Source organism: Dermacentor variabilis, chromosome 6, assembly GCF_050947875.1.
Source record: "Dermacentor variabilis isolate Ectoservices chromosome 6, ASM5094787v1, whole genome shotgun sequence".
Taxonomy (NCBI): domain Eukaryota; kingdom Metazoa; phylum Arthropoda; class Arachnida; order Ixodida; family Ixodidae; genus Dermacentor; species Dermacentor variabilis.
Genome location: NC_134573.1, coordinates 76,923,669 through 76,995,757, shown reverse-complemented (window position 1 = coordinate 76,995,757; position 72,089 = coordinate 76,923,669). Strand labels below are relative to the sequence as shown.

At 43.8% G+C, this 72,089-nt stretch overlaps 2 long non-coding RNA genes across 2 annotated transcripts; one reads left to right on the top strand and one right to left on the bottom strand.

Moving 5' to 3' along the window:
- Positions 1–14,543: 14,543 nt before the first annotated feature.
- On the top strand, positions 14,544–64,326 carry LOC142584232 (uncharacterized). Its single transcript, XR_012828734.1, has 3 exons — positions 14,544–14,591; positions 61,435–61,502; positions 64,108–64,326. It is a non-coding gene; the product is annotated as an uncharacterized LOC142584232 (long non-coding RNA).
- LOC142584231 (uncharacterized) lies at positions 38,435–52,808 on the bottom strand. Its single transcript, XR_012828733.1, has 3 exons — positions 52,742–52,808; positions 44,037–44,104; positions 38,435–38,505 (listed from the first exon to the last, which is right to left on the bottom strand). It is a non-coding gene; the product is annotated as an uncharacterized LOC142584231 (long non-coding RNA).
- Positions 64,327–72,089: the final 7,763 nt, after the last annotated feature.

Genomic DNA, 72,089 nt, shown 5'->3' with positions numbered 1-72,089 from the left:
AAACCCGAGTGGGCTAAATCCGAAGCGTATGCGGTTGCAAAAATCTAGAATAGGCGTGGCGCAAGTCGGAAAATAAGTTATTCAAAGAAATTCAGACGCAGCAAATTCAGCCTGTTCTCAGCGGTGTCAAGGCATTGTAATGCGCCAGACACACGGGCAAAAGTGAAGTCCATTGCAGCAAAACCCCTTTTGTTACTCTGAAGGATACTTTGCAGAAAGGATTTGAGCCGATGATACACGGCACCGCATTAACTTCCTTAGGTGGTTCCTCAGATGAACGCCGCAAGAAAAAAGCGCTGCTTGGTAAAGCAGCAAGAAAGAAAATATTTTTAAAAACCTGCGTATTTGGATTACAATCAGCTACTGTAGGACCCCCGTACCCAGTTTTTAAATTTTTGATGTCTTATGATGCACATATTAGTTTAATTTTAGCTTTTTCGCGCTCAGCAGCAATTTGAATTGGTCTAGAAACAATGTACAGTCGTGTTTTGCTATGCTATAGCGGCTAGATTTAGTTAGCTTTGATACAGTGCACTACAATAGCTGTGCATGCTGTATTTATTCTGGTGCTGGCGACATTTCTGCCTTTCTTTTTCACGTCTTCTTGCCCCTTCATTCATGCATGCAGGCGTAACGCACTTTATCGAATGTGCTGTTCACCCAATTTTGATACCGTGACAGAAGTACGCAGGTGAATCATGGTTCAGCGAAACGCTAGCGATGAAGCAGGAGGTGAGGTCGCTCTCACACTTGTCGCCCTCGGATCTCTTGAAGATGAGAGAAACGCAGCCAAGGCGAATGTAGATAACATCAAGGTCCACTCATCATCAGCATGATGAAGCATGCTCATTAATGTTGACTGCTTCGGCATTGTCCCCTCGAGCAGCCTACGGTGGAAGGTGGCCCTACGTGCCCAACGAACGACGGTTTCAGACCCGAACACACCAAAATAAAGAAGAGGCAGGAAATGACACTGCCGGAATCCAACATGGCGGCACCAGCGACGTGATGCGAGCGTTTGAGAGTATAGCTAGTGTAAATCTTTACTGTTGGACAATTCGCGTTACTGCTAAAGATGTAAACATTTTCGGAAGGTAAAAAAATACTTATGGGGCACCATAGTTGTGTGGCAGGTTTCCTTCTATTAACCTGTTGTGCACGCTATACGCTAGTGTGATTCCTTTTCCGCTTGAAAAGTATATATGTGCGATCTCCTTTCCCGCAAAGCAACTTTGCCTTAAGGGAGATGCGCCTTCATCCTGCGTTACTAAGCTTGAACGCCTTTACGGTAGATGTCCCTTTACCTAAATGACATTAGAGTGCCCATGTGTTATAAGCACACGAATGTAGCGAAGATTCCGGCTTGTTCGAAAGTCTGTTTGAGTGGCATCTCCGTTCCTGGGTGAAAGAAAGGCCGCTGCCTAGCGTACGAAGGGACAGCGCTCACGCGGGACGGCGAATGCGCCACCCTCCCACAATTCGGAGGCCGCGTGTCGAATGTCGCACGCGCTTCGGGTAACTCGGGGATGGTCGACCGACTCGAGCCCATCTTTAATGAATGATTTGTGAAGAAGAACGCATTGTTTTATGTTATCGTATGGTACAACTTTAATGAAGTTCTCCAGATTGTGAGTCTTCATGAAGCGGGCCGCTCCCACGTGGGAACCGGAAGGCCGAGCCTCTCGGCCTTCCGGTTATAACTCCTCCGCTACATTATTGGGGTGATCTCCGAGTTCCTGCAAGATGGATCTCCCTGCCTTCGTTGTAGTGAGGCGAGTTTGCTGTGTGCGCTGCTGGGCCTCTATAATCTCTTCCCGAGTATTGCGAATGACAAGCTTCATTGGGCGCTCTGTATTAGTGTAGGGAGGTAACCCGAGAATCCGCTTAGTAATCTTCCTAATCTACGTATTCAATTTATCCCCGTCTGCCCGTTCCCATCGATGCACGGCTGCCATGTATGTAAAGTGGCACAGAACCAAGGCATGTATTAGTCGAATGAGGTTATCCTCCTTGAGTACATGATGCCGAATTGATACCCTCCGAACTAAAGGAACAGCGCTTTCAGTTTTAGCAATTAGCTTGCCTATAGTATTGACATTTATCACCCCTGACTCAACGATCATGCCCAAGACCTTGATTGAATCGACTATGGGTATACGGCAACCATTTCTTGTATATAGGTTAATGTCTCTGTCTTCTAACGATGTCCGCCCCTTCGGCCTTAAACCGCGTTCCTTGGGACTATACAGTAAGAGCTCCGACTTCAAGGGGGGGGCATCTGAGACCGATGGGTTCGAGATAGGTTTCGATAGTGTCTTTGGCCTCCTGTAAGGCTCCCTCCACCTCACCGCCATTGCCTCCTGTGCCCCATATAGTTATATCGTCAGCACACATTTGGTGCCTTCAACCTCCAGAAGGTTTCTGCTAAGGTGTCGACGACCATGGCTATATTCAATAAACAGACGGAAATGACTGAGCACTGTGGGGTGCCCCTCTTCGAGATCGGCACCCCGGAGGGTAGCCTTCTTATCCGAGAGGAACGATCTAACATAGTTGTAAACTCTGTCACCCAGATGGAGCCGAAATATCGAGGCTAGACAATGCATATGTAGAACGTTGTCGAAGGCCTTCTCAAGATCAAGTCCCAAAACAGACCGAGTGTCGCTAGGATCCTTGTCTTTGATTTGATGCTGCACCAGTTTCATGGTATCCTGTGTGGATGGGCTTGTCCTGAATTCTAGTCTACTGTGGGGGTCAATGTCGTTATTTTCCGGGAACCGGGAGAGTCGACTCAGGACCGCATGCTGCGCTGCCTTGCCCACACAGAATGTTCGCAAGATGGGCCTCAAGTTGTCAACGCGAGATGTTTTGCCAGGTTTGGGGATGAATACAACGTAAGGGGACGGTTCCGTTTCTCCGAATTTCAGGCTCTTGGTCTTTTCGGTTCGCGATGAACAGAAATGTTGTTTGTTCGTTGTTCTTTTTCAGTAAAACGTGATTGCTGAACGCTTGGGTAAAGAGAGCGTCAGTGCTTCCGTTTGTTTGTTGCATTTACGCGCATGTAGGCCAAGGACAGCCTAAAGGCCTCATTTTGATTGTGAGTCCATTCGTGGATCGTACGCAGTAGTAGTGCCATTGGAGAATTTTCACTCTCCTTTGTTTGCATGTTGTACGCTTGGGTTGGCGTATTTGTTAGTTAGTTTGTTAGAACCGTTTTTCTGTTTAAAATGTGGTATTCGTTTTGCTGGATGAAGTTAGGCACCACTAAGGGGAGGGCTAATTCAGTTAGAGGTTGCAGTTGTGGCTCGTCATTCCTTAGTTTTGAGAAGCGACACCCTACCGCACAGATTATTAACGCGAAGCATTTGCGCCCAGCCTTTAGGGGACAGAATTTAGTCATCCTTGGGAACCCAGTCTTTGCTAACCTACCCGCATTACAGTCGATTATCGCTAACAAAACTATTCTGATTTTATTGCTAGTTCAATTCCTTGACAATTAAAGAACAGTCCGTATCTCAAGTTTTCCCTCGGATACATGTCAAGTGCGGCTCGTAAACCATTTCAATTATTTTGTTAGCGTAGCTGGATCTCAGAAATTGTTTGTTGGGTGATATTTTCCTGGCGGTTTGAAGAGCATTCCTAGGGTGCTTGCTTTGTTCGGAGTGGTCTGGCGTTGTTGATTCTCAGTCGTTCCAGTGGACCTTCTAAGCGCCAAACACCAGGAAAGACCACTCGCGGAAAGAACGGCAACGCCTGTCACTCCAGTCAATCAACGACGTCGCTCGACTAGCGCATCCAATTGTCTGAATTGCGCCAAACAGCTCTACTTCTGGATGCATATCGGTGGGGGGGGCGGCAGTGCTGTTGTGCCAGACTGCGTGACCATCATCGCATTAACGGGCGCCCCCCCCCCCCCATTCTGCTTAAGTGGTTGGCCTTATGACTGACAACCTACAATGCTCCACGAACTGCCTACACCTTTCTGTGTGTCAAGCTGAGGAATTCGGTGGCGCGCCGTGCCAAGACTGCCGCCGCGACGAAAGCATAATGCGACGCGAGTGACGTCAGCACCCGCGAAGCGTCGTTCCGGCCCACGATGGATGACCAACAGGATTTAAGGCAAAACCTGCCCATTCTAAGAAGACAGTCGCTAGCAGTGGCCCACTTGCCATTTTGTTGTTTCAGGAACCAGCCTTGTCAGTTCCTCTGTTTATCTCGACGTGATAAACCATTCCTGAAGCGACTGGCTGGAGCAACACGACGTTAGCAACACGGACTACTCCAGAAAGTTAGCCACGAATCATCTCTTTTCTCTACAATATTGCTCTGTTCTCATTTTCTTAATACACTGTTTCCCGTCTCATATACCCAGTACAAACTAGCTCTTATGCAGCATAAAAAAAAAAATTCCCATAGCAGATAGCATAGTGCTTGCTGTGGAGCGGGATTATTTCAAAAGGTGGACATTACTCACACGAGAAATTGAAATACATACACAAATACTTAACAAAACTTGCTTAATTAACTTCGTGGTTAAGGAATTTGTGGCAGATATTGCTGCTTTTGAATTGAATTGTAGCTGGTGAGTTGGCAAGACGCATCCACTTGAAATATATTTTCTAGAGTGACACTCGTCTTAAGGTACCATTTCGAAAAGTGTGTGACGAAATAAATGACGGCCCAGCTTGTTTTTCAATTTTTCAATGAATCGAACAACGTTGTGTAAGAATTACAGGGGACGAACAGCGCATTGGTATATATATATATATATATATATATATATATATATATATATATATATATATATATATATATATATATATATATATATATATATGTATATATATATATATATATGTATATATATATATATATATATATATATGTGTATATATATGTATATATATATATATGGCGAGAGGAAGGGTGGTGGCTGAGGAAATCATGCTGGCCCCGGTAGTGCAATGAAGAAAAAGAGGGTACGATGTACGTTGGCGTTGCAGAGTTTATTTTACTGACGTTTCGACTGGTTGACCACCCTTTGTCAAAAATGAAGACATATATTTATGCCTGTGTGGGTGTGTGTGTGTGTGGCCGCAAAAATATGTACACTGGCAAGGTTGCTAAAGAATAAAAGAAGAAATATGACATACGTGCCAACTCGTTCTGTGTTGCTGTCAAAGGTTTAAGGTGGTGGGCCAGCGTTCGTCAGAGTGAAGGTCACTATGACGTACGTTGTGTTGATTCTTTCATGCTACATTATCAGGTTACGGAACTCGCACATGAAGATGTATTTACAATAGTTAGGAGAGAGGGAATGATACAAACACAAGATGGCTGTCGTGACCGATTCCATCGCTACATGTAATATCGCCTTCTTTTGACTGGCGCCACTCTTGCTTGTGCCATAACATAACGCACGCCTGTCAAGCCCACGCTTCAGTGCTAACTATAAGAGACGTGAACTCGCAGCAAAGTAAGGCTTCAGCAGGGATACATGCACGTCAGGGGCGCGCGCGAGTACGGCGGGGCATCTGGTACTTAATATCGCCAAGCTGACTTAATATCGTGTAAGGCCCTCTTTAGCGCGGCAGCTTTTCTGACAAGGCGATGAGGCGATATGGCGTGCATAGGAGACCAACGAATCCTGGAAACAATCGAACGTACCGATGGCGGCTGTCGTGCCTCATTGTGTGCATGGCCTGATACTTAGTGAGCCGGGAGCCGACAATCTGGCGCGCCGTATTAGCTCTGGCGAAGACTTCTTGAACATACTCAGTGGTAGTGCTCGTCGAGAAAGGAGACACTTTATCAAAGGGCAAGATAGCAAGATAGGGTTGCAGCGGAAGAGAAGGTAAAAGGGGGAAAACAAAACGGTCTCATGACGCCACTAACTATAGGTGAAGGTCACGAAGGGTAACATGCTTTCCCGCTCACTGTAGTCGTGAAACGTACATAGAGACTATTTCTGTCTACAAGCGATTTAGCCGCTCCTTGAGTCCATTTGTCTGTGGATGGTAAACAACAGAGAGCTTGTGCTGGGCAAAACAGAAACAAAGCAGGTCTTCGACAAGGCAAGACAAGAAGGTGCGGCCGCGATCAGGGAGGCACTGCCCAGTTGCTCCGGGATCGACAATGACTTCATGAAACAATTAATCCGCAACCTCAGCTACACCTATTGCAGGGAAAGCTCCGGCGATCACGCATGTATTGGGTCGCGTAATCAGTAGCGTCAACCACACACTTATTGGAAAATTTCGTCTTCGGAAAAAGGCCGCGAATATTATCGGCACGAACGCGAAATAATGGCACTGAAGGTACATTGATGGGCGAAGACATCCAGCGGGTAGCAAAGCAGGATTTTCGTTGCGCTTACAGAGCGCACAGGCAGCAACGTAGCGGCGCACAGAGTGACGCCACCCTGGCCAGATGAAGTCGCCCCGTACGAGGTCGTAAGTACGAGATACACTAAGGAAGCCTGCAGTACTTGCTGTTAAGGGGTTGGTGTTTTGTCAACGTTAAGCAACGTCTGCTTGGAGGTCGAAGCGGGTTTACCATCACGGAAAGATCGGCAGTGAAGACGACACAATGTAAAAACAAAACACCGAAGTTTAATACAGCGTTCCTCGTGAACGGTGCGCTCCAGCGAGAAACACAAAAGCGTTCAACGTGCGTGCACCTGCCCGAAAACGCAGAGAATATTTAACACAACATGGCGGCTTGCTGGCTTTTCTATATCCTCAATCCTCCGCGCATCCTCATTCTTTGCTTACCCCTGGTATATGGCCTTGTCAAGGCACGTCGGGGCAACCCACACATAGGCGCACGGGAGGGAATCCATTCCGTGGTCAAAAGTGCTTGAGCGTCGTAAAAAGGGGAGTAGGATTTACACATTCCGCGCATAATCCCGTAACACACAACCGAGAGACAAGTATTTTCATGTCGACGAGTGTGCCGTGTAGGTACGCCTTGTCCCAGGCGCATGGCATTTGTGCCATTCAGTGCCGCACAAAGTTGACCGTAAGAGTGCGTCATGGAACTGCCCAAGAACAGATGCCCAGCGATAGCGCAGTACAACATCTATAATGGTGGTTCTTCATTGCGTAAATATCTATAGTAGAGAAGGCCATAGCACAGTAAAAAAATCCGCAGCGTAGCCTCCGAATATTAAGAACTAAGACGATTGATGAAAAGAGGTAAGCAATCATCACGCTGTTGTTCAGTGCAAATGGCAGGCAGGCCAGAAATGGCCAGGACACAAGCAATGGTTAAACGTGCATCATATTCAGGGCGCTCGACAAGATGACAGGAGAGGCCGTCAGTGTCCTTGTGCAATATGCTTGACTTGTATAAAACACAAATAAATGTTCTTTCAGCAGTAACGCCTATGTGCACCATCTTTCAGTGGGGTCTTTAAGCGAGACGAGCAAGCACAAGGCCTGGTGATCGGTAACCACGGAAAATCTGCAGCCTTACGAGTAGGCACCGGAATATGGCTACTGCTTCAACTAACACCCATCGCTGCCGTTCAGTAATTGAAAATTTATCTTGGCGTTTGACAGGAGGGGGCTGGCATTTGGAATTACGCGCTCTGCTTTACGCTGCCATTGAACAAGTGTAGCCCCAATTCAATGACCACTGGCTTCCATGTGAAGTTCAGTGACGGTAGGTGGATTAGAATGAGTCAGTAATCAGGGAGCCGTTAGCAAGCCTACGAGGACGGACAAGGCTTTGGTTCGTGCAAGACCCCATCAGAAAGCAACGTCTTTCTTGAGTAAGTCGGTGAGTAGGCAAGCGGTATCGGTGAAATTCCTGATGAAACGATGGAAGTAATACCATATTCCGGCAAAGCTCTTAAGCCAGCGGTAGAAGATGGAACAGAAAATTTCAGGACAGCGCGAATCTTGCCACGGTCGGATTGAGCACCAGCGACACTGACGAGATGGCCAAGAACGGTAATTTGGCGATGTCCAAAGTGGCACATGAGCAAGTTCAACTGCATGTCAGCGCTTCGGAAAACAGCAATAATGGCTGACAGACACGTTGACTCACGAAAGTTGGTTAAAGGACTACTCGATCGCCTGGGTAACGCAGGCATGTAGACACTTATAGCCGCGAAGTAAGGAGTACGTCATTCAGTCGAAGATTGCCACAGCATTACAAAGACCAAACGCCATGCGTTCCAATTCGTAGAGGCTGTCGGGTGTTAGGAAGGCATTTTTCTCAAGTTCCATGCCATTTACTGAGATTTTAGTGTGATCGAATGTTTATGATACAAAAGTACTCGGCTCTGTGCAAGCAGTATAAGGCACAATGAATACCCGACAAGGGGTAGAAATTCTTGCACGTTGTTTGCGTGTGCAAAGAAGAACAGGTGATGCCCACGGACTGCGAGATGGCTTGATAATGCCTTTAGTCGACATGTTATCGATTCTCGTTGTATAAAGTGTTCAGCATGTGAAACACTGTACGACCGGCGGCCTATCGGATTGGCATGTCTTGGGTGAATACAATGGGTGATCACCGATGGCTGGGCAAAAGGGCGGCCGTAAAAGTTAATATGGCGTGGTAAGTTGCGAAGGCACAGTGGTTGTCAGCAGCTTGTGCCAGAAGCGGTCAGGGGCAATCATCTTGCTAAATTCGTCTGGGACCACAGACGGTGAATCAGAGCTGCCTGCAGAGGGCGACGGCATTTCTGCGTCAAGAGCCGTTATCAAGCGATCGATGACAGGCAAGATGTTGCCCAAAACCATGCCGCTTTCCGTTTTTCCAATTTCGTTTTCCCATTTTAGCAAAGTCTGTTGTGTAACATTTCGGTCGTGTTGGAGTTATGACTCCCTGCTATATATATATATCTATATATATATCTATATATATCTGGGTCAGTCAGAACACTGGCACGACCGGAATGTTAGACAATTACCTTTTGAACCGTACGACCCGCGCTAAGACCTCATAAAAAGGCGCAGCTAATTTTACACTAAAGTGTGCAAAAACTGTTCTGCAAAAAAAAACCAGAGAAGAAAGTGAGTACAAGTCCATTGATGGCTTGTAATTATTGCTGAATAAAACTTTGACATATAATTACAAGCATATGACCAGCATCTATTAGAGAGCTGTGAAACAACGTGTCGCTCAAAGCAATCAACTTCCAAAAAACAACAATTCAACCGTGCATCACAGCAGAACCAGGCGGTCAACAAATGCAGAGGCAAACAAAAATTAACCGACAACTACAATACTCAATTAGTAATGGCAAAGTGAGACATCCACCGAAACGTAGCTAAGTGCTACAAAAGAAGCCCACATGGGTTCCAGGGCAGAACAGCTTCACAGTTGAGGAAAAATTCGTGCTGGTCCCGAACCCGGGACCACCGCCTTTACGAGGCAGCCTCTCTACCATCTAATCTAACCAGGCGGCTAGCAGATAGCAAGCGAAGTGGAATTTATCAACAACTCAGAAGCAAAGGCAGGAGTTTGGCGTAACGTTTGACGTAAGGAAACCTATACGGGTTCCTCGAAATAAAGGATTCTCAGTTGAGGGAGTATTCGTCCTGGTCCGCGACTCGAACCCGGGACCACCTCCTTTCCGGAGCAGCCGCTATTAGCAGCGAGAATTTGTAGTGGTGCCCTCTCGCGAGTGCTGTCACGGCCAGGACACCACCCGCTCTGCCTCGCTCGGCTGCCGTAGCTCTCGTTTCTTTCGTGCATGCTTGAGGTGTGGGTGGTTCGAACCGTACTTTATGAAGGATATGCCGGTTTCCTTCTGCTGCCAGGCCTGAATCGCAGTTCCTTCTGTAAAAGGGCGTGAATCGAGAATTTGTGTGTCTTGGATATCGCAAGCTTTGCAGCGTTGAAGGGGTGTACTGATTTTGCAAATCATGTATGAGCCCTGTCGGTCCATAAATTTTACTTAAAAATAATCTCGAAGTTGTGTATGATGCTTTGCTAAACATTTAACATTCCCTTAGTCTTAGCACTTAGCTATAAGAGACATTGCATTTTACATGAAAGAAAAACTTTGGTTGGTGTCAACATGTTAACCGTGCTAGCAAAACACTGCCCAGTGAAGCTCTCATTGTGATTCTTCTTTACTCTTATTAGTTCTAGTCAGATAAGGCCAATTATTAATACGTAAAAGAAAGAGTTAGGTGCGCATTTCGTATGAAAAAGTTTACTCCTGCTTTCATCGCTCTCTGAAACAGGCCCCCATAAAACGAATTGCTCAAGGCTGCTAACACGACGGCGCGTCATATGCAGAGTATTTCAATATACAATTAATTCACAAGTACCATTGTTGCAATCACTTGAAAGAAAAATTTCGTGGTTAAGATCGAGAGCCAATCAAATGCAAGCGATGAAATGTTTCGTGGTCGCAGTCAGTAGCTTTTATCGACAAAATGACACACCCCTCAGGCCACGGTAGCCACCGACTGTCGTTATGGCGCGGCAGGCATTGTTTACGAAACCCTTGAGTTCACTACAACTTCGAACTGAAGAAATGAAGCAGTCTTTTACAGCGTCAAATGCAGTGCCTAAAATATACTCGAGGTACTGTAGCGCAGCTTAGGGTGCCTAGAAATGGAAAATTTAAGCACCTTCTGCCTCACCATGTCTCGATCCAGCGTTAGTTAGTATATACAAACGGAGAACTATTCGCTTCATCGGTACATAAACAGAGAACCTCGCAAACCTTAACAACGGATTTAGTACAAGTGTTACATATTTCCTTTGATTTTCGACCCTCCACAGGGGAATAATGATATCTTCAACATGTCCCATACTAATCATGAATGACGCTTCGGCTTCTTTCTGGCTGCATTCAACGGTCCAAAAGGTATATTTCTCTAAAAAATTTGGGCCGAGTAGCCTGTATCAGTTCGCCAAACAGATTTGTCCTGTATATTCCTCAAGCAACAAACACTAGAAAATTGCTCAAGTCAGTTGAACGTGTAGCGCGGAAAAGGAAATATATATTTGTACATTCCTTTTAGTATTCTGCGAACAGATGTAAGCCTCCATTAGCTTTACTTCAAATTACCGCGATTTAAAATAAGCACGCCAATAAACGCCTAATTTTGAGACGCGGTTAGAAAAGCAAGTGGTGCTGGTGGAATATAAATTACAGTGTTAGTTACGTCGTCGTGTTACTGCCGAGCGTTTCTGTGAAGAAGTGCAAAAATTCAAAATATACCAAGAACTACTCGTCGGGAGCAAACCTATTTTAGCGGATTAAAATAAATGAGGAAATAAATTATGGGGTTCTACATGCCATAAAACCTCTTTCTTGTCATGAGGCACGCCGTAGTGACGGACTCCGGAAATTTGGACCACCTGGGATTCTTTAACGTGTACCTACATCTAAGAACGGAGGTGTTCTCGCATTTCGCCTCCATAAAAACACGGCCGCCGTAGCCGGGATTCCATCCCGCATCCTCGAGCTTAGCTGCCCAACACCATTGCCATTAAGCAACTGATTAAATCCGAGGTAAAAATTGTAGAAGTCATATATAGCTAGTATTTATGACATACTTGTTGCACCTCAGCAGTTATGGTATAACTGGATTCTTATGTGCTATTTTTTTGCGGTTGTCGATTCGCGCATGAAAAGCCCGCAATCAGCTGGTCTGCCCTCCTTCAGCTGACATTGTAGCGTGGCAATTGAGAACTGCATTGTCGTCTAAGAAATAAGGTCTTTGAATAAATTTTCGCGAACGAAGACGTCGCAAAAATATATTTGGGACGAATGCCATAAATATGCAAGCAGGGGGAAGGAGAGCGAACAAACAAAAACACCGCAAAAAGGCGCCTGGATTCCAGGGACCATCGGACACCGCCCGAACTGTAGCAGACGACAGGCGCGAGCAGGCGCACTGACGTCACGCGAGCGGCGCTCGCAGCGCACCTGTAGTTCGTTCTCGTGGCTAATACCATCTGAGACGTGTCAAGGGAGCAATAGATACCAATCTCGGCGTATCCGTTGGCGGCATCCTTCGCCGAATGAAGGCCCACTGGTTGTTATTCCACAGAGCCCTGTGTATTCTAAATGTGACATATTATTTATAGAGAGCTCATCGGCAAATGTGCTATGAAAGAAAGTGGTGCGCGAAAACAACTGTTGTTCCTCTGTAGCGAATATCTGCAGTGTCAAAGACGTGTTACATGCGATGTAAAGACTCCCACATATGTCGCACAATTATTTAGTTTGCAAGCACACATGCATTGGTAAGCAAATACTAAAGTACTTTTTTTGACGGTTGTATCATCCGCTGCGAACGAAAACAATCTGGACAGTACAGAAACATAAAAGAGAATAATACTTATAATATTATACTGCCACTTGATCATACTCAAATCGTAAATAATCCAACTTGCATTCAAGGCTATTTTATCTTTGTGCAAGCTATTGTGTTCATTCTTCGCAGTTTTATTGAACATTCGGTTATTGTTTATTCCGTGACATTGATTCCCAACGTTGTGAGTGTTTTCTAATCAATTTTAGCCGACAATGTCCAGATATCAATCATCCCGGGAAACAGTTCAGAAAATATTTCTCATTTTCATGACGCTTTTACTATTATGTACTAGGCTCCCTGTATAAATGATCTTTCTGGCGTTAGAGTATTTTCTGTGTAAAATCACGTTACCAACTTGCACTGTTAGGTTGTCGACAATCTTGCATCTAGCAAGCAAAAGAAACTGCGCACTCATATGTCTTGCTAGAACCCCGATATTGTTCACGTCTAGTGCAAAACTGCGATATTTAAACGAAAATAAAGATAATCTGTACTAATAGTCATTACTCAAAGCCGGCTCGCGCGCGCACTGCATCGGTCAAAGCACATTACTTTAGAGTAACGCTACCCAACTTGGTGAAAACGTTGCCGAATAAGTTCTGAGACTATCTCAGAGAAAAAGGCAAGTAAGTTTGGGCATTTTCGCTGAGTGTACGATAATCACAGCTCCAAGAGATATTGTTGCGGATATATTTTTATTAGTCTATTTTCCGCTGCCAATCCTGCCGGACAGATGCCGTAGAGTGTGGTGCTTCAGATGCGATGCTTATAAGCTTTCACAGTTGTCTATATGATTGATGCACTTAAACAAATTTTAGTTCTCATAAGAGACTGAGTGCCTTTCTGCGGGGATACGCCAAGTATCTTGCACCGTTTGCAGTATTCGTAGTGGGTGCTTCGCTCGTATTTACCACATTCCTCTACAACTCAAAAACCGCACGAGTCAAGGCAGTATTCAAAAAGAACGATGTGATGTCATTAGCAAAAAGAGGCCAAATTATTTCACATTTAAATGCAATAAACAAAGTACATCAATTTCTTAATGCTTACTGAATCCCTTGAGCAGAGCTTGATTTGAACAAGCTCGTGGCATGGCAAAAGAAAGGCATTTTCTAAAACTGTTCAGCTTGTTTCTTAATGCCTGTTTCTTAATGCGTTTGTGTTGGTTGTCTTATTCATTTGCGGCAATAAGGGTTAAACTCATTTTTACGTTTCTAAAACTTGCAAACCATTTCATAAGGTCCCTTAGAAAAAAGTAGTGAAAAAGCTAAGAATGCTTGACCTTTATGTCCTGTCTAAATTTCGGATTGCAACACAGCTGCATAATCGCGAAGAATTTATATCTATGGGGAAGGGAGCAGCACTGGTACGGTCATCTGGTCACTCCCGGATTTCTTGTGGGCCTGTGTTTTTTTATATGTTACTGATAACTTCACTTTGCAAGTCGCAAGTTTAATATTTCTAGTGGAAGCTATTTGAGTTTGTTAAAGTTTATAACTCAGAAGTGATCGTTTACGCTAGGAGTTCAAGGCGTCCCTCAAGTGCCTTCCGCAAAGTGAACTTGTGATAGGCCCCCTATTACAAAGCAATGGTGGTAAATGCCGCCTCATCTAAATATTTTTGTTTGTTAAAAACTATATATATATATATATATATATATATATATATATATATATATATATATATATATATATATATATATATATATATATATATATATATATATATATATATATACAGATATATATATATACACTTTTCCACGCTTATATATATATATATATATATATATATATATATATATATATATATATATATATATATAGATATGCGTGAAAAGCAATTAGATGCCACTAATAAACGGTAAAGCGAAAATACGGAGGCTAAAAAGCGATTCCCGCGCTATTAGGTATGACAGCAGGTGTATCAGCGCTGTCTAGTGCTTGATGTCGAAGTATTCCATCAGCCTATGTATACGAGAGACCAGTATCAAAAAAAGAGTTCTTAATAAATTTTTCTGTCAAGCAGTTCATGAGTGCAATGGACATGTTTCGAGAAATTTTGAAGAGGTCATGGAAATAGCTTAATGGAAACGTCAAGTTTAAAGTGGAATCAAGCAAATTAAACTTTTCTATACTTTTCAAGGAAGAAATGTGAATCGTATTGATTTTTCAGTCCAGTATATTGAGCACGGGTTGTCTGAGAGCGGATATATAAAGCGGTGGTAAGAACGTTTCTCACTCCAGGACTCTCGTGGCCTACGTCGCATCTGCCTTCTTTGCATCCATTCCAGAGGTGAGAGAAGCACAGATATACAGTTTGATATAAGACTAAGCATAGATGTGCTCAGCCTTCAGTATATCGAAAGAATAATGACATATAGCTCAGTATACCGACAAATAATAAATTTTATTCCTTCTAGCATTATTGGGGTACGGGGTAATTAAATTGAGTTCCACCTTAGGAACACGCAACTGTTACGTAGCTAGACATAACCAGTGTAATGTTGTTTTCCGTCGCATCGAGATGAGGAGACGTTTTCGTTTTCTCTAATTAGACAATTAATATGAAATGGAATCAAATTCTCAGTGATTGAAATTATATGAAATGTGTCAAAAGGAAAATGTTCGAGCAACATGAGATGCTCCCGATACAACTTTCTGTTACTAAATGCGTGCTATATAAAAGTGTTTTTCAGAGCTTTTAAGAAGGCCGTGAATACGCCCAAAGTGCCTCGATCGGCCAGTCTCGCGGCAATTTTGCGTATATTTATACGGACCTGCTCGTCCTGGACTTCCTCTCCACGTGTTCTGCTCTCATAGACTGTTTTGCCAATATGGTCCGCCTTGAACTGCCTGTCCTAGATCGCGCAGAACCACTACCGACGCCTCAGTTCTGTATACTTCGTTCTGTTGCCACATTCAGTACTGGCCTACATTCAATTTGTGTCATCCCTACCTGTGCGCGATGGTCACTGCATCGCGGCTCCCATGCAAGACGTACTCTTTACACATGGTATTACAGTACCACAAACATTTTTATTTGTTACGGGCAATAGCGTCTGCCTACCAGTGGCCAATTTCGGCGTCGCCACAGATTTGCTACCAAGCGGGATATCTCAGGCCCAGCTTCGCTCATTTTAGGATCACCCAGTAGCATGTACTGCAGTAGGCGGCAATGTAGCTGACTCTCCTCTACCATCCAAGTCTGTAACTTGTACCAACGCCGACTTACGGAAAATGATTGTGCGCCACATGCATCAAGCACGCACGTGAGCTCTAGCGCGTTTTGCTTTTTTACCACGATATATTTGACTGAAAAATCGTCCTTTGGCCTAAACTACAGCTGTTAATCGTCGCATAAATACCGGCAATGCCCCTCCGGTTCATCGCCGCTCGTATCGAGTGTCGCCGTCGGAGCGTCAAGTTATTCCCGCATAAGTTCGCGCAACGCTTGCGAAGAACGTTACTGAACCGTCGTCCTCTTTCCGTAACCCAAAGGCGTCACAAGTTGTAATGCTCAAAAAGAAATATGGCTCATGGCGGTTTTCTGTGAATTATCGACACCTTCACAGGGCTACAAAAGAGCACGTGTATCCCCTACCTCGCATTTACGACGCCCTTGACTAGATCCCTGTTGCTCACCATTTTTTATCTATTCACCTTCGGATCGGTTGCTGGCTGATTGCCGTGGATGATCTAGACCGCGAGAAAATTACCCTTGTTGCACACGACGTTCTTCTTTAATGCAAAGTAATGCTGTTCGGTTTATGTGACGCTCCGGCCACATTTAAACACATAATGGACTTGCTTCTTCACGATTTCGAGTGGTCTACGTGCATCTGCTACTTTTACATCCTTATAGTAATCTGCCCAACATTCTCTACACCCCTCAGGCGCCTCTCAGCAGCCCTCAACGTTTCTCGTCGAGCCGGTCTAGAACTCAATGCATCAGTGTCAATTTCGACGTCACTAGCTTACTGTCTTTGCACATCTCGTTCATGTTAATTGAGTGCAACAGGATCCAGCCGAAATGCAGGCTGGTACACACGTCTCTGTTGCAGAAATGTATCAAGGACGTGCGCAGCTTCATCGGTCTTTGCTCCTACTTCCGCGGTTCGTGAAAAATTTTGCGGCCATTGACTAACACTAATCAATCTTTTGAATAAAGCAAAGGGATAAAGAGGCCTCTGCGTTATCGCATCTTATCGACGTTCTCGCAATGCCGCACGTTCTCCGCAATTTTGATTCTGAGTGTACCAAGATCCGTGCTGATGCCAGTGGCCACCGAATAGGCGCAGCACTCACAAAACAGCACCGCGGCAACAACCTTGTTATCGCTTGCGGCAGCAGGCTCCTCTCATCCTCTGAGACTCACTATTCTATCAACGAGTGTCAGTGGTGTCTCCTCCTAGTTTGGGCGGTTGCTAAATTCCGTCCATACCTATAGGACCGAATTTTTTCAGCGGTCACGGTCCATGTCACGCTTTTATGATTGTACTCACTGAAAGATCCTACAGGCAGACATGGTCGCTGGCAGGTACGCCTCTAAGAATATTCATAGTTTCTTACCTACAAATCTCGTCTTGCGAAATATCGTGAACACGTTCCATCACTTAAGAGAAAAAGACCATGATATCTCTTTTAAATGGATACCAGATCATTGCGGTATCATAGGAGAGAGAGAGAGAGAGCAAATAATAAATGAAAGGTAGGGAGGTTAACCAGGACTGAGGCCGGTTGGCTACCCTACACGGTAGAAAGCGAAACGGGGACGGAGAGATTAAAGAGAGAAGAGAAAGGCCACCGGGGTTATCGTTCAGTCACTCAGTCTGGATCACAGACGCTGACTCAATCCTATATCTTTCCAATATCGCAGGAGCGCTTTTGTGGCCTTTTGTAGCTGCGATATGCGAGGCCATGGTCCCAAGATCTTGTTCAAGGTGAACGGTTTTCTATCTAACTGGTTGAGAGCTGTGCAGAGATCTTGTCTTTCATTTTTAAATGATGGGCAGTAGCACAGTAGGTGGTCTATAGTTTCTTCGACACCGCAGGCATTGCACTCGGCACTATCAGCCATTCCAATTAAAAACGTATATGCATCCGTGAATGCGACGCCCAAGCGTAAGCGGCACAGCATTGATCCTCATTACGCGGAAGCCCTGGTAACAGCCGCAGTTGCATAGATGAATCGAGTGAATGCAATCAATGTTGAGTGAAATCAGGTGTCTGCTGCTGCGTCTCCATTCTTTCCTCAATTAGTAACGCCACGAGACAAATTCGTATTCTAGCACGCACGATCTCCTTAGAAGAGTAGTATACCGCACACACATGGCGCACAATATCGCACAGACTACACCCGTCACTGAAGCTCAGACCTCCGACCAGTCTGCACCGACGTGAAGCGTCTCTGCTGTGTCGGCTGTGGCTTGGACTTGCCTTCACGGGTGCCTACTCCGCACTAATTGGAATGGCTGACAGTCCTGCTTGTGATGTTTGCCGAGGCGAGGAGAACATTGACAACTTGATGTGCCATTGTACTCAATTTCAAGCGCAAAGAATATCTTTGTTCCATACATTGAGAAAATAAGATAATCGTTTTCTGTGTGAACAGACAGTACTAGGGCACCGTCCCCACCGATCATCGGCTCAGAAAGCAGTATAGGCACTTTTGTGCTTTCACGGAACGTCTAGTTTGCGCAAGTGGTTTCAACTCAAGCACAGTCCTTACACATCTCTACACCTTCTCTCTCCCTTCTCAGTCTTCACCTTCTCCCTTGCCCCAGCGTAGGGTAGCCAACCAGACACTTGACTGGTTAACACCCCTGCCGTTGTATATTTTTCTCTCTCTCTCGCCGTCTCCATAAGGACGCTGATTGCCTGTCTCGCTACCCGGTCGCCGAGCCTAACGACGCCGACAGTAGTACTACCAACGGCATTTTCTAATTGTTGGCCTCCGTTTCTAATCTCGTTCTGGCCTTCCCAAACATCGACGACGCACCGCGCTCTTCTAGCTCCCTGACTGACACAGGGCAGGGAACATTGGGGTAACTCAGACATAGGACAGCGTCCGCCGCCGCTTCTGTTGGCCCGGTCTTGCTCGCGCCGTCCGACACTATGTTGCTGCCTGTGATTCTTGCCAGCGCAGGAATACGCCTCAGGTGCTATTAGTCGGTCATCGTCAGCTCATCACCGCCCTTGTGGAACCCTTCTTTCTTGTTGGGTCAGACCTCCTCATAGCCTTTCTCATTCTAACATCATCTTCTGGTAATGAATGGGTAGTGTTTGCGGCCGATTACGCCACCCGATACGCCATCACGTGAGTTCGCCCGACCAGTTGCATCCCTGACGTCGCAGACTTTCTCTTGAGTCACTTTATATTGCTTCATGGCTTCCCGAAACAGCTGATAAGTGACCATCGCCATAACTTCTTGTCGAAAGTTATCACCGACATTGTTCGCTGCTGTTCCACTTAACAGAAGCTGACATCATACCATCCTTAAACCAATAGACTGACAGAGTGGTTAAACCATAGCCTCATCGATATGATGTCGCTGTACTCTTCCAAGGACTACCGGGACAGGGACATTGGCCTCTTACGTTATATTTGCGTACAATTCTTTACCGGCACGACACCGCCCGATTTTCCCCATTTTACTTATTGTGCGGTCTAGAGTCGGCCTTCCCCTTCTGCAATGCTCTTCCTTCTGCTGAAACCTTGTCTAACGAGAATGCACGCGATTTCATCATCCTCGCTGACCATGCACGTAAACTTTCCCGTACTCGACTGACGGCCTTGCAGACCACTCAGTAGCATCTGTACAACACGCACGTACCTGCGAAAAGTTTTTGTCTGGTGCTCTAGTGCTCCTCTGGTCGCCTTCTCTTCATGCCACAATTTCAGGGAAGCTCGCTTCGCAATACACGGAACCCTACTATTTGCTGCGCAAGGTAACGCTAGTGACTTACGAAACTGCTCCATTTAGTTCGACCTCAGCCTATTTTGTGGCATCCAGTGATGTCGTGCCCATCAGTGATCTCAAGGCGTACTGCACTGCTTCCAATCCCGCCCATTAGCTGCTGTGGACCGGCGTTTTTGCAGCCAGGGGTAGTGCCACAGACCCGTATTTACGGTGATGAAGAGGCCAGTGGTTTGAGGAAGATGACCACGTTTAGAGGCTGGTGTGGTGTGGGTGTGTGGGTTTAGAATGGTGTGGCAATATAACTCACCGGTAGCGCATATCTGAAATCATGGCAAGGCATATAGCCTACAAATTCTCAGATTTATACGCAACCTCAGGCCGGCGACGCCAGCGTACATTCGCTTGAAGTGTGCATATAATTGTTATCGTAATAAAACAGCGAAGTGGACAAAGCCGTCAATACTTCCATCAGTTGTAGCCCACACAGCGCTGTGCTTTTGGGCGCTGGCATGAGATTAGCGAGCACGCAGCCCTATATTGCTTTCTTCCCGATTTCCTTGCCGCCTTGGTGCTGTAGTTGCTTTGGCGGTGCGCTGGAATGAATGACGGGCGGCTATCAAATCCTGGCACTGCGGCCGCATTTCAATGAGGGCTAAATGCGGTTACGCCCTTGTAGCGCAGACTGGGAGCACGTTTATTCGGAGTTCCACACTACGCTGTGCTTCATATATATAAGGTTCGTTGGGCCCATAAAACTGCAGAATTAATTTTTATTTGCTGTGATGCTCCACTGTGGACTGGTCTGAGCGAACGGTGCAGTAAACGTAAATGAAACGTTTTGTAGAATTTCAATGGACGGTGAATGGCGCCGACCGGTTCCCGTCAGTCCCATCTCCTTCACAAATGCGGTGTGAAGACTCGAACATTGCTGGCAGCGCTTGTCATCACGGCAGCGTTCGCAGACGTGGGCAGCCGCTATCATGCTGCTTCCTATATCCATTATGGTTGCACTGGGAACTACTTCGCTCCAACTTACCGCACCCATATATTATGAGAACGCCGTCGGATGAGTTCATGTGGAATGTGAAGCCATGCTAACACCACCAATGTTTCGCCATTAAGGTAAAACCCCAAATTATTTTTCTACAGAAACCATTTCCTGTGTTTCTAGTACAAAATAAGAATCCGTTAAAGCAAGACTTAAACGACAGACACTCGTTTTGCAGCAAGTCAGCTATAATCCGGCAAATATGTATGTCTTAACATACAATTTATTCTTAAGTGAATTTCTAACTCTGTAACTAACGCATATTGTGGGTGTTCCACATTTTTAATGTCAGGCTTCAGGCACTGTTAAAAACAGGCTTGCATGAGCTATAAATGGAATCATTTAAGACATTCAGAGCAACCATTTATTTCTACTGTTCCCAAGTGCAGGCTAACGTTTAGCACAAATTACATATTAGGAGAACTTGCTACATCGGATTGCAGAGAACCACCCCATTGGAGGACATATTTGTGGGACAACTCTCGAGTAGGCTACGAAAATATAGTTCCAGATTCCCAAGCTTGAACAGTCATCGCTGCCGTTAGGATCAAGAAGTGATAACTATGTGCAGGGTATTGCACATTCGTGGGTTAGAAATGTATGCCTTACATGTATACGGCATAATAGTGATGGATATCCAAAGGACAGTGTTGTCGTGGTTTTTATAAGGGTCTCCTTTATAAAGAGAAACTTGTTTCGCGTTGTAAAACATAGAGGACTTAATAAATATTCCTTGGGATATATTTTCACTCAGGAAGCTGCAATTGATACGCTCGCCAGTGTGAGCTGAAGAAAGCATAAGGGATTGGCTTCAATTCCTAGTGGAGTCATTAAAAGCATTTGCGTGCATGAACGCTGAGCAGAAATTGGGCGAGGGAGTGCACAAACAGTGATAAATATTGCATATAAAGGAGGAATGAACTCATGCTTCCTTAAAGGCTCTTGGACTGCTTCTTCACATATATAACCCTAGCTCCTTCAAATTGCTACCTAAAGCTTCGGAATAAAGAAACGTAGATGAAAAAAATTAGCATCCTTGCGGTTCTTTTGTTTCACCATGGGGCCTTTTGCTTACCTTGCTGAAATGTAAGACCGTTTCTTATTCTTGTTCTAAACCTCGACAATGATGTCCAATCTCCCCAGCCGTTTTCTGACATTCGTCTATAGACAGAACTTTTTCCGATCTGGATATAGAATTCAGCCCAAAGTACTTCTGTACCATCCTCAACTCCTGCAGTTTATATTTGGCATGGATAGTAGTTTAGGAAATTCTATTTTTAAATGCTTCGCGTAGCATTGTTTCGTGTTTTCGAGAATATTTTGGCAGTCAACAAGCGCAAACTTTGTTTTCTTAGCTTGCGAGATGGATGGGTGACAATTTTTTTCGGTCAAACAGAAACATGAGCAGCAGGCGTGCCAACGCGAATGAGTGCAAAGACACCTTGGTGAAATAGGACGCGAAAATCTATGCACAATCCGCCTGCGAAAAAAGCGATCGACGCTGTTGTCTGGCGTTAAAAGCACTGACGTTTTCTTTAGGAGGATGTACAGCGTACAAGGCGGCATCAACTGAAACGCCTGGGAGTAAGCTGCCTTGTCGCGGAAGCTGGCACTTCGTTACCCTGCAGCGGCATTTCCAGTACATGGGTGTCCGGCGTCATTTGTTCTTCCTCTAATCAATCTGCTTGATGGCAGACAATATGCGAGCAGGACATAGCAGTGCATTCAGTAGACTTGAATTGTACAGTGCCGTCCGCACCACCTCGATAATGTTAGTGGCGAGCATTCGAAACGCTTAAAATTGAGAAAACACATTATCTACGGGAAAAACATTTATCGAAAACGGGTTCAGACTAGTTTAAATGTCCTTACCGGTATCGCTACTCTAGGTCGAGCAAGAGAGGCGGACCCTCGGAACATACGGCCACGAGACGAAAAGCTTTATAGACTTTCTGTAGATACAGCAAGTAATAGTGTACAGTTAGCGGTGCCGACGGGCACACCGTATTGACGGGGCGGCTGCTACCGACTCTCTCTTTAGAATGGGCCAGTTCTCACTTAAAGCCCTTTGGCGATCCATTGTCGGCAGGAACGAGGCAGGGCATGTGCGGACGTCACCCGCGTCACATTATTTTTTTGTCGCTGCAGCAGGGTTGGTGCGGCGCGTAACCGGATTCCTCAGTTCGACCCATGGGGAGGTGTCGGTGGTTCGTGGGGCTTTGCAGGCTGCGAGTCACAAGGGCAACCGCTTCAGAAGAACGAGGGCGGGGGGGGGGGAGAGAGAGCACCCGTTAACGCCATGATAGGAACACAGTGTGGCACAACCCAGCGTAAGTACGCCCCATACCTTACATAACGGCCCCAATATTTCAGAAGCAAGTGCGCCACTAAGCGCAGTATGGGCGTAAAATGCGGGACAAGCTGCCGCACAAAACCGCACGACGTCACACTTCCCTGGCTTCACCTGCACCCGGCACGGCTGCCAGTGAAGCAGCATCCGTGAAAACACAGCAGAAACTTGTCTCCTCTCTATAAGCTTTATAACTCGGCGAAAGATGTGCTACGAGTAGATGAGTAACTAGCATCATACACCAAGAGCTACCCATAAATGAGTACGATGTTTTCGTTATAGATATATCCGCAATCACTTGTCTTGTACAACAGTATTCGCTTCGCACCTGCAGTATCATTAGATTAGACTATTGAACATTAGATTTGGCAACTGCATCTAAGAAGCTTGGATGAGAGATTTAAAACGTAGTTAAGTTTTGGAATAGGCTAAGGATCACGTGGAGAAGAATCTCGGGAAAAAAAAGGTCATCATGTTTCACTGTTATCATTGGTAAGGCTTCTTGGGGAAACGTTGCTTTTTCTTCTATTGCCATAACGAAATAGGAATGTGTTATACGCACGCGTTCATAGGGTGGTCTTTAGAATACATTGCCATGGGATAATTTGATTTTCTCTTCAATAAACATAGAATGGCGTTAGCCTTGTACAAACGAGATGTTCAACGGCAACAAAGCATTGTTTAGCCTGATTCTAGTTGGAGGGTGCAAACATTTGAAGTCTGGGGCACAAAACGCACGAATAATGCATATTATCTTTTAGGCCTAAATGCCCAACACTCATGTTGTATTTTACAAAATGACTTGAGGTAAGCTCTTGGAATCTATTCATCAGATAACTTACAGTTGTAATTATATCACTTGTGTTATAAACACATGTAAGATACTTCAAATATGCAGTCTAAATTTTGTAACCGCGTCGGCTCATTATAAACATATCATGCTTGTTTTTAATTGTTTTTGGCGAAACATTTAGAACTCCTCGTGAAAAGTTTATATTTTCTGTTGCAAATTCCCAATGCTAGCAAGAATATCCATTCGCAATTTCGAAATAAATAGAGTTTGCCATATATTTTACAACCTAAATTCAAATGCGAAAGCAGAGGAGTAGAGAAAGGCACTTATAAGACATGAGTCTGTTATTTGCGTAAGAACAATATTTAAGAAGATATCAATACTTCTTTTTCTCTCCAGCTCTCTAGTCGATAACATGGATGGCTTCTTTGGGAAATGCCTCTTCGTGGTCGTTGCTGCCACACTCGGTAAGATTATCTCAATTTGACGGAGGTGGATGCCCACCCCTAAGGGAAATGGTGACAGGGTTTGCGAAATTTGTTGTACAAAAGCTTCATTTTGTATGAGTTCGTGGTGATATTTAATTTTATGTATATTATTTATTTATTTCAAGATACTGGCAACCCCTTGACAGGGTTATTCCATCAGTGAGGTACATGAAGAAGGAGTAATAATAGTAATTGTTAGGGGAAGGAATGCTAAACAAGTAGAAATAAGAAGAAAAAGTATACGTAACACAGTAAGAATGAATACGAGTATTGACAAGCATGCAATAGAAAAACAGATAATCACATGGAGAATAAAAATAAATGACATCATGCGGAAAAGTACGTATTGAGTCATGTAACATCTCAAGGAAATCATCAATTCTTTGCTGTTCGAATACAAGACGGTCAAGAATATTCCATTACCGAGTGGATCTCGGGAGAAAAGAATAATAGAATGTATTGTTATTGCAAAAACCTTCCTTGGAACGTGAGATCATGTGTATGACGCAGGTGTCTTGTTTGTTTGGTTTCGACATATCTTGCGTGGTCTATCTTAAAATAGTTGTGGAGTAGGATCTATAAAACTTCAGGCGGTGAATTTTAGCTCCACTTTGGAGTGAGGCCAATACCTACACGGCGTAGCAATTCTGTCAAGGATTGAAGGCGTCGATAGCGGTTAAAAACAACTATATTCGCTTTACGCTGCACGCTTTTAAGCATGCTGATACCGCTACTTGTGGAGAGGAACCAGATTATATTGGCGCATTCGAGCATCGGTCGGACAGATGTGGTGTACCCTAAAAGGTTAGTGTCAAGGTCAGCGTGCTGCAGCATCCGCTTAAGGAAAAACAATTTTTTCATTGCTTTCGAGGTTTTAGCTTCCGTATTAACTGCTCAACGGCAGTGTTATTATTTCACCAAGATATTTGTACCGGCTTACATTTCGGAGCGTGACGTTATTAAATCCATAGGGAAAGCCTAAGCTTCTTTTCTTTTTCTAATTGACATCGCAGCTGTTTTGTCTGAATTGATCACCATTTGCCAGTTAGAGCACCAACTTACTGCTTCATTCAGGGTATTCGTCACTGTAGCTTTTAACCTCTTTATACAGTATGCAGTCGTCTGCAAATAGCCTAATATTTGCGTTAATGTTCACTGCCAGATCATTTATAAACAATAGAAATAATATCGGTACCAAGACGGATCCTTGGGGCACAACGGATGTGGCATTTATCGTGTCAGAAACGTGCTCATTGCATTGCACAAATTGTTGGCGGCCGGATTAATGTCTTGATATCCATCCAGTCATTGGCCCATTCCCAAGTTTGCGGACCAGCTGGAAAACTAGCCTTTCATGGGAAACCTGATCAAACGCCTTTGAGAAATCCATAAAAATTATGTGAATTTGAGAGTATTCGTTAATGCATTGGGCCAAGTCGTGCACAATCTCGACGACTTGCGTTACGGTCGATAGGCATCTCCGAAATCCGTGCTGCTTGGGGTGTAGCAGATCCTTGTATTCGGAAACTTTGTGATGAATTTGTGGACAATAGGCTCGCGTATTTTACACCTGGTACACGTCAAGGAAATTGGCGTGTAGTTTGATGGGATCGTCTTGTCACCCGATTTATACACTGTGATTACTTTCGCGACTTTCCATTCAGAAGGAACCTGGGAATCCTGGATAGAGTTTCTGAATATTAAGCGTTTAAACTTACTAACTGGCTCGGCATACCATTTGAGAAAAGCGTCCGGTTTTCCGTCTAGGTCACAGCTCTTGTTTCATCAAGGTTTAATATAAGACACAGTATAGCACTGTCCTTTATTTCTGTGATTTCTAGTAATTAATTTTGGTAGATGGTATAATCGGAGTATGTTTCACTAGTCCATTATCTGTTGAAAAATCCTACTGGAAGTAGCGATTGAATTGATCCGCCTTATCTTTTGTTTCTATTGAAGGAGAAGCCTTTCTGTCGCTATGTTTACCATTTACGTAATGCCAAAATTTTGCTCGGGATGTTTCCATGAACTAGGATAGAGTGTTACTATAATAGTGCACTATGGAAACGCCTATTTTCTTTTTCAATGTTTTAGATAACACGGAAATCTGTGCGCTGTAATTACCGGCTAGACCAGACCTCCTAGCTTTCCTCTGCCAACTAATTTTACGTTTAACGTGAATCCATGGGTTATAATTTCTTTTAAGTTTGCGCTCTAGTGGGAAAACATTTTCAGTACAATGCATGACCTGTGCTTTGAATTGCAACCATATATGATCTATTGATGAGTTTTTATCCAAGCAAAGACCTGAAAATTCGATAAACTTGTGAATGAGATATGTGATTATTGCATCGTTGTCAGCTCTGTTGAATGCAAGAACTTGTTTACAGGGCCGTAGTTCGTACAAGACCAGGTAGAGAAAGTCTGCATAGGACTAAGCTATGATCGGATATGCCGTCTAAGATTTCACTGCCTGACTGGTCGTTCAGGAAATGGTCACTAAGAAGAACAACGTCTAGAATAGAACTAAATTTACCATGGATACAGGTTGCTACGAGTACCAGTTGGTTGAGCTCAAAGTTGAACAACTTATCCAATATGACGTCATTTGCAGCACCTCGCACTTTCTTGACGACCATTCCATTTCAGGCAGGTTAAGATCACCAGCCATGATCATTTCGCCATTCGTCAAGTCATGATGCATATAATCCAGAAGAAGTTCGATGTAGTTTGTCTCAGCATTAGGTGGTCTGTAGCTAACTCCTATAAATATGTATCCTTTCTGCAGCTTTATTTTGCCCCACACCACCTGGCTTCATTTTCTGGCTTATCTGGCAAAACGGTGCATTGTTAGTTCTTTCTTAAAGAAAAGTATCTTTTCTTAAAGAAAAGATATCACGAGCTGCCGCACAGCCGGCTGTAAACAGTAACTATCACCTTGACGCACACAGGCCTATACATTCATGCGCTCACTCAGGCGCCTTGCCTGCGGTGACAGCGACTGGAATCGGCAGCCGAGCACGCTTGGTGTCCACGAGTGTGCGCCCTGCTATACGTATTTGTATAAAACTCAGTTGTTACGTTGGAACAGGCAAAAATTAGCGACTGTGTCTGTAAGCGTTCCTTCCCCGCAGAGCTTTTATTTCTTCTTATTGGCGATCGTGCAACAGGGCAATCCTCAAGCGAGAGAGACCGCCATCACATAAGATTAAAAGAAGATATGTTTTCCTTGCTCCTTGTAAACCGCTTTCATGTTCTTTATTGACTACGATTTGTCACACCGTGCATTTGTGTTTCGGAGCACATGACACCATTGACAAGGGGACATGTTCTAGGAGCTGTCTTTACAAGTTGATGTTCTATCTTCGCACAACTGGAGAGTTTAAATTGAGACTGAATGAATACCCTCTCTTCTAATTTCAACTGTAACAGTTGAAAGACGATGGCTCTAAATATCCAGGCATATATAAATATTTCAGTGTTTCCTCTTTATTTCTTCTCCCCTTTTGTATCATACAAGCGAACCACCACTTGTAATTTTTTCCTTTGCAGCTGCACTGATTATGACCCCAAACGAAGTTGGCGCAATCCCACCTTTCATCCTTGACAATATTATAAAGACAATGGGCCGAGACGAAGAAAACGTCGAGTAGCCAAGCATCAGTCTTCGTGATACAGTGTGGGCGATCTGCATTCCATTGGCGACGCCTGCTTCGTGGCGGAAGAAAATGAATGAAACAACAAATGGCCTGACATGAATAAACTAGACATCGTTGGAGGCAAACTTTCTATTTGGTGCCGAATGTCACTTTTTTAATTTGCTTTCATGTAGTCGCTCTTAAGCGCTTCTACGCATGGAGTTCATAGTCTCCTGCTTCGTCGCATTTCAAATGAGTCTTCCATTCTTACAAATGATACAACGGATTTTCATTTTGTTATTTTCATCTAACCGCAGTTATACTCAAAGCGAATTTTCGCCGTCTTCATATAGGTATATAATCAAGTATATGCGCGCTATTTGTTCTCTTATTGCAACATTGAGCTAGAGAACCACAGAAGAAGGCACCTTCGAAGCCCCATAGTAATCAAGTCCAAGAATTCTGGACATTCGCCTTCAAAACCTCACTGCAATACACAAGTGTAAGTCAATTGCAATTCGCCTAAGTTATTTTTTACAGTATAGGCCAAGGATTAAAAAGTTCGAACTGACTACAAAGCGAGGACAATTTTTTGTATCAAGATATTCATTCATGAAACTTATAGTCGGAATATTGGTGGTGCGTTAAAGTGGTTTTTTGGTCAGGGATGAGCGATGAATTGACATGAGAGGAGCAAATCGTTGAGCACCCTCCCTGCAGAGGGCCACATTGATCAGAAGCATCAAATTTGATCCTTAGAGCTATTTATTACAGCTGGGGTAAGACCGGTAATGGCAGAGGGAGGGTTATGCATCTGTTTACATACGTAGGTTATTTAGAGGCACCCGAGGCAGCAATGCGTGGGCACGTCTTGAACGTGCCTCTGTTTTCTTCTCTGCACGTGTGTGCACGTGTATTTGTAAGCAGGGTTGCGACTCCGTATTTGCGTTTGTAAGCGCGCGAGTGCGAGTATGCGTGTGTGAGCGTTCGAGGCGTGTGTGCATGCCTGCATTTCCGTGTGCGGGCGCGAGTATGCGCCTGTATTGCACGTATGCGTGCGTTTGGGGTGTAGGCTAAGAGCGTTTGAATGTGTACGTGTGCCAACGTGTGTACCTGTTTCGGCATGCACGCCTGCGAACAAATGTCGGCATGTTTGTGTGCGCGTGCATGTCTGTGTGTGTGTGCTGTGTGTGTGTGTGCATGTAAGGTAGACAGAGAGTTTATGTGTACGTGCGAGGGAGAAAGAGAGTTTGTGTATGAGGGAGCTAGTGTGTGACTGTGTGTGGGTGCAAAGGAGATAGAGAGACTCTGTTTGCATGCAAGTGAGAGAGAGTTTGTGGTGGAGCGACAGATAATGTGTGTTAGTATCTGTGTGCGCGCACGTACGAGTGAGAGTCACTGTGTGTGCGAGGGACAGAGGATCGCGTTCTGTGAGTATGTGTTTGTGTATGCGAGTGGGAAAAAGATCGTGTGCGCGTGCGAGTGGCTCCATATTTGCATTACATGCACGCGAGTGCGTGCCTGCATTTGCGTGTACGTGCGCGTTTCGTGAGCTTGTGGTGCATACATGGGCGCGTGTGAAACCGTACATGTGCGAAAGTGTTCGTGTTTCAGCATGCATGCGCACGGACAAATGTGTGCGTGTTTGTGCGCGTATGGATACCTATGCGTGCGTATTTTCTGCTGTGTGCCTGCCCGCACGCGAAGCAGAGAAGATAAATTCGTCTGCGTGCCTGTGTGTATGCGAGGCAGAGAGTGTGTTGGCGCGAGGGTGAGTGTGTGTGCTTGTGCCTTCGCATACGAGGGGATAGTGTGTGTGTGTGTGTGATTGTTTATAGGTGTGAGCGAACACTTTCCGTCTTACACCTACTCTTGGAAACACATGTAGAGATCATATAAAGCCATATTTCAATTCATGACTTAAGAACGAATGACACGGAATTTATAGCGTTATCTCTTTCTGAAACAGTAACATATCAAAAAGGAAGTGCTGTGGCGTCGGTATTACCGCACTTGACTGGCACGGTCGAGCGAAAAGCTGTTAAGTGGTTCACTTTCATTATCATGCTTCCGTCGGAGGCCGCGCAATGTGTCGCGCACATTAATACCCTAAATATGCACTATAATTGAATGGCGCATCATTTCTGTTACCAAGCAAGCTTTCGGCAGCGCACATCCGTTGCTACATTTCCATTTGAACTTTTATCTGCTTGCATTCGGAAACAGAATGTGCATAAATATGGAGAGTCGTGTGGACTCAATATGCTCATCGAGTAGCACCAATGCTGGCGATATCACAAAGACAGGAAACGGTCAGGTCGATGTTGCCGACGGTATTTTTCTATATCAGTTACGCTATCAGAAAGCATTTAATCCGAAGTATTACTATTAGCTTGTTAAGGAGCATTTTTATTAAACACGTGTTCGCTCAGGTACAAAATCTTGAAGAAGGGCTCTAAACTGCTCCTTTGCGTTAGCCACTGGAGATTATTTATTTATTGGTTGCTTCATTCACATAGCTTCGTAAATTACGCACACAACTGATAAAGTTCTTCCATATTCGGAGGTTACTATCTGAACACTGGATTGAAAACAAGGTCCCCAATATTTACGTTGGTCTATTTCTTACAATTTGGGGCCGTTAAACATTGCCGCCAGTATATTCATGGTGCAATATTCTTCTCATGTTGCAGGTGCGTTTGCTTCGACAGGTATTCTTGGCGGAATTCAAGTTCATGAACTCAGAACACATGTGCGCAACTGTGCACCTCTTGCTTTACAATGGGCAATCTTACTTTATGCAAAAATACCGGTACACCAAAAAAAGTGTGCGGGAACATTGTCAGCACTCTCGTATAACTTTCTGAGCATTGGAAGCATGAAGCTTGGTTTCCCGGCGTCAGTTGGGGTTTACTCGCGCAGTGGACCCATGTGCAATTTCGCTTGTGTCGTCAATTTCCTTAGTTGTCTTCTCCTGAGCGTTGACGTTGAGTCTAAACCAGGCCGCAGGAGACCGGCGTCTGAAACTGGCAAACCTGACGAATCCCAAGGAAGGGTTCTTAACGCACTTGAGACATTGGCTGAGCTGGCAACGTGGAGTTGCGATAATCCTTGTCTTGTGAACCTTCTCTCCGATTTTGTTGCTTGTGAGAAAGGAATGTCGCAAGGCATATCTGAAGTCAAAAATGCTGTGGATACAGGTTTGGTGCCTTGGAATTGAGTGTGGGTCTTGAAACCTCATGGTCGAAGGCACTAGGTGATCGAGACTCTGATCAGCTTCGTTCTCAGGCGGCTTGCCTAAAGCGCACTGTTGCCGAAATAACTGCCAAATATGACGATCTTGAACGCCGCTCACCGAGAAATAACATAATTCTTCGTGGCATACCAGAAGATATTAACGAGTAGTATGTTCAATTATACTCTAAGGCTGTGAACGTTTTCAGTAATCTTTCGCTTGACTGTCCGCGTATTGAACGCTTCCATAGGTTGGGCAGAATGCGTCCTGGGCGTTCACGCCCAATCTTTTTTAACATTGCTTGATGTCAGCGATAAGCTAGTGATGCTGAAAAACGCTTATAAGCTCAAGATTTGCGGTATGAAACTTTCCTAAGATTTTTCGTCCAGCGTACGCGCAGTACGTAAAAAGCTATGGGACGCTTCTGTTGACAAACGCAATAACGGCTTGTTTACAAAAAAAGTGTTTTGATCATTAATTTATAGATAACGTTCCTTACAACTGCGACGGTGCCTCAAATAGTCGCGTAAGAGGTCCAGGTTTTGATTCTAGCGCAAGATTTCCAGATGTTTTCCTTCCCTCGCATATTCCGCCATTAGTGCCTCTATTTGTAGAGCAATAATTACGTTTTCTTTGTCCCATAACCTGATACAATTAGTTGACAAGATTACACGGCAGCACTCGATACCGGACTTAGCGTTTATTAGTGACAGTCTTGCTACTTTAGGTTTTAACACTCATATCCTGGCAGAAATCTCGGAACATGGCACAGTTCTCGTACACTATAACTATCCTATCCCACATGAACGCGTTAGCTATTCCAGCTATTCCACATTTCACTATTTTAACAAGGCTGACGATAGGTCTATCACTGATACCCTTGCAGATAACATTGACCATTATTTGTCCCTCAGTACCGAATGTCCTGTTGACAGACTTGTAGGTCCGTTAGAGTCGCTACTGAAATATTGCATCAAGAACTAGGCTCCAATAAAAGCAAATGAGATAAGTAATTAACTTCCTTGGATTAACTAGGATATCCTGCACCGGTCATGCCGTGCTGGTAGACTGTGTAAATCAAAGTATTCTATTCCGGCGCAAATGCCTAAGGTTTTGTTTTTCTGTGCAGCGCCCACTAGTACCTAAATCATATCCTCACAGTTTCTGGAAATCAGTTTTACCTAGTTCAACCATGCAGAACCTCTTTCTAGAATAACGACGCCAATACTAACGACGCCACTGTAGTTACGAATGGTTTTAACTTGCACTTACACTTTGTTTTCACCTCGATAACATTGTAGTTCTAAAGCTTAGTTGTGATGCAGAAATTTATAAATTAGGCGATTTCGTAATAAGTTACGATGGTTTCTTAAACCTAACATTGAATCTCGATACAAGTCCGGTATTTGCATAAAGCAGGTGATGAACAACTTCTATCCAACTACAGGCCGATACCTCTCACATTCCAATCATGCGAGATGTTGTAGCACATTATTCCCAAACACATAATCGAATTTCTTAACTCTGATGATCTTGTATCATCTGCACACCATGATTTCCGTCGTGGCTATAGCACTATAACGCAATTAGTCCATTTTGTTCATGATATCGCTTCTAACCTAGCCATAGGTAACCAAGTGGATGCCGTCTTCATCCACTTCTCTAAAGCTTTTGACTCTGTGATTCATTCTAAAGTACTAGTAAAATTAAACATAATACTCAATAATTCCTCTCTTCTTTCTTGGATAGCCAGTTTTCTCCGTTATTTGCTCCCTTTACCTCAGTGGACTCACCTTCTCTCGACCTTACGTCAGTCGTTCCTCGGGGATGCGCGTGAATGTGACCGCGTATGATACAAATTTATTAACTTCAAGGTTGACCACCACCGTCTTGCGCAAACCCTTATGTCTTTCTGCACTTAGTGTAAAACGTGGCAGATGAACATCACCTGTAGTAAAACAGTCGCAACGTCACTTTCTAATAGATAGAGCCCCCCTCTCGTTCAATCACTCTCTGGATGGCATCCAACTTAAAGAGTGTTTCACTATAAATACTTTGATTTCATTCCAACCGAACGTCTCTTATGGTCCAAACATATTGAATATGTAAACCGGAAATCCATAAAAATTAAGTTATTTGCGCCGCACTTTACCTATGCACCCCATCGTTACTAAATTTAAGTGAAGTACAGATTATTATTCTTTTCAAGGAAAAATGGGGACCGGAATAAAATGCGGCAAGGCCTGACGTGGCCCCGGTGCACATACAGTTGGCAGTAACAATAGAAGGGCCAGAAAATGTACACAGAAGGTTCGACAAATATGTCAAAACAACGCTGCAATATACACAATGAAACGTAAAACATGTGCAAGGCAATGCGCAAGCCCTCAAAGTTGTACACCTACAAATACTATGCATACATGGCTGGTGAATTAGGACACGAAAAATGCGATTACAGTTAGAGTTAGAGATAAACGGTAGAATACTTTATTTACATTTGAATTTCTCCTTCAATCAAGCGTCGTTTTGTGTTTTTCTTGAACAGATTTTCAGATAAAATAAATTATCAGTAAAGAGAAATTTGTCGAACGCGTTGGGTACTTGAAAATTTAGCTTTTGTCTACCATAATTCGTGCGCTTTTGCGGAACTCGTAGTTTTACCTTACGAATTTTGAAAATTATTGTGCTGTCAAAAACATTGCAGAAACGGTTTCGATAAATGTATTGCAACAGCCGTAGGTAATACGCTTGGTCAGCTTATAGTATGCGATGTTCAACGAACAAGGGTTGTGTCTATAATTTTTGTGTTGCACCGTAATAGCCCTTAATAGCATGCAAGGCTCTTTTTTGTAGCAGTAGTAGTTTATCGTAATCCGAAGCTGCAGTCGTACACCATACATGATTACAATATGACAGTTTTGAGAAAAACAGTACATTATACATTGACACCTTTAAACAAAAGGCAAGTGTTTAGAAATCCTAAGAAGCAGACCAACATTTCTTCTTAGCCAATACGGAAGTTTCGAGATATCTACAGACCAAGGAACACTTTCATTAAACCAGACGACGAGAAATTCGATTATGTGTTTGTGAATGATGTGTTCTAACAACTTGCATGACTGGAATGTGGGAGGTATCTGCCTGTAGTTGGATAGAAGTTGTTCATCACCTGCTTTATAGAAAGGCCAGACTTGTGTTGAGATTCAAGGTTAGGTATAAGACACCATCGTAACTTATTACGAAATCGCCTAATTTATAATTTTCTCCATCATAACTAAGCTTTTGAACTACAAAGCTATCGAGGGCGAAAACATATTGTAAGTGCAAGTTAAAACCATTTATAACTACGGTGGCGTCGTTAGTATTGGCGTCGTTATTCTAGAAAGAGGTTCTGCGTGGTTGAACTAGGTAAAACTGATTTCCAGAAACTGCGAGGATTTGATTTAGGTAGTAGTGGGCGCTGGACAGAAAAACAGAACCGTAAGCATTTCTAGTATAAAAACGTAGTTCCTCCTTGGCTTTTTCAAAAGGAACGCGAAGCGCCGGAACAGAATGCTTTGATTTACACAGTCTACCGGAACGGCATGGCCGGTGCAGGATATCCTAGTTAATCCAAGTAAGTTTATTACTTATCTTATTTGCTTTTATTGGAGCATAGTTCTTGATGCAATATTTCAGTAACGACTCAAAAGAACCTACAAGTCTGTCAACAGGACATTCGGTACTGAGGGACAAATAATGGTGAATGTTATCTGCCAGAGTATGAGTGATAGACCCTATCTTCAGCCTTGTTAAAATAGTGAAATGTGGAATAGCTAACACGTTCATGTGGCATAGGACAGTTATAGTGTACGAGAACTGTGCCATGTTCCGAGATTTCTTCCAGGATATGAGTGTTAAAACCTAAAGTAGCAAGACTGTCACTAATAAACACTAAGTCAAGTATGGAGTGCTGCCGCGTATTCTTGTCAACTAATTGTTTCATGTTATGGGAGAAAGAAAACGTAATTAAGCCTCCCACGAAAGGACGTCGAGGGCTTGCCTCGCCGCCGCCTCGCGGGCGTGCTGGGCCGCCCAGGTTTGGTCGAGCTTATAAGCGTTTTTTAGCATCACTAGCTTATCGCCGAAATCAAGCAATGTTAAAGAACATAGGCCGGGAACGCCCAGGACGCATTCTGCCCAACCTATGGAAGCGTTCAATACGCGGACAGTCAAGCGAAAGCTTACTGAAATCGTTCACAACCTTAGAGTATAGTGGGACATACTACTCGTTATTATCTTCTGGTATGCCACGAAGAATTATGTTATTTCTCGGTGAGCGGCGTTCAAGATCGTCATATTTGGCAGTTATTTCGGCAACAGTGCGCTTTAGGGAAGCCGGCTTAGAACGAAGCTGATCAGAGTCTCGATCGATAGTGCTTCGACCATGAGGTTTCGAGACCAGCCACATGCAATTCCAAGGCACCAAACGTGTATCCACAGCATTTTTGACACCAGATATGCCTTGCGACATTCTTTTCTCACTAGCAACAAAATCGGAGAGAACGTTCACAAGACAAGGATTATCGCAACTCCACAGTGCCAGCTCGGCCAATGTCTCAAGTGCGTTTAGAACTCTTCCTTGGGATTCGTCAGGTTTGCCAGTTTCAGGCGCCGGTCTCGTGCAGCCTGGGTTACACTCAACGTCATCGCTCAGGATAAGGCAGCTAAGAAAATTGACAACATAAGCGAACTTGCCCATGGGTCTACTACGCGAGTAAATCCCAAATGACGCCAGGAAACCAAGCTTCATCCTTCTAATGCTCAGAAATTTATACGAGAGTGCTGACAATGTTCCCGCACACTTTTTTTGGTGTACCGGTATTTTTGCATAAAGTAAGATTGCCCATTGTAAAGCAAGAGGTGCAAAGTTGCGCACATGTGTTCTGAGTTCATGAACGTGAATTCCGCCAAGAATATCTGCCCAAGAAATCGCACCTGGTACATAAGAAGAATATTGCATCATGAATATACTGGCGGTATTGTTTAATGGCCCCAAATTGTAAGAAATAGACCAACGTAATATTGGTGACCTTGTTTTCAATCCAGTGTTCAGATGGTAACCCCCGAATATGGAAGAACTTGATCAATTCTGTGCGTAATTCACGAAGCTACGTGAATGAAGCAACCAATAAATAAATAATCTCCAGTGGCTAACGCAAAGGAGCGGTTTAGAGCCCTTCTCCAAGATTTTGTAGCTGAGCGAACACGTGTTTAATAAAAATGCTCCTTTACAAGTTAATAGCAATACTTCGGATTAAACGCTTTTTGAAAGCGTAACTGATATAGAAGAATACCGTCGGCCACATCCACCTGACTGCTTGTTGTCATTGAGATATCGCCAGCATTGGTGCCACTCGATGAGCATATTGAGTGCAAACGACTCTCCATATTTATGCACATTCTGTTTCCGAATGCAAGCAGATAAAAGTTCAAATGGAAATGTAGCAACGGATGTGCGCTGCCGAAAGCTTGCTTGGTAACAGAAATGATGCGCCATTCAATTATAGTGCATATTTAGGGTATTAATGTGCGCGACACATTGCGCGGCCTCCGACGGAAGCATGATAATGAAAGTGAACCACTTAACAGCTTTTCGCTCGACCGTGCCGGTCAAGTGCGGTAATACTGACGCCACAGCACTTCCTTTTTGGTCTGTTACTGTTTCAGAAAGAGAGAACGCTATAAATGCCGTGTCATTCGTTCTTAAGTCATGAATTTAAATATGGCTTTATATGATCTCTACACGTGTTTCCAAGAGTAGGTGTAAGACGGAAAGTGTTCGCTTACACCTATAAACAATCACACACACACACACACTAACGCCTCGTATGCAAAGGCACAAGTACACACACTCACCCTCGCGCCAACACACTCTCTGCCTCGCATACACACAGGCACGCAGACGAATTTATCTTCTGTGCTTCGCGTGCGGGCAGGCACCCAGCAGAAAATACGCACGCAAAGGTATCCATACGCGCACAAACACGTACACATTTGTCCGTGCGCATGTATGCTCAAACACGAACACTTTCACACATGCACGCTTTCACACGCGCCCATGTATGCATCACAAGCTCACGAAACGCGCACGTACGCGCAAATGCAGGCACGCACTCGCGTGCATGTAATGCAAATATGGAGCCACTCGCACGCCCCCACGCTCTTTTTCCCACTCGCATACAGAAACACATACTCACAGAACGAGATCCTCTGTCCCTCGCACACACAGTGACTCTCACTCGTACGTGCGCGCGCACAGATACTAACACACATTATCGCTCCACCACAAACTCTCTCTCGCTCGAATGCACACAGATTCTATCTCCTTCGCACGCACACAGTCACACACTCGCTCCCTCATACACAAACTCTCTTTCTCCCTCGCACGTACACATAAACTCACTGTCTACCTTACATGCACACACACACACACAGACATGCATGCGCACACAAACATGCCGACATTTGTTCGCAGGCGTGCATGCCGAAACAGGAACACACACTGGCACACGTACACATTCACACGCTCTTAAGCCTACACCGCAAACGCACGCATACGTGCAATACAGGCGCGTACTCGCGCCCGCACACGGAAATGCAGGCATGCACACACGCCTCGAACGCTCACACACGCATACTCGCACTCGCGCGCTTACAAACGCCAATACGGAGGCGCGCGCCCGCTTACAAATACACGTGAACACACCTGCAGAGAATAAAACACAGGCACGATCAAGACGGGCCCACGCATTGCTGCCTCGGCTGCCTCTAAAAAACCTGCGCATGTCAACAGACGCATAACCCTCCCTCTGCTATTACCGGTCTTACTTCAGCTATAATAACTAGCTCCAAGGAAAAAAATTTGGTGCTTCTGATCAATGTGCCCTCAGCAGGGAGGGTGCTCAATGATTTGCTCCTCTCATGTGAATTCATCGCTCATCCCTGACCAAAAAACTACTTCAACGCACCACCAATATTCCGACAATAAGGTTCGGTAATGAATATTTTGATACAAAGAATTATCCTCGCTTTGTAGTCAGTTCGAACTTTTTAATCCTTGGCCGATACTGTAAAAAATGACTTAGGCAAATTGCATTTGACTTACACTTGTGTATTGCAGTGAGGTTTTGAAGGCGAATGTCCAGAATTCTTGGACTTGATTACTATGGGGCTCCGAATGTGCCTTCTTCTGTGGTTCTCTAGCTCAATGTTGCAATAAGGGAACAAATAGCTCGCATATACTTGATTATACACCTATATGAAGACGGCGAAAATTCGCTTTGAGTATAACTGCTGTTAGATGAAAATAACAAAATGAAAATCCGCTGTATCATTTGTAAGAAAGGAAGACTCATTTGAAATGCGACGAAGGAGGAGACTATGAACTCCATGCGTAGAAGCGCTTAAGAGCGACTACATGAAAGCAAATTAAAAAAGTGGCATTCGGCACCAAAGAGAAAGTTTGACTCCAACGATGTCTAGTTTATTCATGTCAGGCCATTTGTTGTTTCATTCATTTTCTTCCGCCACGAAGCAGGCGTCACCAATGAAATGCAAATTGCCCACACTGTATCACGAAGACTGATGCTTGGCTATTCGACATTTTCTTCATTTCGTCCAATTGTCTTTCCAATATTTTCAAGGATGAAAGGTGGGATTGCGCCAACTTCGTTTGGGGTCATAATCAGTGCAGCTGCAAAGGAAAAAATTACAAGTGGTGGTTCGCTTGTATGATACAAAAAAGACAAGAAATAAAGAGGAAGCACTGGAATATTTATATATGCCTGGATATTTAGAGCCACCATCTTTCAACCGTTACAGTTGAAGCATATAGCAGACTCACATATTCTCAGCAATTAGAAGAGAGGGTATTCATTCAGTCTCAATTTAAACTCTCCAGTTGTGCAAAGATAGAACATCAACTTGTAAAGACAGCTCCTAGAACGTGTCTCTTCTGTCAATGGTGTCATGCGCTCCGAAAGACAAATGCACGGTGTGACAAATCGTAGTCAATAAAGAACACGCAAGCGGTTTACAAGGAGCAAGGAAAACATATCTTCTTTTAATCTTATGTTATGGCGGTCTCTCTCGCTTCAGGATTCCCCTGTTGCACGATCGCCAATAAGAAGAAATAAAAGCTCTGCGGGGAAGGAACGCTTACAGACACAGTCACTAATTTTTGCCTGTTCCAACGTAACAACAGAGTTTTATACAAATACGTATAACAGGGCGCACACTCGTGGACACCAAGCGTGCTCGGCTGCCGATTCCTGTCGCTGTCACAGTATGCAAGGCGCCTGAGTGAGCGCATGAATGTAAAGGCCTGTGTGCGTCAAGGTGATCGTTACTGTATTACAGCCGGCTGTGCGGCAGCTCGCGATATCTTAGTAAAACAGGTTACATTTTTTCGTGTGTCTGATCTGTCCTGCTTTACCCAACTGAGGGGCACACAGGAAGCTGTAGCAATAATATATAATCAAGTGCATAACTGCACAGGTATGACAATTGGCTTGCGCCAGGCTAATGATTTATATATGCAATGTGTATTGAATAGCGTATGTTTGCTTAGACATTGCATGTTGATTAGTTATTGTTATTGCAACCAGTTTAAGCTAAAGTTGAATATTTTCACAATAGGCTTACAACTTTACTGAATTTCAAATAAACGAACCATACCTAAAGGAAGACCTTAAGCTATTGCAACTGAATCATGCAAAGCATGCAGCCAAAAGGCTGCTGGGAGCGTCAAATTGATTCTTTTTACGAACTCCCTTGTTTGACTGCCATAAAGCAAATTAATATTGATTTCACATAAAATACAAAAAATGCATGCTGAGGTTTTTATTTGAGAGCCCTCCAAATGTTTTAAATGCATTACATTTATACCAAACTGCAGGAAAGATAGTGAACATCTCAGCTGTGCATTGCAATGGAGGGAATGTGACACCGGGAAGTGCCATTCTTCTTGGCAATCTTAGGCCACTGTAATTTTTGTTCCCTTTGTTCCTATATGCGGGCAGGGTGAGAGTGGGCACGGCAGCATCGCAAGGAAGCAGCCTTCAAGTCGTTCCTGTTTATTCTACAGATATGCTTCTTTCTCTTTTCCATGGGCCCAACACCGGTGTGCTACGAGCTACAACAAACGCCTCGAGCTGATTCTATCGGCGACAGGGATCTGCTCATGCACCCAGCCTCAGTCGACGAAAGCTACCGGCCCTTTCATGATGGCGCTGCTGTTACATCGACAGATGTGCTGGGATCACCGATGACGACAGCATGGAGCGAGCCTGTAAAGCAAAGCGCGTATGGCAAATCTGGCAGTGGGCACGGCAGCATCGCAAAGATGTAACCTTCAAATCTGTTCCTGTTTATCCTACAGCTGATTTATTCTACGCCAGAAGCTATGACAAGTCATTTCGTAGTAACGGTATTTGCCTAATTCTGCTGCGGTGCCCATGTTTGCTTCCCGAACTACTTTGCAAACTCTTTGTTTTCTTCCGCATGTTGTTTCTACTGGGTGGAGACGTTGAGTTAAACCCATGCCAAAACATAGATGGCATAGCAGAGCAGTGAAAGATATTCGCAGGGAATATTAAAGAAATTAACAAAAAAATATGTAAGAAACAGTAGACTTACCGCAATTGCCAAGACACTTGAAAACATAACTGGCATTGAAAAACAGATCTCAGAGAACAATAAACGATAATCTAACTTAGAAAAAAATTGATTGGCTATGGAAAAGAAAGTAGAGGATCTGGAAAACCGGAGCCATCGGTCCAACCTTGTCAAATACGGTGTTGAAGAACAACAAAAGGAATAAGTGGACATGCTTCTTGAATTGGCAGAAAGTAAGATTTTAGATGGTATACTTCAGAACACAACCAAGGGAATAGAATTAATGCACCGGGTAGGTAAGAAGAAGCAAACTGATACTTGTAGATGAAGACCCATAGCCTTTAAACTACTCGACTACGAAGACAAAATTTCAATCCTCCAGCATTTCACGATGCTCAAGGGCTCAGGTGTTGATATCAGTAAGGATTTCTTTCGTAGTATTCGAGAAATAAGTAAAAAGTAAACAGCAGCGGGGTCGCACGAAAGATTAACGGGATAGTCAGGAAAAGGCGTCGCTAGTCTACGATAACTTGCGTATAAATGGTAAACTTTTTGCTTGGGATCGTGACCATAAACATTTATATGCAGTCCAAAAAACGAAGCAAAAGACGCTTTAAAAAAGAGAGTCATTCGAATTCGACAGAAGTACCCCTGTTGAATGTGAAAGCACGAAGTCTTCAAAATAAAATAGACTAATTCAAGCTCTTGTTTTTGAAAATAAACCTGACATTATTGCTGTCACAGAAACATGGGCTCATTCGGATAACTTAGACCACGAAGTCTTGCCACCGGCCTAAGTTATTGTGCGCCGAGATAGGGGAACTAGAGGCGGGGGTGCCGCACTTTTCTTTAAGAATGAACTAACAATGCACTATTTTGCCAGATAAGCCAGAAATTGAAGCCAGGTGGTGTGGGCCAAAATACAGCTGCAGAAAGGATACATATTTATAGTATCTTAGCTACAGACCACTTAACGCTGAGACAAGCTACCTAGAACTTCTTCTGGACTATATGCATCATCACTTGTTTAATGGCAAAATGATCATGGCTGGTGATCTTAACCTGCCTGAAATGGTGTGGTCGTCAAGAAAGTGCAAGGTGCTGCAAATGACGTCATATTGGACAAGTTCTTCAACTTTGAGCTCAACCAACTGGTACTCGTAGCAACACGTATCCAGGGCAAATTTAGTTCTATTCTAGACGTTGTTCCTCTTAGTGACCATTTCCTGAACGACCAGACAGGCAGTGAAATCTTAGACGGCATATCCGATCACAACTTAGTCCTATGCACACTGTCTCTACCTGGTCTTGTACGACACTACGGCCCTGTAAACAAGTTCTTGCATTCAACAACTTACAACAAACTTACACGAAGTTATAATCCATGGATCACCCGCGAAGTAATTCACGTTAAACGTAAAATTAGTTAGCTGAGGAAAACTAAGAGGTCTGGTTTAGCCGGTAATTACAGCGCACAGATTTCCGCGTTAACTAAAACATTGAAAAAGAAGGTAGGCGTTTCCATATTGCACTAGTATGGTAACACTCTATCCTAGTTCATGGAAACATCCCGAGCAAAATTTTGTCATTATTTAAATCGTAAACATACCGATAGAAAGGCTTCTCCTTGAATAGAAGCCAAAGATAAGGCGGATCAATTGAATCGCTACCTCCAGTCGAATTTTACAATCGATAATGGACCAGTGAGACATTCTCCGATTATAACATCCAGCAAAATTAATTACTAGACATCGCACAAATAAAGGGCAGTGCTATACTGTGTCTGATATTAAACCTTGATGAAAAAAGAGCTGTGACCTAGACGAGATACCGGACGATTTTCTCAAATGCTATGCGGAGCCAGTTAGTAAGTTCAAACGGTTAATATTCAGAAAGCCTATCCACGATTTACACATTCCTTCTGAATGGAAAGTCGCAAAAATAATCCCAGTGCATGAATCGGGTGACAAGACGATCCCACCAAACTACACGCCAATTTCCTTGACGTGTACTAGGTGTAAAATACTCGAACTCATTGTGCACAAATTCATCACAAAGATTGCCGAAGAAAAGAATCCGCTACACCCCAAGCAGCACGGATTTCGGAGAAGCCTGTCGACCGTAACGCAACTCGTCGAGATAGTGCACGACTTGGCCCAATGCATTAACGAATACTCTCAAATTCACATAATTTTATTGATTTCCTAAAGGCGTTTGATCAGGTTTCCAACGAAGGCTAGTTTTCCAGCTGGTCCGCAAACTTGGGGATGGGCGAATGACTGGATGGATATCAAGACATTTGTCCGGCCGCCAACAATTTGTGCAATGCAATGAGCATGTTTCTGACACGATAAATGTCACATCCGGTGTGCCCCAGGGATCCGTCTTGGTACCGATATTATTTCTATTGTTTATAAATGATCTGGCGGTGAACATTAACGTAAATATTAGGCTATTTGCAGACGACGGCATACTGTATAAAGAGGTTAAAAGCTACAGTGACGAATACCTTGAATGAAGTAGTAAGTTGGTGCTCTAACTGACAAATGGTGATCAATTCAGACAAGTTGCGATATCAATTAGAAAAAGAAAACAAGCTTAGGCCTTCCTTATGGATTTAATAACGTCACGCTCCGAAATGTAAGCCGGTACAAATATCTTGATGTAATAATAACTTCTGATTGCCGTTGGGCAGTTCAAACGGAAGCTATAACCTCGAAAGCAATAAAAAATTGTTTTTCCTCAAGCGGATGCTGCTGCACGCTTACCATGACACTAAGCTTTTAGGGTACACCACATCTGTCGGACCGATGCTCGAATGCGCAAATATAATCTGGATCCTCTTCACAAGTAGTGGTATCAGCATGCGTGAAAGTGTGCAGCGCAAAGCGAATACATTTATTTTTAACCACTATCGACGCCTTCATTTCCCGACAGAATGGCTACGCCGTGTAGGTTTGGCCTCACTCCAAAGTGGAGCTAAAATTCACCGCCTGAAGTGTTATAGATCCTACTTCACAACTATTTTGATAGACCACGCAAGATACGTCGAAACTAAATAAACAAGGCACCTGCGTCATACACATGATCTCACATACCAAGAAAAGTTTTTGCAATAACAATATATTCTATTATTCTTTTCTCCCTAGATGCACTCGGGAATGGAATACTCTTGACCGACTTGTAGTCAAACAGCAAAGAATTGATGATTTACTTTAGATGTTACATGACTCACTTAATACGTACTTTTCCGCCTGATGTCATTTATTTGTATTCTCCATATGATTATCTGTTTTTTTTATTGGCATGCTTGTCAATACTCGTATTCATTCTAACTTTTGTACGTATACTTTTTCTTCTTATTTTTACTTGTTTAGCATATATTCTCCTGACAATTACTATTATTACTCCTTCTTCATGTACCTCACTAATGGAATAACCCAGTCAAAGGGTTGCCAGTATCTTGAAATAAGTAAATAAAAAATACAGAAAAATAAATATCACCGCGAACTCATACAAAATGAAGCTTTTCTACAACAAATTTCGCAAACACTGTCTCCATTTGCTATAGAGTGGGCATTCACCCCCGTCAAGTTGAGGTAATCTTACCGAGTGTGGCAGCAACAACCACGAAGAGGCATTTCCCAAACAAGCCTTCCATGTCTTCGACTAGAGAGCTGGACAGAAAAAAAAGTATGGATATCTTTTTAATATTATTCTTGCGCAAATAACAGACTCATGTTTCAGAAGTACCTTTCTGTACTCCTCTGCTTTCGCATTTGAATTTAGGTTGTAAAAGATATGGCAAACTCTTAATTATTTCGAAATTGCGAATGAATCCTGTTGCTAGCATTTGTGAAATTGCAACAGAAAATATGAACTCTTCGCGAAGCGTTCTAAAAATTTTGCAAAAAACAATTAAAAACAAGCATGATATGCTTATAATGAGCCGACGCGGTTACAAAAATTAGACTGCATATTCGAAGTCTATTACAACTGTTTATACCACGAGTGATATAATTACAGCTGTAAGTTATCTGATGAATAGATTGCAAGAGCTTACCTCAAGTCATTTTGTAAAATACAACATGAATGTTCGGCATTTAGATTATATGCATCATATGATTATATGCAAGGTTATATGCATTATTTGTGCGTTTTGCGCCCCAGACTTCAAATGTTTGCACCCTCCAAATCGAATCGGGCTAAACAATTCTTTGTTGCCGTTGAACATCTCGTTAAACAAGGTTAACGCCATTCTATGTTTATTGAAGACAAAATCAAATTATCCCATGGCAATATATTCTAAAGACCACCCTATGAACGCGTGCAGATAACACATTCCTATTTCGTTATGGCAATAGAAGAAAAAGCAACGTTTCGCCCAGAAGCCTTACCAATGATTGCAGTGAAACATGGTGACCTTTTTTTCCCGAGATTCCTCTCCACGTGAACTTTAGCCTATTCTAAAGCTAAACTCAGTTTTTAATCTCTCATCCAAGCGTCTTGGATGCAGTTGCCAAATCTAATGTTCAGCAGTCTTATCTAATGATACTCATTTATGGGTAGCGCTTGGTGTATGATGCTAGTTACTCCTCTACTCGTAGCACATCTTTCGCCGAGTTATAAAGCTCATAGAGAGGGGACAAGTTTCTGCTGTGTTTCTGCTGTGGCAGCCGTGCCGGGCGGAGGTGAAGCCACGGAAGTGTGGCGTCGCGCGGTTTCGTGCGGCAGCTTGTCCCGCTTTTAGGCCCATGCTGCGCTTAGTGGCGCACTTGCTTCTGAAATATTGGGGCCGTTATGTTAGGTATGGGTTGTTGTTACGCTGGATTGTGCCACACTGCGTTCCTATCATGGCGTTAACGGGTGCTCTCCCCCCCCCCACGTTCTTCTGAAGCGGTTGCCCTTGTGACTCACAACCTGCAAAGATCCACGAACCGCCGACACTTCCCCGTGGGTTGAACTGAGAAATCCGGTTACGCGCCGCACCAACACTGCTGCAGCGACAAAAAATAATGTGACGCGGGTGACGTCAGCGCATGCCCTGACTCGTTCCTGCCGACAATGGATCGCCAAAGGGCTTTAAGTGAGAACCGGCCCATTCTAAAGAGAGAGTCCGTAGCAACCGCCCCGTCAATACGGTGTGCCCGTCGGCACCGCTAACTGTACACTATTACTTGCTGTATCTACAGAAAGTCTATAAAGCTTTTCGTCTCGTGGCCGTATGTTCCGAGGGTCCGTCTCTCTTGCTCGACCTAGAGTAGCGATACCGGCAATGACATTTCAACTAGTCCGAACCCGTTTTCGATAGTTGTTTTTCCCATAGATAGTGTGCTTACTCAATTTCGAGCATTTCGAATGCTCGCCACTAACATTATCGAGGTGGTGGGGACGGCATTGTACAATTCATGTCTACTGAATACACTGCTATGTCCTGCTCGCATATTGTCTGCCATCAAGCAGATTGATTACAGGAAGAACAAATGACGCAGAACACCCATGTACTGGAAATGTCGCTGCAAAGTAATGAAGTACCAGCTTCAGCGACAAGGCAGCTCACTTCCAGGCGTTTCAGTTGATGCCGCCTTGTACGCTGTACATCTTCCTAAAGAAAACGTCAGTGCTTTTAATGCCAGACAACAGCGTCGATCGCTTTCATCGCAGGGAGATTGCGCATAGATTTTCGCGTCCTATCTCACCGAAGTGTCTGTGCACTCATTTGCGTTGGCACGCCTGCTGCTGATGTTTGCGTTTGACAGAAAAAATCTGTCACCCATCCATCTCGCAAGCTAAGAAAACAAAGTTTGCTCTTGTTGACTGCCTACTAATTCTCGAAAACAGGAAACAACGCTACGTGAAGCATTTAAAAACACCATTTTCAAAACCTAGTAACCATGCCAAATATCAATTGCAGGAGTTGAGGATGATACAGAAATACTTTGGGCTGAATTCTATATCCAGGTCAGAAAAAGTTCTTTCAGTAGACGCATGTCTGAAAACGGCTGGAGAGAGACATCATTGTCGAGGTTTAGAACAATAAGAAACGGTCTTACATTTCAGCAAGGTAAGCAAAGCGCCCCATGGTGAAACAAAAGAACCTTAAGGATGCTAATTTTTTTCATCTCCGTTTCCTTATTCCAAAGCTTTAGGTAGCAATTTGAAGGAGCTAGGGTTATGTATGTGAACAAGCAGTCCGAGAGCCCTTAAGGAAGCATGAGTTCATTCCTCCTTTATATGCAATATTTGTCACTGTGTGTGCACTCCCTCGCCCAATTTCTGCTCAGCGTTCATGCACGTAAATGCATGTTATGACTCCGCTAGGAATTGAAGCAAATCCCTTATGATTTCTTCAGCTAACACTGGCGAGCGTATCAATTGGAGCTTCCTGAGTGAAAATATGTCACAAAGAATAATTAATAAGTCCTCTATGTTTTACAACGCGAAACAAGTTTCTCTCTATACAGAAGACCCTTGTAAAAACCACGACAACACTGTCCTGTACATATCCATCACTATTATGCCGTATACATGTAAGGCATACATTTCTAACCCACGAATGTGCAATACGCTGCACATAGTTATCTCTTCTTCATCGTAACGGTAGTGATGACCATTCAAGCTTGGGAATCTGGAACTATATTTTCGTAGCCTAGTCGAGAGTTGTCCCACTAATATGTCCGCCATAGGGGGGGGAGGGAGGGTTCTCTGCAATCTGATGTAGCAAGTTCTCTTAGTATGTAATTTGTGCGAGACGTTAGTCTGCACTTAGGAACAGTAGAAATAAATAGTTGCTCTGAATGTCTTAAGAGATTCCATTTATAGCTCATGCAACCTGTTTTTAACAGTGCCTGAAGCCTGACAATAAAAATGTGGAATACCTACAGTATGCGTTTAATTACATACTTAGAAGTTCACTTAGGAATAAATTGTTGTATTTTCAGACATAGATATTTGCCGAATTATACCTGACTTGCTGCAAAACGAGTGTCTGTCGTTTAAGTCTTGCTTTAACCGATTCTTATTTTGTACTTGAAACACAAGAAATGGTTTCTGTAGAAATATAGTTTGTGGTTTTACCTTAATGGCGAAACATTAGTGGTGTTAGCATGGCTTCACATTCCACATGAACTCATCCGACGGCGTTCTCAATATATATTGGTGCGGTAATTTGGAGCGAAGTAGTTGCCAGGGCAACAATGATGGATATAGGAAGCTGCATGATAGCGGCTGCCCACGTCTGCGAACGCTGCCGTGATGACAAGCGCTGCCAGCAATGTTCGAGTCTTCACACCGCATTTGTGAAGGAGATGGGACGGACGGGAACCGGTCGGCGCCATTCACCGTCCATTGAAATTCAACAAAACGTTTCATTTACGTTTACTGCACGTTTCGCTCAGACCAGTCCACAGCGGAGCATCACAGCAAATAAAAATTAATTCTGGAGTTTTATGGGCCCAACGAACCTTATAGATATGAAGCACAGCGTAGTGTGGAACTCCGAATGAACGTGCTCCCAGTCTACGCTACAAGGGCGTAAGCGAATTTAGCCCTCATTTAAATGCGGCCGCAGTGCCAGGATTTGATAGCCGCCCCTCATTCATTCCAGAGCACCGCCAAAGCAACTACAGCACCAAGGCGGTAAGGAAATCGGGAAGAAAGCAATATTGGGTCGCGTGCTCGCTAATCTCATGCCAACGCCCAAAAGCAAAGCGCTGTGTGGGCTACAACTGATGGAACCATTGACGGCTTTGTCCACTTCGCTGTTTTATTACGATAACAATTATATGCAGACTCCAAGCGAATGTACGCTGGCGTCGCCACCCTGAGGTTGCGTATATATCTGAGAATTTGTAGGCTATATGCCTTGCCATGATTTCAGACATGCGCTATAGGTGAGGTATATTGCCACACCATTCTAAACCCATACACCCACACCACACCAGCCTCTAAACGTGGTCATCTTCCTTAGACCACTGGCCTGTTCATCACCGTAAATACGGGTCTGTGGCACTACCCCTTGTTGCAAAAACGCCGTTCCACAGCAGCTAATGGGGGGGCTTGGAAGCAGTGTAGTACGCCTTGAGTTCACTGATGGGCACGACATCACTGGATGCCAGAGAATAGGCTGAGGTTGAACTAAAAGGAGCAGTTTCGTAAGTCACTAGCGTCACCTTGCGCAGCAAACAGTAGGGTTCCGTGTATTGCATGGCGACCTTCCCTGAAATTGTGGCATGAAGAGAGGGCGAGCACAGGAGCACTAGAGCACCAGACAAAAACTTTGCGCCGGTATATTCGTGTTGTACAGACGTTACTGTGTGGTCTGCAAGGCCGTCAGTCGAGTACGGGAAAGTTTACGTGCATGGTCAGCGAGAATGATGGAATCGCCTGCGTTCTCGTTAGATGAGGTTTCAGCAGGAGGAAGCGCATTATAGTAGGGGAAGGTTGACTTAAGACCGCACAATACATAAAATGCGGAAAATCGGGCGGTGTCGTGCCGGGAAGAATTGTACGCAAATATAACGTAAGAGGGCAATGTAACTGTCCCGGTAGTCTTTGGAAGAGTACATGGACAGCATGTCGATGCGGCTATGGTTTAATCACTCTGTCAGTCAATTTTTTTAAGGATGGTATGATGTCAGCTTGCGTAAAGTGGAACAGCAGCGAACAATGTCGGTGATAACTTTCGAGAAGAAGTTAGGACGATGGTCACTTATCAGCTGTTTCAGGAAGCCATGAAGCAATATAAAGTGACTCAAGAGAAAGTCTGCGACGACAGGGATGCAACTGGTCGGGCGAACTCACGTGATGGCGTATCGGGTGGCGTAATCGGCCGCAAACACTACCCATTCATTACCAGAAGATGATGTGAGAATCAGAAAGGCTATGAGGAGGTCTGATCCAACTCGAACGAATGGTTCCACAAGGGCGGTGATGAGCTGACGATGACCGACTGATAGCACCTGAGGCGTATTCCGGCGCTGGCAATAATCACAGGCAGCAACATAGTGTCGGACGCCGCGAGCAGGACCGGGCCAACAGAAGCGGTGGCGGACGCTGTCCTATGCCTGAGTTACCCCAATGTTCCCTGGCCTTTGTCTGTCATGGAGCTAGAAGAGCGCGGTGCGTCGTCGATGTTTGGGAAGGACAGAACGAGATTAGATACGGAGGCAAACAATTAGAAAATGCCGTTGGCGGTACTACTGTCGGCGTCGTTAGGCTCGTCGACCGGGTAGCGAGAGAGGCAATCAGCGTCCTTATGGAGACGGCGAGAGAGACAGAGAAATATACGACGGCAGGGATGTTAACCTGTCAAGAGTCTGGTTGGCTACCCTACGCTGGGGCAAGGGAGAAGGGGAAGACTGAGAAGGGAGAGAGAAGGTGTAGAGATGTGTAAGGACTGTACCTGAGTTAAAACCACTCGCGCAAACCAGACGTTCCGAGAAAGCACATAAGTGCCTTTAATGCCATCTGAGCCGATGATCGGTGGGGACGGTGCCCTAGTACTGTCTGTTCACACAGAAAACGATTATCTAATTTCCTCAATGTATTGAAGAAAGATTGTCTTTGTGCTTAATATTGAGTACGATGGCTCATTAAGTAGTCAATGTTCTCCTCGCCTCGGAAAACATCACAAGCAGGACTGTAAGCCATTCCAATTAGTGCGGAGTAGGCACCCGTGAAGGCAAGTCCAAGCCACAACCGACACAGCAGAGACGCTTCACTTTGGTGCAGAATGGCCGGAGGTCGGAGTTTCATTGACGAGTGTAGTCTGCGCGGTATTGTGCTCCATGTATGTGCGGTATACCACTCTGCTAAGGAGATCGTGCGTGCTAGAATACCAAGTTGTCTCGTGGCGTTACTAATTGAGTTAAGAATGGAGACGGAGCGGTCTTCTTGGTTTGGTGTCCGAGCTACCTTATCTGCTTCATCATTTCCTATGATACCGCAATGATCTGGTATCCATTTAAAAGAGATATAATGGTCTTTTTCTCTTAAGTGATGGAACGTTTCCACGATTTCGCAAGACGAGATTCGTAGATAAGAAACTGAATATTCTTAGAGGCGTAACGGCCAGCGACCATGTCAGCCTGTAGGATCTTTCAGTGAGTACAATCACCAAAGCGTGTCATGGACCGTAACGGCTTAAAAAATCGGTCCTATATGTATTTACGGAATTTCGCAACCGCCCAAACTAGGAGGAGACACTGACACTCATTGATAGAATAGTGGGTCTCAGAGGATGAGAGGAGCCTGCTGCCGTAAGCGATAACAAGGTCGTGACCGCGGTGGTGTCGTGCGAGTGCTGCGCCTATTGAGTGAACGCTGGCATCAGTACGGACCTTGGTACATGCAGAATCAAAATTGGGGTGAACGGGCGGCATTGCGAGAAGGTCTATAATATGCGATAACGCAGAGGCCTCTTAACCCCCTTAACCCCCTCCAAAGATTGGTTTGTGGTTGTGCAATGGCCGCGAAATTTTTCACGAACCGCGGAAGTAGGAGCAAAGGCCGATGAAGGTGTGCACATCCTTGATAGATTTCTGCAACAGAGACGTGCGTACCAGCCTGCATTTCGGCTGGGTCCGGTTGCACTCAGTTAACAAGAAAGACATGTCCAAAGACGGTAAGCTAGTGACCTCCAACTTCACACTGATGCGTTGAGTTCTAAACCGGCTCGACGAGAAACGTCGAGAGCTGCTTAGAGGCGCCTGAGGGGTGTAGAGAATGTTGGGGAGATTACTATAACGACGTCCAAGTAGCAGATGCACGTACACCACTCAAAACCGTGAAGAAGCAAGTCCATTATGTGTTCAAATGTGGCAGGAGCGTCACATAAACCGAACGGCATTACTTTGCATTAAAAAAGAACGTTGTGTGCTACAAGGTCAATCTTCTCGCGGTCTAGATCATCCACGGCAGTCAGCCAGTAGCCTATTCGTAGGTGAATAGATAAAGAATTCTGAGAAGCAGGGATCCAGTCAAGGGCGTTGTAAATGTGGGTAGGGGATACACGTGCTCTTTTGTAGCCTTGTGAAGGTGTCGATAATCCAGACAAAACCGCCATGAGCCATATTTATTTTTAAGCATTACAACATGTGACGCCTTTGGACTACGAAAAGAGGACGACAGTTCAGTAATGTTCTTGGCAAGCGTTGCGCGAACTTCTGCGTGAATAACTTGAGGCTCCCCCGGCGACACTCGATGCGAACGGCGAAGAAGAGGGGGGGGGGGGCATTGCCGGTATTTATTCGACGATGAACAGCTGTAGTTTAGGCCAAAGGACGATTTTTCTGTCAAATATATGGTGGTAAAAAAGCAGAACACGTTAGAGCTCACGTGCGAGCTTGATGCATGTGGCGCACAATCATTTTCCTTAAGTTGGCGTTGGTACAAGTTGAAGACTTCGGTGGTAGAGGAGTGTCAGCTACATTGCCGCCTACTGCAATACATGCTACTGAGTGATCCTAGAATGAGCGAAGCTGGGCCTGAGACATCCCGCTTGCTAGCAAATCTGTGGTGAAGCCGAAATTGTCTACTGGTAGCCAGACGCTATTGCCCGTAACAAATAAAACTGTATGTGGTACTGTAATACCGTGTGTAAAGAGGACGTTCTTGCATGGGAGCCGCGATGTAGTGAGCATCGGGCGCAGGTGGGGATGACACAAATTCAATGTAGGTCAGTACTGAAGGTGGCAACAGAACGAAGTATACGGAACTGAGGCGTCGGCCGTGGTTCTGCGCGATCTAGGACAGGCAGTTCAAGTCGGACCATATTGGCAAAACAATCTATGAGAGCAGAACACGCGGAGAGGAAGTCCAGGACGAGCAGGTCCGTATATATATATGCGCAAAATTGCCGCGAGACTGGCCGATCGAGGCACTCTGGGCGTATTCGCGGCCTTCTTAAAAGCTCTGAAAAACACTTTTATATAGCACGCATTCAGTAACAGAAAGTTGTATCGGGAGCATCTCATGTTGCTCGAACATTTTACCATTGACACCTTACATATTATTTCAATCACTGAGAATTTGATTCCATTTCATATTAATTGTCTAATTAGAGAAAACGAAAAAGTCTCCGCATCTCGAAGCGACGAAAAACAACATTACTTTGGTTGTGTCTAGCTACGTAGCATTTGCGTGTTTTTAAGGAGGAACTCAATTTATTTACCCCGTAGCCCAATAATGCTAGATGGATTAAAATTTATTATTTGTCGGTATACTCAGCTATATGTGATTATTTTTTCGATATACTTAAGGCTGAGGACATCTATGCTTAGTCTTATATGAAACTATATGTGTGCTTCTCTCACCTCTGGAATGGATGCAAAGAAGGCAGATGCGACGTAGGCCACGAGAGTCCAGGAGTGAGAAACGTTCTTACCACCGCTTTATATATCCGCTCTCAGACAACCCGTGCTCTATATACTGGACTAAAAAATAAGTACGATTCACATTTTTTTCTTGAAAAGTATAGAAAAGTTTAATTTGCTCTGATTCCACTTCAAACTTGACATTTCCATTAACCCATTTCCACGACCTCTTCAAAATTTCTCCAAACATGTCCATTGCACTCATGAACTGATTGACAGAAAAATTTAACAACAACACTTTTTTTGATACTGGTCTCCCGTGTACATAGGCTGATGGAATACTTCGACATCAAGCACTAGACAGCGCTCATACACCTGCTGTCATACCTTATAGCGCGGGAATCGCTTTTTAGCCTCCGCATTTTTGCATTACTGTTTATTAGTGGCATCTAAGTGGTTTTCACGCAGATATATATATATATATATATATATATATATATATATATATATATATATATATATATATATATATATATTCAGCTCGAAGTATGCGTGGGTTTCTGGGACTAATTTTAACAAACAATAAATATTTAGATGACGTGGCATTCACCAACATTGCTTTATAATAGGGGGCCTATAACAAATTGACTTTCCGGATGGCACTTGAGGGACGTCTTCAACTTCTAGCGTAAACGATCACTTCTGAGTCATAAACTTTAACAAACTCAAGTAGCTTGCACCAGAAATAATAAATTTGCGGCTTGTAAAGTGAAGTTATCAGTAACATATAAAAAAACGCAGAAGGCCCGCAAGAAATCCAGGAGTGACCAGATGACCGTACAAGTGCTGCTCCCCGCTCCCCACAATTGTATGTTCTTCGCGATTATGCAGCTGTGTTGCAATCCAAAATTTAAACAGGACATAAAGGTCAAGCATTCTTAGCTTTTGCGCTACTTTTTTCTAACGGGCCTTATGAAATGGTTTGCAAATTTTAGAAACGTAAAAATGAGGTTGACTCTTATTGACGCAAAGAGAACCGACACAAAAGCATTAAGAAACAGGCATTAACAAAGAAACTGAACAGTTTTAGAAAATGCCTTTCTTTTGCCATGCCACAAGCTTGTTCAAATCAAGCTCTGCTCAAGGAATTCAGTAAGCATTACGAAATTGATGTACTTAGTTTGTTGCATTCAAATGTGAAATTAGTTGGCCTCTTTTAGCTAATGACATCAGATCGGTTCTTTTGAATACTGCCTTGGCTCGTGCGGTTTTTCAGTTTTACGGGAATTTGTAGATACAAGCGAAAAATCAACTGCGAATACGGCAAAAGGTGCAAGATACTTGGCGTATCCCCGCAGAAAGGCACTCAGTCTCTTACGAGAACTAATAGGTGTTTAAGTGTATCTATCATAGAGACAACTCAGAAAATTTATAAGCATTCCATCAGAAGCACCACACTCAACGGCATCTGTCCGGCAGGATTGGCAGCGGAAAATAGACCAATAAAACAATGTACGCAACAATATCTCTTGGAGCTGTGATTATCGTACCCTCAGCGAAAATTCCCAAACTTACCTACCTTTTTCGCTAAGATAGTCTCAGAACTTATTCGGCAACGTTTTCACGAAGTTGAGTAGCGTTACTCTAAAGTAATGTGCTTTGACCGATGTAGTGCGCGCGCGAGGCTGCTTTGAGTAATGACTATTACTGCAGATTCTATTTATTTTCGTTTAAATATCGCAGTTTTGCGCTAGACGTGAACAATATCGGGGTTCTAGCAAGACATGTGCTTGTGCAGTTTCTTTTGCTTGTTAGATGCAAGATTGTCGACAACATAACAGCGCAAGTTGTTAACGTGATTGCAAACAGAAAATGCGCTAACGCCAGAAAGATCATTTATACACAGCGCCTAGTACTCAAATGTGAAAGCGTCATCAATATGAGAAATATATTCCGAACTGTTTCCCGGGATGATTGATATCTGGACATTGTCGGCTAAAACTGATTAGAAAACACTCACAATATAGGGACTCAATGTCATGGAATAAACAATAACCGAATGTTCAGTAAAACTGCGAAGAATAAACACAATAGCTTGCACAAAAATAAAATAGCCTTGAAAGGAAGTTGGATTATTTACGATTTGAGTATGATGAAGTGGCAGCATAATGTTATAAGTATTATTCTCTTTGATGTTTGTGTACTGTCCAGATTGTTTTCGTTCGCAGCGGATAATACAACCGTGAAAAAAATTACTTTAGTATTCGCTTACCAATGCATGTGTGCTTGCAAACTAAATAATTGTGCGACACATGGGGTAGTCTTTACATCGCATGTAACATGTCTTTGACACTATAGATATTCGCTACAGCGGAACAACAGTTGTTTTCGCGCACCACTTTCTTTCGTAGCACATTTGCCGATGAGCTCTCTGTAAATAATGTCACATTCAGAATACACAGGGCTCTGTGGAATAACAACCAATGGGCGTCCATTCGGCGAAGGATGCCGCCCACGGATACGCCGAGATTGGTATCTATTGCTCCCTTGATACGTCTGATATGGTGTTAGCCCCGAGAACGAACTACAGGGGCGATGCGAGCGCCGCTCGCGTGACGTCAGGGCACCTACTCGCGCCTGTCGTCTGCTACGGTGTTGGCGGTGTCCGTATGGTCCCTGGAATCCGGGCGGCTTTTGCGATGTTTTTGTTTGTTCGCTCTCGTTCCCTCTGCTTGCATATTTATGGCAGTCGTCTCAAATATATTTTTGCGACGTCTTCATTCGCGAAAATTTATTCAAAGACCTTATTTCTTAGACGACAATATAGTTCTCAATCGCAACGCTACAATGCCAGCTGAAGGAGGGCAGACCAGCTGATTGCGGGCTTTCCATGCGCGAATCGACAACCGCAAGGACATAGCACATAAGAATCCACTTAATATACCATAACTGCGGCGGTGCCACAGGTATGTCATAAATACTAGCTATATATGACTTCTACAATTGCTACCTCGAATTTAATCAGTTGCTTAGTGGCAATGTTGTTGGGCTGCTAAGCACAAGGATGCGGGATCAAATCCCGGCTGCGGCGGCCGTATTTCGATGTAGGCGAAATGCGAAAACACCAGTGTACAATGATGTAGGTGCACGTTAAAGAATCCCAGGTGGTCCAAATTTCCGGGGTACCGCACTACGCCGTGCCTCATGATAAGAAAGAGGTTTTATGGCATGTAGAACCCCGTAATTTATTTCTTCATTTATTTTAATCCGCTAAAATAGGTTTGCTCCCGACGAGTAGTTCTTGGTATATTTTGAATTATGCACTTCTGCACAGAAACGCTCGGCAGTAAAACGACGACGTAACTAACACTGTAATTTATATTCCAGGAGCACCACTTGCTTTTCTAACTTAGTCTCAAAATTAGGCGTTTAATGGCGTGTTTATCTTAAATCGCGGTAATTTGAAGTAAAGGTAATGGATGCTTACAGATGTTTGCGGAATACTAAAAGGAATGAACAAATATATATTCCCTTTTCCGCGCTACACGTTCAACTAACTTGACGAATTTACTAGTGTTTGTTGCGTGAGGAATATACAGGACGAATCTGTTTGGCGATCTGATACAGGCTGCTCGGCCCAAATTTTTTAGTGAAATATGTCTTTTTGACCGTATGAATGCAGCCAGAAAGAAGACGAAGAATCTTTCATTAGTAGTATGGGACATGTTGACGATATCATTATTCCCCAGTGGAGGGTCGAAAATCAAGGGAAATATATAACGCTTGTGGTAAATCCGTTGTGAAGGTTTGCGGGGTTCTCTTTTTATGTACCGACGAAGCGAATAGTTCTCCGTTTGTATATACTAACCAACGCTGGATCGAGACATGGTGAGGCAGAAGGTGCTTAAATTTTCCATTTCTAGGCACTCTAAGCTGCGCTAAAGTACTTCGATTATATTTCAGGCACTGGAATTGACGCTGTAAAAGACAGCTTCATGGTTTCAGTTCGAAGTTGTAGTGAACTGAAGGGTTTCGTAAACAATGCCTGCCTCGCCATAACGACAGTCGGTTGCTACCGTGGCGTGAGGGGTGTGCCATTTTGCCGATAAAAGCTACTGACTGCCACCAGGAAACATTTCATTGCTTGCATTTGATTGGCTCTCGTTCTTAACCACGAAATTTTTCTTTCAAGTGATCGCTACAATGGTACTTGTGAATTAACTGTATATTGAAATACTCTGCATATGACGCGCCGTCATGTTAGCAGCCTTCAGCAATTCGTTTTATGGGGGCCTGTTTCAGAGAGCGATGAAAGTTGGAGTAAACTTTTTCATACGAAATGCGCACCTAACTCCTTCTTTTACGTATTAATAATTGGCCTTATCTGACTAGAACTAATCAGCGTAATAAGAATCACGAGGGCAGCTTCGCTGGGCAGTGTTCTTCTAGCACGGATAACATGTTGACACCAACCAAGGTTTTTCCTTCATGTAAAATGCAATGTCTCTTATAGCTAAGTACTCAGGGAATGTTAAATGTTTAGCGAAGCATCATACACAACTTCGAGATTACTTTTACGCGAAATTCATGGACGCACAGGGCTCATACATGATTTGCAATATCAGTACACCCCTGCAACGCTACATAGCTTGCGATATCTAAGACACACATTCTCTCGATTCACGCGCTTTTAAAGAAGAAACTGCGGTTCAGGCCTGGCAGTAGAAGGAAACCGACATATCCTTCATAAAGTACGGTTCGAACCACCCACACCTCAAGCATGCACCAAAGAAACGAGCGCTACGGCAGCCGAGCGAGCCAGAGCGAGTGGCGTCCTGGCCGTGACAGCACTCGCGAGAGGGCACCACTACAAATTCTCGCCGCTAATAGCGGCTGCTCCGGAAAGGAGGTGGTCCCTGGTTCGAGTCCCGGACCAGGACGAATACTCCCTCAATTGCGAATCTTTTATTTCGAGGAACCCGTATAGGTTTCCTTACGTCAAACGTTACGCCAAACTCCTGCTTTTGCTTCTGAGTTGTTGATAAATTGCACTACGCTTGCTATCTGCTAGCCGCCTGGTTAGATTAGATTGTAGAGAGGCTGCCTCGTAAAGGCGGTGGTCCCGGGTGTGGGACCAGCACGAATTTTTCCTCAACTGCGAAGCTGTTCTGCCCTGGAACCCATGTGGGTTTCTTTTGTAGCACTTAGCTACGTTTCGGTGGATGTCTCACTTTGCCTTTACTAATTGAGTATTGTAGTTGTCGGTTAATTTTTTTTTGTGTCTGTATTTGTTGTCCGCACGGGTCATCTGTGATGCACGGTTGAAGTGTTGTTTTTTGGAAGTTGATTGGTTTGAGCAACACGTTGTTTCACCAACAGCTCTCTAATAGATGCTGGTCATATGCTCGTATTTATGTGTCAAAGTTGTATTCAGCAGTAATTGCAAGCCAGCAATGTACTTGTACTCACGTCCTTCCCTGTTTTTTTGCAGAATCAGCTGCGTCTATTTATGGGGTCTTAGCGCGGGTCGTAGGGTTCAAAAGGCAATTGTCTAACATTCCGGTCGTGCTAGTGTTCTGACTGACCCAGATATATGTATATATATAGATATTTATATATTTATATATATATATATATATATATATATATATATATATATATATATATATATATATATATATATATATATATATATTCAGAAGGGAGTCAGAACTCCAGCACAACCGAAATTTTAGACAACGGACTTTGCTAAAATGGGAAAAGGAATTTGGAAACAGCGGCATGGTTTTGGGCAACATCTTGCCTGTCATCGCTCGCATGATAACTGCTCTTGACGCCGAAACACCGTCGCCCTTTGCAGGAACCTCTGATTCACCGTCTGTGGTCACAGACGAATTTAGCAAGATGATTGCACCTGACCGCTTCTGGCACAAGCTGCTGACAACCACTGTCCCTTCGCAACTTACCACGCCATGTTTAACTTTTACGGCCGCCCTTTTGCCCAGAAATCGGTGATAACCCATCGTATTCACCCAAGATATGCCAATCCGATAGGCCGCCGGTCGTACCATGTTTCACATGCTGAACAATTTATACAACGAGAATCGATAACATGTCGACTAAAGGCATTATCAAGCCATCTCGCATTCCGTGGGCATCACCTGTTGTCCTTCGCACGCGCAAACAACGTGCAAGAATTTCTACCCCTTGTCGGGTATTCTAGGTGCCTTATACTGCTTGTACAGAGCCGAGTACGTTTGTATCATAGACATTCGATCACACCAAAATCTCAGTAGATGGCATGCAACTTGAGAAGAATGCCTTCCTAATACCTGCAGCCTCTACGAATTTGAAGACATTTCGTTTGGTCTTTGTAATGCCGTGGCAATCTACGACAGAATGACGTACTCCTTACTACACGGCTATAAGTGGTCTACATGCCTGCCTTACTTAGGCGACCGAACAGTCCTTTCACCAACTTTCGCGAGTCATCTAACGTGTCTGTCAGCCATTATTGCTGTTTTCCGAAGCGCTGACATGCAGTTGAACTTGCTCATGTGCCACTTTGGACATCGCCAAATTACCATTCTTGGCCATCTCCTCAGTGTCGCTGGTGTTCAATCCGACCGTGGCTAAATTCGCGTTGTCCCGAAATTTTCTGTTCCATCTTCTACCGCATTCTTAAGAGCTTTGTCGGAATATGGTAGTACTTACATCGTTTCATCAAGAATTTCACCAATACAGCTCACCTACTCACCGACTTACTCAAGAAAGACGTTGCTTTCTGATGGGGTCTTGCTCGAACCAAAGCCTTGTCTGTCCTCGTAGGCTTGCTAACGGCTCCCTGATTACTGACTCATTCTAATCCAACTACCGTCACTGAACTTCACATGGAAGCCAGTGGTCATTGAATTGGGGCTGCACTTGTTCAATGGCAGCGTAAAGCAGAGCGCGTAATTCGATATGCCAGCCACCTCCTGCCAAACGCCAAGATAAAATTTCAATTTCTCAACGGCAGCGATGGGTGTTAGTTGGGGCAGTAGCCATATTCCGGTGCCTACTCGATAACAAGGTGCTACAACCTTGTTATCGCTTACGTCAGCATGCTCCTGTCATCCTCTGAGACCCACTATTCTATCAACGAGTGTCAGTGGTGTCTCCTCCTAGTTTTTGGCGGTTGCTACATTCCGTGCATACCAATAGGACCGAATTTTTTCAGCAGTAACGGTCCATGACACGCTTTTATGATTGTACTCACTGAAAGATCCTACAGGCAGACATGGTCGCTGGCAGGTACGCCTCTAAGAATATTCATAGTTTCTTATCTACAAATCTCGTCCTGCGAAATATCGTGAACACGTTCCATCACTTAAGAGAAAAACACCATGATATCTCTTTTAAATGGATACCAGATCATTGCGGTATCATAGGAGAGAGAGAGAGAGCATATGATAAATGAAAGGTAGGGAAGTTGACCAGGACTGAGCCCGGTTGGCTACCCTCCACTGGGGAAAGCGAAACGAGGACGGAGAGATTCAAGAAAGAAGAGAAAGGCCACCGGGGATATCGTTCAGTCACTCAGTCCGGATCACAGACGCTGACTCAATTCTATATCTTTCAAATATAGCAGCAGCGCTTTTGTGGCCTTTTGTAGCTGAGATATGCGAGGCCATGGTCCCAAGATCTTGTTCATACCTCGGCGAAAGATGTGCTACGAGTAGATGAGTAACTAGCATCATACACCAAGCGCTACCCAAAAATGAGTACGATGTTTTCGTTATAGATATATCCGCAATCACTTGTCCTGTACAACAGTATTCGCTTCGCACCTGCAGTATCATTAGATTAGACTACTGAACATTAGATTTGGCAACTGCATCTAAGAAGCTTGGATGAGAGATTTAAAACGTAGTTAAGTTTTGGAATAGGCTAAGGATCACGTGGAGAGGAATCTCGGGAAAAAAAAGGTCACCATGTTTCACTGTTATCATTGGTAAGGCTTCTTGGGGAAACGTTGCTTTTTCTTCTATTGCCATAACGAAATAGGAATGTGTTATACGCACGCGTTCATAGGGTGGTCTTTAGAATATATTGCCATGGGATAATTTGATTTTCTCTTCAATAAACATAGAATGGCGTTAGCCTTGTAGAAACGAGATGTTCAACGGCAACAAAGCATTGTTTAGCCTGATTCTAGTTGGAGGGTGCAAACATTTGAAGTCTGGGGCACAAAACGCAAGAATAATGCGTATTATCTTTTAGGCCTAAATGCCTAACACTCATGTTGTATTTTACCAAATGACTTGAGGTAAGCTCTTGGAATCTATTCATCAGATAACTTACAGTTGTAATTATATCACTTGTGGTATAAACACATGTAAGATACTTCGAATATGCAGTCTAAATTTTGTAACCGCGTCGGCTCATTATAAGCATATCATGCTTGTTTTTAATTGTTTTTGGCGAAATATTTAGAACTCTTCGTGAAGAGTTTTTATTTTCTGTTGCAAATTCCCAATGCTAGCAAGAATATCCATTCGCAATTTCGAAATAATTAGAGTTTGCCATATATTTTACAACCTAAATTCAAATGCGAAAGCAGAGGTGTAGAGAAAGGTACTTATAAGACATGAGTCTGTTATTTGCGTAAGAATAATATTTAAGACGATATCAATACTTCTTTTTCTGTCCAGCTCTCTAGTCGAAGACATGGACGGCTTCTTTGGGAAATGCCTCTTCGTGGTCGTTGCTGCCACACTCGGTAAGATTATCTCAATTTGACGGAGGTGGATGCCCACCCCTAAGGGAAATGGCGACAGGGTTTGCGAAATTTGTTGTACAAAAGCTTCATTTTGTATGAGTTCGTGGTGATATTTATTTTTATGTATATTATTTATTTATTTCAACATCTGGCAACCCCTTGACAGGGTTATTCCATCAGTGAGGTACATGAAGAAGGAGTAATAATAGTAATTGTTAGGGGAAGGAATGCTAAACAAGTAGAAATAAGAAGAAAAAGTATACGTACAACAGTAAGAATGAATACGAGTATTGACAAGCATGCAATAGAAAAACAGATAATCATATGGAGAATAAAAATAAATGACATCATGCGGAAAAGTACGTATTGAGTCATGTAACATCTCAAGGAAATCATCAATTCTTTGCTGTTCGAATACAAGACGGTCAAGAATATTCCATTCCCGAGTGGATCTCGGGAGAAAAGAATAATAGAATGTATTGTTATTGCAAAAACCTTCCTTGGAATGTGAGATCATGTGTATGACGCAGGTGTCTTGTTTGTTTGGTTTCGACATATCTTGCCTAGTCTATCTTAAAATAGTTGTGGAGTAAGATCTATAAAACTTCAGGCGGTGAATTTTAGCTCCACTTTGGAGTGAGGCCAAACCTACAAGGCGTAGCAATTCTGTCAAGGAATGAAGGCGTCGATAGCGGTTAAAAACAACTATATTCGCTTTGCGCTGCACGCTTTTAAGCATGCTGATACCGCTACTTGTGAAGAGGAACCAGATTATATTGGCGCATTCGAGCATCGGTCGGACAGATGTGGTGTACCCTAAAAGGTTAGTGTCAAGGTCAGCGTGCTGCAGCATCCGCTAAAGGAAAAACAATTTTTTCATTGCTTTCGAGGTTATAGCTTCCGTATTAACTGCTCAACGGCCATGTTATTATTACATCAAGATATTTGTACCGGCTTACATTTCGGAGCGTGACGTTATTAAATCCATAGGGAAAGCCTAAGCTTCCTTTCTTTTTCTAATTGACATCGCAACTGTTTTGTCTGAATTGATCCCCATTTGCCAGTTAGAGCACCAACTTACTGCTTCATTCAGGGTATTCGTCACTGTAGCTTTTAACCTCTTTATACAGTATGCAGTCGTCTGCAAATAGCCTAATATTTGCGTTAATGTTGACTGCCAGATCATTTATAAACAATAGATATAATATCGGTACCAAGACGGATCCTTGGGGCACAACGGATGTGGCATTTATCGTGTCAGAAACGTGCTCATTGCATTGCAGAAATTGTTGGCGGCCGGATTAATGGCTTGATATCCATCGAGTGATTGGCCCATTCACAAGTTTGCGGACCAGCTGGAAAACTAGCCTTTTGTTGGAAACCTGATCAAATGTCTTTAGGAAATCGATAAAAATTATGTGAATTTGAGAGTATTCGTTATTGCATTGGGCCAAGTCGTGCACTATCTCGACCAGTTGCGTTACGGTCGATAGGCTTCTCCGAAATCCGTGCTGCTTGGGGTGTAGCAGATCCCTGTCTTCGGAAACTTTGTGATGAATTTGTGGACAATTGGCTCGAGTATTTTACACCTGGTACACGTCAAGGAAATTGGCGTGTAGTTTGATGGGATCGTCTTGTAACCCGATTTATGCACTGTCATTACTTTTGCGACTATCCATTCAGAAGGAACCTGGGAATCCTGGATAGAGTTTCTGAATATTAAGCGTTTAAACTTACTAACTGGCTCGGCATACCATTTGAGAAAAGCGTCCGGTATTCCGTCTAGGCCACAGCTCTTGTTTCATCAAGGTTTGTATTTTGCCCGACACCGCCTGGCTTCATTTTCTGGCTTATCTGGCAGAACGGTGCATTGTTAGTTCTTTATCAAAGAAAAGTATATTTTCTTAAAGAAAAGATATCACGAGCTGCAGCACAGCCGGCTGTAATACAGTAACGATCACCTTGACGCACACAGGCCTTTACATTCATGCGCTCACTCAGGCGCTTTGCATGCGGTGACAGCGACAGGAATCGGCAGCCGAGCACGCTTGGTGTCCACGAGTGTGCGCCCTGCTATACGTATTTGTATAAAACTCAGTTGTTACGTTTGAACAGGCAAAAATTAGTGACTGTGTCTGTAAGCGTTCCTTCCCCACAGAGCTTTTATTTCTTCTTATTGGCGATCGTGCAACAGGGGAATCCTCAAGCGAGAGAGACCGCCATCACATAAGATTAAAAGAAGATATGTTTTCCTTGCTCCTTGTAAACCGCTTTCATGTTCTTGATTGACTAAGATTTGTCACACCGTGCATTTGTGTTTCGGAGCACATGACACCATTGACAAAGGGACATGTTCTAGGAGCCGTCTTTACAAGTCGATGTTCTATCTTCGCACAACTGGAGAGTTTAAATTGAGACTAATTGAATACCCTCTCTTCTAATTGCTGAGAATACGTGAGTCTGCTATATGCTTCAACTGTAACAGTTGAAAGACGATGGCTCTAAATATCCAGGCATATATAAATATTTCAGTGCTTCCTCTTTATTTCTTCTCCCCTTTTGTATCATACAAGCGAACCACCACATCTAATTTTTTCCTTTGCAGCTGCACTGATTATGACCCCAAACGAAGTTGGCGCAATCCCACCTTTCATCCTTGACAATATTGCAAAGACAATTGGACGAAATGAAGAAAATGTCGAGTAGCCAAGCATCAGTCTTCGTGATACAGTGTGGGCGATCTGCATTCCATTGGCGACGCCTGCTTCGTGGCGGAAGAAAATGAATGAAACAACAAATGGCCTGACATGAATAAACTAGACATCGTTGGAGTGAAACTTTCTCTTTGGTGCCGAATGTCACTTTTTTAATTTGCTTTCATGTAGTCGCTCTTAAGCGCTTCTATGCATGGAGTTCATAGTCTCCTCCTTCGTCGCATTTCAAATGAGTCTTCCTTTCTTACAAATGATACAGCGGATTTTCATTTTGTTATTTTCATCTAACAGCAGTTATACACAAAGCGAATTTTCGCCGTCTTCATATAGGTATATAATCAAGTATATGCGTGCTATTTGTTCTCTTGTTGCAACATTGAGCTAGAGAACCACAGAAGAAGGCACCTTCGAAGCTCCATAGTAATCACGTCCAAGAATTCTGGACATTCGCCTTCAAAACCTCACTGCAATACACAAGTGTAAGTCAATTGCAATTTGCCTAAGTAAATTTTTACAGTATAGGCCAAGGATTAAAAAGTTCGAACTGACTACAAAGCGAGGATAATTTTTTGTATCAAGATATTCATTACCGAACCTTATTGTCGGAATATTGGTGGTGCGTTAAAGTAGTTTTTTGTTCAGGGATGAGCGATGAATTCACATGAGAGGAGCAAATCGTTGAGCACCCTCCCTGCAGAGGGCCCCATTGATCAGAAGCATCAAATTTTATCCTTAGAGCTATTTATTATAGCTGGGGTAAGACCGGTAATGTCAGAGGGAGGGTTATGCATCTGTTTACATACGTAGGTTTTTTAGAGGCACCCGAGGCAGCAATGCGTGGGCACGCCTTTAACGTGCCTCTGTTTTCTTCTCTGCACGTGTGTGCACGTGAATTTGTAGGCGGGGTTGCGATTCCGTATTTGCGTTTGTAAGCGCGCGAGTGCGAGTATGCGTGTGTGAGCGTTCGAGGCGTGTGTGCATGCCTGCATTTCCGTGTGCGGGCGCGAGTACGCGCCTGTATTGCACGTATGCGTGCGTTTGCGGTGCAGGCTTAAGAGCGTTTGAATGTGTACGTGTGCCCACGTGTATTCCTGATTCGGCATGCACACCTGCGAACAAATGTCGGCATATTTGTGTGCGCACGCATGTCAGTGTGTGTGTGCTGTGTGTGTGTGTGTGCATGTAAGGTAGACAGAGAGTTTATGTGTACGTGCGAGGGAGAAAGAGAGTTTGTGTATGAGGGAGCTAGTGTGTGACTGTGTGTGGGTGCAAAGGAGATAGAGAGACTCTGTTTGCATGGAAGTGAGAGAGAGTTTGTGGTGGAGCGACAGATATTGTGTGTTAGTATCTGTGTGCGCGCACGTACGAGTGAGAGTCACTGTGTGTGCGAGGGACAGAGGATCTCGTTCTGTGAGTATGTGTTTGTGTATGCGAGTGGGAAAAAGAGCGTGTGCGCGTGCGAGTGGCTCAATATTTGCATTACATGCACGCGAGTGCGTGCCTGCATTTGCGTGTACGTGCGCGTTTCGTGAGCTTGTGGTGCATACATGGGCGCTTGTGAAAGCGTACATGTGCGAAAGTGTTCGTGTTTCAGCATGCATGCGCACGGACAAATGTGTGCGTGTTTGTGCGTGTATGGATACCTATGCGTGCGTATTTTCTGCTGTGTGCCTGCCCGCACGCGAAGCAGAGAAGATAAATTCGTCTGCGTGCCTGTGTGTATGCGAGGCAGATGGTGTGTTGGCGCGAGGGTGAGTGTGTGTGCTTGTGCCTTTGCATACGAGGGGATAGTGTGTGTGTGTGTGATTGTTTATAGGTGTGAGCGAACACTTTCCGTCTAACACCTACTCTTGGAAACAAATTTAGAGATCATATAAAGCCATATTTAAATTCATGACTTAAGAACGAATGACACGGAATTTATAGCGTTATCTCTTTCTGAAACAGTAACAGACCAAAAAGCAAGTGCTGTGGCGTCAGTATTACCGCACTTGACCGGCACGGTCGAGCGAAAAGATCATTTCTGTTACCAAGCAAGCTTTCGGCAGCGCACATCCGTTGCTACATTGCCATTTGAACTTTTATCTGCTTGAATTCGGAAACAGAATGTGCATAAATATGGAGAGTCGTGTGGACTCATTATGCTCATCGAGTGGCACCAATGCTGGCGACATCACAAAGACAAGAAACGGTCAGGTCGATGTTGCCGACGGTATTTTTCTATATCAGTTACGCTTTCAGAAAGCATTTAATCCGAAGTATTGCTATTAGCTTGTAAAGGAGCATTTTTATTAAACACGTGTTCGCTCAGGTACAAAATCTTGAAGAAGGGCTCTAAACTGCTCCTTTGCGTTAGCCACTGGAGATTATTTATTTATTGGTTGCTTCATTCACATAGCTTCGTAAATTACGGACACAACTGATAATGTTCTTCCATATTCGGAGGTTACTATCTGAACACTGGATTGAAAACAAGGTCCCTAATATTTACGTTGGTCTATTTCTTACAATTTGGGGCCGTTAAACAATGCCACCAGTATATTCATGGTGCAATATTCTTCTTATGTTGCAGGTGCGTTTGCTGCGACAGGTATTCTTGGAGGAATTCAAGATCAGGAACTCAGAACACATGTGCGCAACTGTGCACCTCTTGCTTTACAATGGGGAATCTTACTTTATGCAAAAATACCGGCACACCAAAATAAGTGTGCGGGAACATTGTCAGCACTCTAGTATAGCTTTCTGTGCATTGGAAGCATGAAGCTTGGTTTCCTGGCGTCATTTGGGATTTACTCGCGTAGTGGACCCATGTGCAATTTCGCTTGTGTCGTGAATTTCCTTAGCTGCCTTATCCTGAGCGTTGACGTTGAGTGTAACCCAGGCTGCACGAGACCGGCGTCTGAAACTGGCAAACCTGACGAATCCCAAGGGAGGGTTCTTAACGCACTTGAGACATTGGCTGAGCTGGCAATGTGGAGTTGCGATAATCCTTCTCTTGTGAACGTTCTCTCCGATCTTGTTGCTTGTGAGAAAAGAATGTCCCAAGGCGTATCTGAAGTCAAATATGCTGTGGATACACGTTTGGTGCCTTGGAATTGCATGTGGCTGGTCTCGAAACCTCATGGTCGAAGGCACTATGTGATCGAGACTCTGATCAGCTTCGTTCTCAGGCGGCTTGCCTAAAGCGCACTGTACCGAAATAACTGCCAAATATGACGATCTTGAACGCCGCTCACCGAGAAATAACATATTTCTTCGTGGCATACCAGAAGATATTAACGAGTAGTATGTCCCACTATACTCTAAGGTTGTGAACGTTTTCAGTAAGCTTTCGCTTGACTGTCCGCGTATTGAACGCTTCCATAGGTTGGGCAGAATGCGTCCTGGGCGTTCCCGGCCTATTTTCTTTAACATTGCTTGATTTCGGCGATAAGCTAGTGATGCTGAAAAACGCTTATAAGCTCGACCAAACCTGGGCGACCCAGCACGCCCGCGAGGCGGCGGCGAGGCAAGCCCTCGACGTCCTTTCGTGGGAGGCTTAATTACGTTTTCTTTCTCCCATAACCTGATACAATTAGTTGACAAGAATACGCGGCAGAACTCCATACTTGACTTAGTGTTTATTAGTGACAGTCTTGCTACTTTAGGTTTTAACACTCATATCCTGGAAGAAATCCCGGAACATGGCACAGTTCTCGTACACTATAACTGTCCTATCCCACATAAACGTGTTAGCTATTCCACATTTCACTATTTTAACAAGGCTGACGATAGGGTCTATCACTCATACTCTGGCAGATAACATTGACCATTATTTGTCCCTCAGTACCGAATGTCCTGTTGACAGACTTGTAGGTTCTTTTGAGTCGTTACTGAAATATTGCATCAAGAACTATGCTCCAATAAAAGCAAATAAGATAAGTAATAAACTTCCTTGGATTAACTAGGATATCCTGCACCGGCCTTGCCGTGCCGGTAGACTGTGTAAATCAAAGCATTCTGTTCCGGCGCTTCGAGTTCCTTTTGAAAAAGCCAAGGAGGAACTACGTTTTTATACTAGAAATGCTTAAGGTTCTGTTTTTCTGTGCAGCGCCCACTACTACCTACATCAAATCCTCGCAGTTTCTGGAAATAAGTTTTACCTAGTTCAACCATGCAGAACCTCTTTCTAGAATAACGACGCCAATACTAACGACGCCACCGTAGTTATAAATGGTTTTAACTTGCACTTACAATATGTTTTCGCCCTCGATAGCTTTGTAGTTCAAAAGCTTAGTTATGATGGAGAAATTTATAAATTAGGCGATTTCGTAATAAGTTACGATGGTGTCTTATACCTAACCTTGAATCTCAACACAAGTCTGGCCTTTCTATAAAGCAGGTGATGAACAACTTCTATCCAACTACAGGCAGATACCTCTCACATTCCAGTCATGCAAGTTGTTAGAACACATCATTCACAAACACATAATCGAATTTCTCGTCGTGTGGTTTAATGAAAGTGTTCCTTGGTCTGTAGATATCTCGAAACTTCCGTATTGGCTAACAAGAAATGTTGGTCTGCTTCTTAGGATTTCTAAACACTTGCCTTTTGTTTAAAGGTGTCAATGTATAATGTACTGTTTTTCTCAAAACTGTCATATTGTAATCATGTGTGGTGTACGACTGCAGCTTCGGATTACGATAAACTACTACTGCTACAAAAAAGAGCCTTGCATGCTATTAAGGGCTATTACGGTGCAACACAAAAATTATAGACACAACCCTTGTTCGTTGAACATCGCATACTATAAGCTGACCAAGCGTATTACCTACGGCTGTTGCAATACATTTATCGAAACCGTTTCTGCAATGTTTTTGACAGCACTATAATTTTCAAAATTCGTAAGGTAAAACTACGAGTTCCGCAAAAGCGCACGAATTATGGTAGGCAAAAGCTAAATTTTCAAGTACCCAACGCGTTCGACAAATTTCTCTTTACTGATAATTTATTTTATCTGAAAATCTGTTCAAGAAAAACACAAAACGACGCTTGATTGAAGGCGAAATTCAAATGTAAATGAAGTATTCTACCGTTTGTCTCTAACTCTAACTGTAATCGCATTTTTCGTGTCCTAATTCACCAGCCATGTATGCATAGTATTTGTAGGTGTAAACTTTGAGGGCTTGCGCATTGCCTTGCACATGTTTTACGTTTCAGTGTGTGTATTCTAGCGTTGTTTTGACATATTTGTCGAACCTTCTGTGTACATTTTCTAGCCCTTCTATTGTTACTGCCAACTGCATGTGCACCGGGGCCTCGTCAGGCCTTGCCGCATTTTATTCCGGTCCCCATTTTTCCTTGAAAAGAATAATAATCTGTACTTCACTTAAATTTAGTAACGATGGGGTGCATAGGTAAAGTGCGGCGCAAATAACTTAATTTTTATGGATTTCCGGTTTACATATTCAATATGTTTGGACCATAAGAGACGTTCGGTTGGAATGAAATCAAAGTATTTATAGTGAAACACTCTTTAAGTTGGATGCCATCACGAGAGTGATTGAACGAGAGGGGGGCTCTATCTATTAGAAATTGACGTTGCGACTGTTTTACTACAGGTGATGTTCATCTGCCACGTTTTACACTAAGTGCAGAAAGACATAAGGGTTTGTGCAAGACGGTGGTGGTCAACCTTGAAGTTAATAAATTTGTATAATACGCGGTCACATTCACGCGCATCCCCGAGGAACGACTGACGTAAGGTCGAGAGAAGGTGAGTCCACTGAGGTAAAGGGAACAAATAACGGAGAAAACTGGCTATCCAAGAAAGAAGAGAGGAATTATTGAGTATTATGTTTAATTTTACTAGTACTTTAGAATGAATCACAGAGTCAAAAGTTTTAGAGAAGTCGATGAAGACGGCATCCACTTGGTTACCTATGGCTAGGTTAGAAGCGATATCATGAACAAAATGGACTAATTGCGTTATAGTGCTATAGGCACGATGGAAATCATGGTGTGCAGATGATACAAGATCATCAGAGTTAAGAAATTCGATTATGTGTTTGTGAATAATGTGCTACAACATCTCGCATGATTGGAATGTGAGAGGGATCGGCCTGTAGTTGGATAGAAGTTGTTCATCACCTGCTTTATAAAAATACCGGACTTGTATCGAGATTCAATGTTAGGTTTAAGAAACCACCGTAACTTATTACGAAATCGCCTAATTTATAAATTTCTGCATCAGAACTAAGCTTTTGAACTACAATGTTATCGAGGTGAAAACAAATTGTTAGTGCAAGTTAAAACCATTCGTAACTACAGTGGCGTCGTTAGTATTGGCGTCGTTATTCTAAAAAGAGGTTCTGCACGGTTGAACTAGGTAAAACTGATTTCCAGAAACTGCGAGGATATGATTTAGGTACTAGTGGGCGCTGCACAGAAAAACAAAACCTTAGGCATTTGCGCCGGAATAGAATGCTTTGATATACACAGTCTACCAGCACGGCATGACCGGTGCAGGATGTCCTAGTTAATCCAAGGAAGTTAATTACTTATCTCATTTGCTTTTATTGGAGCCTAGTTCTTGATGCAATATTTCAGTAGCGACTCAAAAGGACCTACAAGTCTGTGAACAGGACATTCGGTACTGAGGGACAAATAATGGTCAATGTTATCTGCCAGGGTATCAGTCATAGACCTATCGTCAGCCTTCTTAAAATAGTGAAATGTGGAATAGCTGCAATACCTAACGCGTTCACGTGGGATAGGATAGTTATAGTGGACGAGAACTGTGCCATGTTCCGAGATTTCTGCCAGGATATGAGTGTTAAAACCTAAAGTTGCAAGACTGTCACTAATAAACACTAAGTCAAGTATCGAGTGCTGCCGCGTATTCTTGTCAACTAATTGTATCAGGTTATGGGACAATGAAAACGTAATTATTGCTCTACAAATAGAGGCACTAAGGTGGCATATGCGAGGGAAGGAAAACATTTGGAAATCTTGCGCTAGAATCAAAACCAGGACCTCTTACGCGACTATTTGAGGCACCGTCGCAGTTGTAAGGAACGTTAGCTATAAATGAATGATCAAAACACTTTTTTTGTAAACAAGCCGTTATTGCGTTTGTCAACAGAAGCGTCCCATAGCTTTTTACGTACTGCGCGTACGCTGGACGAAAAATGTTAGGAAAGTTTCATACCACAATTCTTGAGCTTATAAGCGTTTTTCAGCATCACTAGCTTATCGCTGATATCAAGCAATGTTAAAAAAGATAGGGCGTGAACGCCCAGGACTCATTCTGCCCAACCTATGGAAGCGTTCAATACGCGGACAGTCAAGCGAAAGTTTACTGAAATCGTTCACAACCTTAGAGTATAGTGGGACTTACTACTCGGTAATATCTTCTGGTATGCCACGAAGAATTATGTTATTTCTCGGTGAGCGGCGTTCAAGATCGTCATATTTGGCAGTTATTTCGGCAACAGTGCGCTTTAGGCAAGCCGCCTGAGAACGAAGCTGATCAGAGTCTCGATCACATAGTGCCTTCGACCATGAGGTTTCGAGACCAGCCACATGCAATTCCAAGGCACCAAACGTGTATCCACAGCATATTTGACTTCAGATACGCCTTGGGACATTCTTTTCTCACAAGCAACAAGATCGGAGAGAACGTTCACAAGAGAAGGATTATCGCAACTCCACATTGCCAGCTCAGCCAATGTCTCAAGTGCGTTAAGAACCCTCCCTTGGGATTCGTCAGGTTTGCCAGTTTCAGACGCCGGTCTCGTGCAGCCTGGGTTACACTCAACGTCAACGCTCAGGATAAGGCACCTAAGAAACTTGACAACATAAGCGAACTTGCCCATGGGTCTACGACGCGAG